The sequence below is a fragment of the Dipodomys spectabilis genome, unplaced genomic scaffold, assembly GCF_019054845.1.
Source record: "Dipodomys spectabilis isolate Male_0828 unplaced genomic scaffold, ASM1905484v1 ptg000148l, whole genome shotgun sequence".
Lineage (NCBI taxonomy): Eukaryota > Metazoa > Chordata > Mammalia > Rodentia > Heteromyidae > Dipodomys > Dipodomys spectabilis.
The window spans coordinates 5611639-5683727 of NW_024870825.1; positions in this window are offsets into that span (position 1 = coordinate 5611639).

The following is a 72089-nucleotide window of genomic DNA, read 5'->3' on the forward strand; positions in this document are numbered from 1 at the left end:
ACTCTTGTAGATGGTTGTATACAGTTGTTTCAGATGACTGAAATGTACTTATTCAATAAATATTTGTGCTGAGCACTATATTTAGCTGAGTATATACAGCAAATAGTACATCATGCATCCCCCGAAACTATTAGATATAATAAAGGCATACAAATGAATAAATAGCAAATTTACAACAAATGTGATTGATTCTATTATAGTGTAAGCATAAGGGCCATAAAAACATACAAAGGGGAGTTGATTCCCTTGGAGGGAGTTACAGGAGTAGAGGTGAGAGCCAGCTACCTAAGGTGACTCCTAAACTAAGGCTCAAACTTAGCCAGGGTAAAAAAGCACAAATTAACCAGGGTGAGAAAGTTGAGGAGATATGATAAAAGTAACAATCCAAGCATCCAACCATAGTTTAAAGGCTAGAGGCAGAAGCAGCCATGAGCCATAAAGAAGATAGTAAAAGATGGTGTTGAAAAGGGAAGTAGGCTTTAATTCAAAAGTATTCAGTACACTATGGCAAGGGATGAGGATTCTCTCCCAAAGCATAAATAACTAGGCTCACACAGGAATTTCTTCACAGTCTTTTCAAGCAAGTTCTGTTTGAGGACCTACGATAACTAATTCATATTTGTTCATTATTGCATGCAAGACTATACTTGACAAGTGGGAAACAAAGATCACTGTCCAAAATCTGTGTGAATACAATGTTCATTCAGATGGTATATTTTCTAACATGAAAGTAACACATAGAGCAAGGTAACTGGAGAATAAAAGATAAAATTGAGAAGTCATGCTAATGCCTAATGTCACAGTAAATATTTGTGCTTTAAGTAATAAATATAACACCTAAACTTTTAGACTCCAGCCAAGGCTAGCTCTCTACCACTTTGAGCCACAGCACCACTTCCAATTTTCTGGGGGTTAATAGGAGACAAGAGTCTCACAAACTTTCCTGCCCAGGCTGGCAGGAGATCCTCAGATCTCAGCCTCCTGAGTAGCTAGGATTACAGGCAGAAGCCACCAGCACCTGGCCCACCCAACGTTTTGAACAACAAAAGGACATTGTTATGTTCTTTACACAATATATGTACTCCTAAAACCTTTTATTATCTTGTACCTATCAGAAATTTTTAAAGAAATTACAAGTTTACTTCTCTTTGGGTTAATTAAAGACCTGGATTACCCAGATGAGTCACAGTGTCTTGCTTGATAACTGATTAGAGACAGTTGCTCAGCATTTTCTTCAAATTCAAACAGAGTATGTATTCAACTGACCTTCAAGAAGCTTACTGTCCCCAATTATACTCATAGGTGGCTTTTCATAAACCGTATGTGGTAAAGTTCAATTGACACCAAATCTGTTGGTCATCCCACATTTCTACACACTTCTCTATTCTCCTCTTTCTGAGTTTCTCAGTAATTCCACTGAAGACACTGGTTTATATCCACCAATGATCCTTATCATGGGAGCCATCAAGTCACCATTTATTTATATTTACCTTTCCCCCTTCTTCTCTTAAAGACATGAAGTTTATTCAATTGTGGAAGAAGTTGGTCTTGAAAGAAAGATGTAAATGATATATGTAAAATTTTAGCTTTCTTCCTTGGAATAGAAGGGCTACTTTTAACAAAGGGCTAAGCCTTTTTAGTCTCATGGCAAATATCTTTCATGAATATCAAACATATAAACACACAATGCATTTTGAAGAGCTATATAAAAACTTAATTTACACTGGCCATTTTGGAATAAAAAAATATGATAAATTTTGAGGCTCTTTAAATGCCCTTGCTTTCTGCTATAATCACCTATATGTGCCAAAACCTTGACAGTTCTCATCTGAATAGTTAATTAAGGAGAAAATTCTTATAGATAGCCTATCCTTCCTGTCTCCTTCCTGCTTTTTTCATTATTTTACTGATCTTGGATTCCAGCCTCCAACATTTTAGCAATGAATCCTTGCTTCACATCTGCCCTTTATACCAGTTTCACCCGGAGAGCTAGGCTGTTTTCAAACATCCATGTAGCTAGAATAATAAGGTCGACTAAATGTGTTCTATTAGGTAAGAAAGAAAAGAAAAAAAAAAAAAACAGGGAACAAATAAAAAAGCTGATTAGCCAGTGTCCTTAAAAGTCTGTTCCTGAAGGCAATGTTGGCTGCTCTATCTGGCTGCTTGCTTTGGTGGAAAGAGTCAAGTTGTATGACTGCAAATGAAAGACTGAAGACCTCTGAGTACAAGCAAGTGGCACCTCATTATACAAATAGAAGCAACTCAACTATGCGTGCCCTCAAACTGAGTTCAGTGTTCTGCTGCATTTCAAAAATATCCATCTGTTCCAAGAGAAGAAACAGGAAGTTTTGTTAATTATCTCTCACAACCCACTAGTTAGTTTCCAGAATAATCACTAAAGCCATCTTTCCTGAATAAATTTAAAAAGTAAGTTACAAGATGCAGCACAGTAGATAAACCTTACATTACTCCTCTTAAATGAAGCGAATCTATCAGTTGGCCAATTGCACACTCACTGCCTTTAAGCTCATTCCAGTTTCCTCAGTACTCAACAGACATTACTTTCTATAAACAGCTTTTTATATGACAATATGAATTAAAAAAGCAATGTCACACTGGATTTATGCAAAACACTGTATTGCATAACCACTTGATAGGTACTTGCTGAATTATTTGTTTGCAGCACAAATTAAACTATCTCAAAAATTTTTGCATTGTTTGTCAAAACTGATTCATGGAAATTTTTTTGTTGGTGCTTATTAGGTAATTTAAATAAGTATCTCTAAAAAAAACATGCATGCACAACTTCTTCCCCATCCAATTACTTTGTCTTAACTAAGATTCCATGCCACAGTGCTATAATGGTATTAAGGATACACATGCCCGGTTGGACTCTTGCCATTATTCTATAAATCATTGCCAATTATGCCAATAAAGCATCCTCGGCAGTGATTGATTTCTTAGTTATGCAGTCAGCTGTTCTTTGACATTTTGTTTTCCTTCAAATGTCTCAATCATGGCCTAGTTTTCTAACACCATGATGGTTTACATTCCCCCAAAAGAGACTTTTGTACACATCTGTTGGTGAGAAGGAGTTCAGAAATTCAGTGAAACCTCATTAATTCGCTTTAACTGTTGGAGCAAATAGCCCAGATTTGTGGGAAAAAAAATGAGATTGTGAAAGATTTTAAAGAAATACAATGTATTTTTATTTTCCTATTGTTATATTTTCATAATGATTCAAATTATACTACAAAGAATATCAGATGAACTCGGAATATGAGATAAAATATATGGCATAAAAATATAACACATACTTGGCATTATTGTAACTGTTGACTGTTTTTTCATTTGAATAACCGTTGTCCCTTCTGAAACTTACATGGGTGTTTAACCTCCATTGTGAAGTATCAAAATGGAAGAATCGTAATCCAACTGTGTGACTTAGAGACAGAGCCTTTCGGTAAGTGATTAGGATTGGTGAGGTAATTAGGGTGCAATTGAGTACTACTGGCTTCATAACGCCTTTGCACTTGCTTTCTCTGAGTGACAGGCATGTTTGTATCTAAGATGGAACCAACAATAATGCCAGTTCTACAAAGTTATCATTAGCACTTTGATGTAGAAAGCAACTCAGCAGTTCCTACCCTGTCTCAAACATTCAGCAAAATAAATATTATTGTTGTCATTATCATTGTCATAATAAGTTTTTTATTTCATGAAATAAGTTTTTACCTCTAATTTTTTTATCATAGACAAGTTTTTACTCAGAATTATGAATAAGTTCCAAATAATACCAGACAGTGCTGTTTATCTAAAATGCCAATGCTGAGCTTTGTTTTATCACTTCTGACAATTCTATTGCTTTTACATACCCATAAGTACATCTTTTAGTAAAAATACTTTAATAGGAATCACCACTAAACTTGTATTCTTAAGCACTAAAACTTGAGAATACAAAAAAAAGAGTGATATTGAAAAAAATGGTAAGTGACTCCCTGGGCTATTATAAATATGCATGTTTTCTGCATTACAAATACAAAAATATTTAAGCATATAGAAAATGTCAGAATTGTCATACTACTGTAATTGAAATTAAGTGTTCATAGTACACTTTCTAAAGGAGCAGTCTAAACCTGCTAATTGTCTTAAGCATAATCAAATTCATAAACATTCCTCTTAACATTTAACTTTAAACCACCCCTGGGTGATAATTGACTCAACCATAGTACTTCATAATCATTGCCCTAATATTTACTAAGGCCTAAGCTACTTAACTCCTCCAAATAATAAAAAATATCTTCACACCAAGAAAATCACTTTCAAATATCATTCAAATCAAATAGGTAAAACCTTGGGGCTGTGGGAAAGTAAAAACAAATATTTTCTAATTCAGTAAGAAGTATTACTAATTAAAAGAAGCCATCTTCTTTATTTTAAATTCCTGTTTGTCCAAAGATAAAATAGAAATTTTCCAGTATCGTCTCTTTCTCTGCATTCTATAAGAACCACAAGCACCAAACATAAATACATAGATAAATAAATCGTCCACTTCTGCTTAAAAGTCAGAAATCAAAAAAGAAGAAACCAAACTTGAGCAAAATAAAGAAGTATTAGGCTAGGGAAAGTGAGAAAACAAAACAGATTAACTGGACAGGACAGCAATCTGCCAAACACATTAACCAACTATCAAAGCTGACATCACAGTGATACAGCATGTTGATAATAAGCATCCCTAGAGATGATGTTGTGAGAGAAGATGTAGAAAAGTGGTACTCCTGGGAAACTTCTCAGAAACCACTAGATCCAGTCTAATCATAAAGAAAATATGAAAGTCCAAATGGAAGGATGTTCTACCTAATACCTGCCCAACATTCCTCAAAACTGTGAAGATTATAGTAAGAACAGCCCAAGATAGTTTTAAAGATAGGATTAAGAAGTGCAAAAAGGGCATTGAACAAAATCTAAGAAAATTTGAATGATCTATAAACTTTAGTTTCGGAAAAAATCAATAAACTAGGATTACAGAATCCTAGCAATGTGAGAGACTGAGATCAGCAGATCCAAGTTCTGGGCCATTCTAGGAAAATGTTCACAAGTATCTATCCTACCGAATAAAAATCTGTGTGTGTGTGTGTGTGTGTGTGTGTGTGTGTGTGTGTGTGTGTGTGTGTGTGTGCGTGTGTGTGTATGAGTATACCACATATTTTTGATCCATTAGTCCATTGAGGGACATCTAGGCTGACTCCATATCTTGGCTATGGTGAACAGTGCCACAATAAACATGGTTGTGCTGGTGGCTTTACTGTATCCTGGTTTGTAATCTTTTCAATAAGTTCCCAGGAATGGAATTACTATGTCATAGGGTACTTCCATGTTTAATTTTTTGGAGGAACCTCCACACTGCTTTCCATGTTAAACAAGTTTACATTGTATTAGAGTTCCCATTTGACTGTATCTTCACCAGCATCAGTTATCATTTGTTTTCTTCATAATGGCTGTTCTAAGTGGGATCTCAATGTTGTTTTGATTTGCACTAGAAAGGATTATATTGTGTTATTTGTAAAGAAACAGAAGACTTTGAAAAATTAAGTCAAATAACTCAGGCCCAGAGATACAAAGGATCCATGTTTTCCTTTATGTGTGAAAGGTGGTGTAAGCTTAGAAGGGAAATACACTGGGTAGCATGCAACTGTATTAACTGAAATAAGGTAGATTCAAGGGCGAACTCAAACAATGTGATTCATTAGACAGGTAAAAATCAAAGTTCAAAAAACAAAACACCAGGAAGTGGGCACTTGAAAGGGGTAGAATGGGGTCAAGGAAAAAGGGTGAAAAAATGAAGAGGAGAAGAGGGGGAAGTAAAGTCAGGAATCCATTGTATATCCTAAAAAATTAAGAAGAGCACGGGCTGGGAAGTTGGCTCAGTGGTAGAGAGCTTGCCTTGCATGCATGAGGCTCTGGGTCCAATTCCTCAGCACCACATAAGCAAAAAGAAAAAAGCCGGAAGTGGCACTGTGGCTCAAGTGGTAGAGTGCTAGCCTTGAGCTGAAGAGCTGAGGGACAGCGCCCAGGCCCAGAGTTCAGGCCCCATGACTGGACCCTCCCCCCCACAAAAAAAAAGAAGAAGAAGAGCAAGGGAAATAGTGGGTAGTAGAGGGATGGGTGAGAATGTTGAAAGGAGTAACATTAATCAAGTTATAGTGTACTCATAAACTACTGAGAATGTTGAAAGGAGTAACATTAATCAAGTTATAGTGTACTCATAAACTACTGCTTTGTTAAGTAGCTACTCCTTTTCACAACTTCTTAAGGATAATACTTTGAAAAAGAAAAAAAAGGCTGTGTGTGGATAATGGAAACTTTTTTTGTTGTTTATATTGATGATGGTGGTGGTGGTGGTGGTTGTTTTTGGTTTTTTGTGGGTTTGGTTGAGTTTTGTGTGTGTGTGTCTTTTAATGGAGAACAAAAAGGAAACACAGAAAGAGAGAGAGAAAAGGTGAATTAATGCAGTCATTATATTCAATATACACTATGTAAAAAAATGAACTTGTAGGTAGGAACAGGACAGAGAAACCAAGGGAAAACAAAGGAAGGAATGGCATTGTCCAAGAAAATCTGTACTCATGCCTGACTTAGGGAACTACTTAATGATAATAATATTATATTTTTAAAAGATACCCAATTACTTTTGTGGCAGGTATTTTTTCTGGATGATTAATTTGAAGCTTACATAATAAAATAACTTTTAAAAACTGATGTAAGATAATAAGAATGCTAAAAAATAAAAATAAATAAAATAAAAAGCTGGGTATAGTGGCATATGCTTGTCACCCCAGCTATGAATGAAGCTCGTTGGAAAATCACAGTCCTGGCTAGACCCTCCATGATGTGAGAACCTTTTCAGGCCAGAAGTTGTATGTAATCTACTTGGAAGATCAGAGAAGAAAAAGAGAAAATGTTCAACAATCTTTTTTGTTTTTTGCTGTTTTTTGCCAGTTGTAGGGCTTGAACTTGACCTGGACACTGTCCCTCAGCTCTTCAGCTTAAGGCTAGCACTCTACCACTTGAGCCACAGAGCCACTTCCAGCTTTTTGTGCTTATGTGGTGCTTAGGAACTGAACCCAGGCCTCATGCATGCAAGGCAAGCACTCTACCACCTTCCCAGCCCCCAGTGCTCAGTAATCTTAACTGCCCTCTAATAAGTTCTCTTTTGCCAAGGTAAATATTTATAGGGAAATAATAATATTAAATATTGGAAGGCTTATTTGTTATGTGTGTGATTTTTTTTAACAGAATCTTACTAGATGGCCCAGTCTGTCCTGATACTCAGCATTCTCCTGCCTTTTTTCTGAATGCTAGGGTGCAGGCGTGATTTGGAAGACTTCTATTTAGCTCACTGTGTACCAGGAACAAATTATAAGCTGTGTATGTATATGTATATGTGTTCATTTAAACACCATCATCCTCCTAATCCTCATTTACTAATAAGGTAACTGAATCACTAGGATATTGTTAACCAGACTAGTGACAGTAACAGATTTAGTAAGTGACAGTAACAGACTAAATAAAGAGCCAATTTCTAATTCCAGAGAATCTGGCTCCAGAGCACATGCATTGGTTTTATACAAGGGCTGTACACTGTACCCTACTCATCCCCTGAGTCTGCCCATCTGACAGGAGGTCTGTCTGTCTAACGTGTGCACCCCTTGTCAATTACCATCACTAACTTTGGAAAAACAACGAGGTTTCTTGGACAGTAAATCAGTAAATTTAGTTTTCCAGGAGGCAGATTCAGACAGTGTGAGACACAGTGTAGCTTGCAGGATCTTTACTTAGGAGTATCTGAGGTTCTAACATGGATGGAAGGAAAATGTGGAAGCCAGAGTAGACAGGAAGAAAACTCAAAGCATGATGCAGGTCCAAGAAACAACCTCAGCCAACTCCATCAGGAGCTTTTGGACTGATCTCCAAGTAGAACAAGATGGCCAGGTTTTCAAAGGTAGGATAGTGGGTTTCCGGATTAGCCAACCTAACACCTACTACCATCAATATAAAAGAAACTCTTTAAGTTCCTCCCCAGCCATGCCTATTCAAAGGCATGAATCCTGGGTTGCCCATGGGTAGATTAACCTAGTACCAAGCAGCATAGAGGTTCAAATTCTACTGTTAGAAATTCTTTTTTTTTCTTTTGAAGCATTTTTGTCAGCAAAGTACTTTTACTAAAAGGCAAAGACCCCTCCAAAGAGGCAATTCAAACCATTTTCAGCTAGTCCTAGTGGACCTTAACTGATTGTAGCTGAGAGCAAGGAAGAGAACACTTTGAAAGAGAAATGGAGCACTAAAAGAAGAAGTAAGAGGGTGTCAAAAATAAATACCACCTCAATTCACAGCTCCCTGAAAGTCAGCTCTTCCCTCAGTTCTCATGAAGTGGTTGCTGTCTTCCTTGTTCCTGTTTATCGCATTCGTGCCCTCAGGCTTCTAGAAAACAACATGAAGGCATTTCATAGAATGTCAGATGATTCATAATTGCATTGTGATATAATAAGATAGCATCTAATTATTGTTCTGAAACTGATTTCCTTCCAATTGGGCACTACTTATTCCCACTTGGGCCTTCTTGATTTTTGCTACAGAATTCCAGGAGAAATAGGCCGAGAGATATCTTGGAGACAAACTTTAATCCTAGTTGATCATGGTCTCCCACAAATAACTGGAGATTTAACATGTGCCCTTATATTTACAGATGTCAATGCAAGTTGAAGAAGATGTAAAAATTACTGGAAACCAATCTACAACAGCTGGAGCAAATTAGCACTCATTGCAAGCTACAAAAAAAATTAAAATAAGGAAGTACTGAAACAATCAGCTCTAGGCAAACCATATGTGCCAGCCCAAATCTTTATTAATGGCAGTACAGCTACATGTTAACAGGAATTTACTTCCTGCAACAAATTTCAATAAAGATGTGCACATACTGTAACCCTTTAATCCTAAGACAAGTTATCAAAGAATTATATACTAGTACAGAGACAGTTTCTACAATGGCCTTCTACATAAAGGTTTGAAATAACTTCATTACACTATTTGCAAATGTCTACACCTTTTGAAATTTGGGAAGTATTACATTTTATGTTACCAATAATAGAATATTATAAAAATTGTTTAAAAATTTATTTAAAAATTATTTTTAAAACATTTTTAAAATTATAAAAGATATTCCAAGTAGTCAGCATATGTATGGTGATAGAGCTGAGATCTGTAGCAATTATCTTAAGTTGTGATCCTTTTTTTCTGTTTTTATCCCCTTTAACACTGGTTTTTTTTTCTGTCCTTTTGTCTTGTATGTGAGTTTATCTGGTCTGGGGGGGGGGGGGGAGGGAAGACCCAGAAATGGTGGGACAAAGGGTGAACTAATTCAGCAGTGATATTCAATAGGCACTATGTTGGAAATGAACTATACAACTTGAAGGAGAGAAGGATTGGTAGGGAAAAGACTGAGAGAAAATAAGCGAGGGGTGACACTATTCAAAAAGAAATGTAGTTAATACCTGACTTATGTAACTGACACCTCTGTACATCACCTTTACAATAAATTCTTAATGAAAAAAAGATGTCTGGTCCTGGGGCTTGAACTCAGGGATTGAGCTTCTTTGCTGAAGGCAGCACTCTACCACTGGAGCCATTGTTTCACTTCCGGCTTTTTGATAATTAACTGAAGATTCTCTACCTTTTTTGCCCAGGCTGGCTTTGAACTATGATCTTAAGATTGTAGCCTCCTGTGTAGTTAGGATTCTGGGTGACAGCCACCATTTTTTTTTTATTTTATTTTATTTGTGAACATACTGTACAGAGGGGTTACAATTACATGGGCAGGATAATGTGTACATTTCTTACCAAGCATTGCAGCCTCCTCCTTTGTTTACCCTTCACATCTCTTCCTCCCCCCGCCCCCCCCCCCCCCCCACCGACGTTGTAAAGCTCGTTTTGGACATGACAACTTGTACTTCTCATTGTTGCAACAAGTCCACCTGTATCCTTAAACGACTTGTTTTTCCCCATCTCCTCCTCCACAAGTTATACTGACATCAAATATAGTGAAAGCAAGGGTTATACTGTGGGGGAGGGACATACAAAGCAACAAAGAAATAATCTTATAAATGCGTTAGAAACACATACATGAAAGAAAAAAACATTAAAATACATATCTAAGGGTTCATTTTCCGAACATCACATTATCTGACCTTTTCCGCTTGACTCATACATATACTAGATATTGCAAATAAGGGAAACCATGGGGCCTATGTTTCTTTGGGCCTGGCTTACTTCGACAGCCACCATTTTAAATCTATATCAAATCACAATTTCCATATGTACAAAATATTGAGTGGGAAACAAAGCAACTCTGAGCAAAAGCAAAGCACCAAAGGAATGTCTTTGCTCCACTAGTACCCTAAAATAACCTTTCAAATGAAGAAGCCATGTGCCAGATCTACCTATGGAAGACAAAAGTTTAACAGGTTTGTCCATTGTCCAGCATGTTTACAGAAGTCAGCTTGGCCCCACTAAGTTTTAGTGATAAGCATTGTGACTTATAAGCTTTGCTCAACTCCCAGAAGTAGCCCACTCATTCCTGAGGGTTTCCATCTCAAACACATTTTGCAGAGTTGTTTCAATGCACAAGAAAAAGAAATGAAAATAACATTATGTCTGAGAATTAAATCAAGACCTAATTCGTCCAACACCAACACATGCTTAATGTTTCCTGACTAATCGTTTTAGCTCTCTAGCTGACCGTTTTCTATGTGAAAAAAATCAAAATGCCAAATGTCTCCTAAAAATATTCAGCCACTAACTCTGACTTACAATTCAAACATTTTATTACAAACTAGAGTTCGACATTATCATGAAGTAAAATATCATTAAAATTATAAAATATAAAGATTAATGGTTAGCTACATTATTTCTAAACTACCATTATGAGTAAAAGTTATACTACAGTTTTTAAGCCTGGAATAGGTGGCTCATGCCTACATTCCTTGCTATTTAGGAGGCTGAAATACAAGAACTGCAGTTCTAATCCAGGCAGGGTAGAAAAGTCCCATGAGATTCTTATCTCTAATTAGCCATCAAAAATCTGGAAGCAAAACTGTGGCTCCACTAACAGTAGCTTTGAATAAAGAAATTAAGTACAGCAACCAAACTCTGACTTCAAGCCCCAGTACTAACACACACACACACACACACACACACACACACACACACACACAATTATATAACTCTAATATTATGAGTAATATTATTTTCATCAACTATAGCTGAATCAAAGTTGTTGATAATAGTACCTATGATTACTTATGAGTTAGGATGAAATAATTAGATGCAAAGACTTGCTTTCTAAGTAGGAATGAACAGCCCTGCTTCTCCAAATGCTGGTGCTAAAGGTGGTTCTTAAACTTTAGAAGATACTGGCAAAAAAAGGCAGTCTACCAATCACTCACTAATCATCCATATACATGTCTCTCTAGAACACTATTACCAAGGCTGTAAAAAATGATGGTGCTTTTGAGTACAACATCGGTATTTATATACTGTAGATAGTTTTACTGTTGAACATGTTATTATATTTATGCCTAGCAGTTATATAGTGATAGGCCTTGTTTAGTGATGACATACTATAAGACAATAATCTTATGGTAAAGAGATAGAAATAATTCATACATTCTCATCATCATGAGATAGACAGCCTGACACTAAAAATCCCATTAGCTACAACATTAAATAAGATACTGTGAGGTCAATCAGTTTAAAAATTTGATATGATCCACAATTTTGCCACTCCTTGTTTATTTCCTATTTAATATGTTGAATTACTATGTTTAGTTTTAATTATTTTCCTAATTAAAAGGACCAATCTGCAAAGACTATAAATTATGATCACCACAGAAGTTTTCAATCCTGAATGACTACGACCACATAATTGTCAATCATATAAATTTCCTTAGTAGGTCCCTTGCAAAGTTTTCCCAATTTCTTCATCTATTTCAATGTGTGTGGTGCACACATGGTGTACACCTATCAGAAGTTTCACTTCTCTGTTTTATTAAAAGCATTGAGGGTGTGATTTCCAATCCTTTATAATTTCCGGATTTACTAATTAAATTGCTTCAATCATGTCAAAGGCACTTTTTATCACTTCGAATATTAAAATCAGCCCTTTTTGGAGAACAAAGTCAATCAGAAAAATTCTAAAAGCATGAAAAAGTGTTTCCTGCGTTCAGATGACTTAAAAGGAGCTCAAAGGAAATTCACCAAATTTAAATAAAAATTCATTATCCTAAAGAAAATAAGCCTGCAAATTAAAGCCAAAGCAGCCGGTAACCTGAGATGAGCGTAAGGCTACAGACAGCACACTTCTACTACCCTTACTCTCGTTTTTTTCATAGATCTATATATATGCATAGTAAGTATTTATCTGATGGAGTCGGCAAAAAAGGTGATTTAACTGGCTCATTGGACCAGATAGACAAGAACTAAATATCTCTAAGCACTTAGATATTGTCCTATTACGTATTATTTAGTGTTCACAGTATTCTACAAAGTAGATATTGTTTTTACTGAGTAGATTGTATTGCATAACTTTTCTGAAAATTACTGATTAGCAAATGTGTTATTATTTAATTCATTAATATCAAAGCTCTTATTTTTATTAATCATACTGAATACACATATGAAAATTACTTCTTCAATAAAAATAGAATATAGTAAAAATAAATTCAGATAAGCTGGGCACTAGGGGCTTATGCCTGTAATCCTAGCTACTCCAGCAGCTGATACCTGAAGTCATAATCCCAAGCCAACCTGGGTCCCAAAAGTCTATGAGACTCTTGTCTCCAATTAGCCCCCAAAATATACCAGAAGTGGAGCTGTGGCTCAAGTGGTAGTGTACCAACTTTGAGCAAAAAGACTCAGGGACAGGGCTCCAGCCCCAAATTTAAGCACCAGGACTGGCACAACAATAAAAAAGAAAGAAAGAATAAATGTGTACCATGAGAAAAAAATTTATCTTGGAAGAGTTAGAAACTTTTTGTCATGTCTCAGTGTGACCATTACACACATTAATTATCATTTTCTCATTAATATGTCAGAAATATCTATTAACAAAAGATTTATGATTAATGGCTTAACAAAGAATACATTACACATGTACATTCTTTCTTTGGGGTCTTGACAAATTATAAATGTCTAAGGCAACCAAGTCACTATTTCATGACTATACATTACTGTATGATTTCTCATTGGTGATTGTACGAGGCTGTCTGTGCATTACCTCACATGCAACCTTTAAAATGTATTTGCTACCCAGAGCATGACATACCCAGAGAATGACTCCAGATGACCTGGAGTTCCCCTGAGTCCCTGTTGAGCTGCCATTTTTAGCTCCTAATTAGGAAGTGGTCTGAAGCAATACACAACATCATTCAAAGGAAAAGAGTATCTTCATTTTTCAGATTCTCAAACTGGAAGTCACCCTAACCAAAGTCACTTTCAACTCATTTGGACCCACTCTGGGGTCCAAATAATACTCAGCTTCTCTTCGAAGTTTTTTAAAGACTGAAAAGTTTCCCTAATCCAAAACATAGATTCTTTGACAATAGCCTTTCTCTTCTAGGCTGTGAGTTGGGTATAGATTTGGAAGACAACCAGAGCCCCTTAGCAATTCATAGCTGCCTAATTCACCGGGCTGAGATGGATTTTCTCTTAGACTTGAATCTCAGTGGACATCAGAATCCTGTGGCAGCTACGAAGTTTTAATTATGTCTTTTTCAGGATTCTTGTATTTCTGCATTACTATGAAGTGTTAGCATAGGCAAGCTGATTTAAAAAAATAATGTGTGATCTATGCATATTCACAGTTTAAATGAATCTAGATCAATTGGTGTTTTCTCTCCAAGTGCCATTTAAAATGATACATTGATAAAATATCTTCTTAAGAGACTGAGCAAAGAATATGATTTTAAAAAAATAAACCCTTTCTGATTTATAGGAACTTTTTGAAACATCTTCTATTTAATTTGTGGCAACAAACAGGAACTATGCAGCTGTTAAAAATCACAGAAGAAGTAGCCCATGCAAAAAAAAAAAAAAATCACATGGTTAGATTCATTAGTAGTTTAATAGGTGCAGAAAAAGCAAACAAGTATCAAGTTTTGCATATAACATGAAGTTTAGGGCTTGTTTCCAACTTTCAAGGGCTGGTAGTATTTAAAATGAAGGAGTAACAATTTATAAAAATAGGACATATTAGTTTGTTAAGGTGGCCAGAGCAAAATGTCCCATGCTGCCTAGCTTATTTTCTCAACAGCAAAAGCTTACTTTCTCACAATTCTAGAGGCTAACTAATATTCCAAGATCAAAGAATCAGCAAAATTGGTTTCTTTGAGGCCACTCTCCTTGGCTTGTACACAGCCATTCTCAATCTGCTTCCAAAAGTCTTCCCAGTGTACATGCCTAGGCCCAAAAGCCATACTGGACTAGGATTTACTTTAATGGTATCTAAAGATAAGGCCTTTAAAGAAGCTATCTACAAATATACACAAATTAGAGGAAACACAACTCATATTATGTCATTATTTTATAATATATATATAATGTCCTATAATAGAAGGACATGACAAATATCCCAATTCAAGACTGCCTATCCCCTTTAATAATTTGTTATAGAATGATGTAGAGTAGACTGGCCCATTGAGGAAGCAAATATTAGCACTTAAGTTATAGATATGAAGGATATTGCTGGACAAAGATAGTATTAAAAGCAGCCTTAACAGGTGAGAAAACAATTGTACCATGAAAACTTTTAGTAGTAATTCTAAGATTTGATATTAATTTACAGAGAAAAATCTTTTTTATGTAAAAAAAGCATATAAAACATATTTATTCCAAATTTGATTATCTTAAAATGTACATGGAAGATATTTCCAGCCATTCTATTCCGTGTTTGTTGCTAAGTCTCTGCAGCATGCTATGCTGCAGTAAAGCCCGCATAATAACTAATGCTTAGCTTTGTGAGGGAGGGGAGTTGTTTTGTTGTGTTTGTTTTGTTTCCTTGATGAATGATAGCTATTCAAGATCCCAGCCCTACTGGCTCAAGCCTAAAATTCCAACTACTCAGAATGCTAAAATCTGAAAACATTTCCTTCCAATTAACTAGCAAAAGGCCAATTGTGGGTGTGTGGCTCAATAGTAAGCAAGAAAGCTGAGTGAGAGCTCACAGGTCTATGGTCCAAGCCACAGTACTGACCAAAAAAAATCATCCCTGGCTGAGCCCAGTGCTCAAACCTGTAATCCTAACTACTTGAGAGGTGGAGATTGAGAAACTGCTTTTTGAAGCAAGACTCTATCTCACTCAAGAGCTAAGCATGGTGGTACTTGCTGTGTGCAGTAGCAATTGCCTATCATCCTCAGATAGCTTAGAAACACAAATAGCTCAGGCTGTTCTGGGCCATAAATATGAGACCCTCACCTCAAACAAGTCTTTTTGACTGGGGCTAGATGTGTTGCTCAAGTATACAACACCTGCATAGAAAGTGGGAAGAGTTTATCACTTTGGCAAGTCAGTATTAAACTACCTTGCCTTTAGATTTAGATGTGACTTCTAGTTTTCATCAAGATTAGGTAACATAACCTTTAGCAAGCTTTCAAATGTAACATAGATAGGAAATAATAGTAAATACATATGTACTTTTCTCTTTGTAGTCCCTATCTGAAGTTGCAATTTCAAGTGCTTCCATGTATCTAGAATATTATTAATGGTGTCTTTTTCTCAGGAGAGTATTTGGGCTAGCAAATGTCACTATTAGGATCTGAGACTCTCGCTGATTCCTTGAAATTTACACTAAGATTGTGTCCCTTAACGACTCAGAGGATTCGATTCTCATCTGACTTTTCCCTTACCTCTGGATATGAATAGCATTTGTAAGGAAAATAACCAAAAACATGCCTATCAATCAGGCATCCTCCAGGAGCTTATCCTTCCCCTAAAAGAAGTGGTAAACAGATAGTCAGGACTAAGTGAGGTCATTCCAGGCTACCAACTGGTAGCTGGCAATTCTATTCTAACTTTTTCAGGTAGTTAAATCCAATTTTCAAAATGTCATCTTCAAGCAGCAAAGCTTGGTAGGGAAATTGCAAAACCCACAAAGGGAGAAATCACTATAATACAGGTTGTCTCTGTCCCATCTTAATGGACTCCTGTTACTCAAATATAGACCATGTGACTTGGAAAGTCTTCGCCTGAAATTGCGGAGTGCTTTGAATATAGCACAGATGTTGTGAGCACAAAGATGGACAGTTTTTCAAATTGAAAACATGCAATAGTTGCCTGGAACAGAGATAAAAATTTGGCTGATGAAGGATCCCAAATTGACTTGTAAAACTAAAAAACAAACAACTTTTCATTACACATCTCATTTCTCATCTCCAAGCTCTGGCAGTGAACATTCTTTCTTTGGTCAAATGAAGAAAGCTATTATTGCTCCATTTCATGAAAACCATTGTTTGTGTCTCTGAGTTCAGTGAAAAGTCAAAATTAGCAAAAGAACAAGAAGAGTTAACATGCAAGACCTTTCCAAAGATCCTCTAGAGATAATTAATCAGTCAGATGTGGGCATTGCCTGTTTTTCATGGAATCTTTTTCTTATAAGTCTGGCGAAGCTAGCAAATGTCAATGCCATGCAGAGAGTGGATAAATTTAGAGTAAATGATTTCCCAGTTAAATAGAGACCAACAGTGAGTTTACAATAAAACAATTTGCACACAGTTTGGAATATGACAATGGTAATTGTTCTTATGTTGAAAACAAATCTTTCCCGATATGGACAGAGCAGAGCATGTCCTAATATAGCCTTTTCTCCCAGTACAAGGAAGGCAATTCTTGTGTTTGTAACACTGGCCTAGCTCCCTCTAAGAGCACATTTATAGCACATTTGGAGGCATAAAACCAGACATTTGAAAGCAGAAAAAAGTGGAATAGCCTTTCATCTTCAGCTGATGGTTGATGTTCCTGTTATTTAGAACTTCTGAAACTATTTTAATCATGTTAGGGCATTGAAGACACAGTGGACGTACCTGGGGAGCTTTAATAAGCTGATATCTGGGACCCACCCCCAGAGATTCTGACTTAAGTGATCTGGGGTGTGGCCAGGCATTGAGATTTTTTAAAAAGCTCCCCAGGTGATTCTGAAGAGTAGACAAGGTTCAAAAAGATTATTTTTTTTAAAAAAAAAGAGAGAAAAGAAGTTATCAAATGACATTTTGTCATTTATAGCTACAAAAGTTAAATGTACCTAAATAGTTCATACTTGTCTGGCCTTCTGACAGACACCCAAATCATCATAGGAAAGGTGGAACAATTGGGTATTTGAACTAGAAGAGAACCAAGAGAGTATTTAATCTGGAGATTTAAGAATCCCTGGATTCTTGAATCCAGTGGTCATTGGCCTCCTGTGAGACCATTAGTTGGTATGTGAACCTTCTGGAATTTCAGTTACACATATTTTTTTCAAAAGTGGCAGCCATAGATTCCAGCAGTTCATAAAAAGAGACTCTGGCTTCTCAAAGGTTGAGAATTATTTACAAAGTCAAAGCCCCTTAATTTGTAGACAAAAAAGGAAAAGACAAAGTCAGAAACAAAAAAAAATAATATATTCTTCACTATACCCTCCAGGAACTCTCAAAACCAAGTCTACAGGTGGTTCATATGTTTTTATATAAAACTCATTAAAATATCAAACAAAACAAATGAACCCCCAAAAGATTGATTGTTTTTTATTAAATCAAGACTCCCACCAAGGAAATGAAGTTTCCATTCCCACTGAAGGGCTAATGATTTGGATGACTTCCCTAGATTTTACAGAGAATAGTTCACAGGACAGTCGTCGTGCCTAAAAACATATCAGATAAAATATAAAATCAGGAAATGAACAAATACTTGTTATACCCAAGTAGCAACCATCTACTGCTCTGAATGTAATGCTATTGATTTCTCACATTTGATTTCCATAAAGTTTGTGTCCTGCTTAATTTTTCTTGTCCATTAACCCCTATAAAGTGTGAGTCCCAAATATATTCAATAGTGATGACCTCATTATGAGTCTGAAGCCAATCAGGATAAAAAGATTTGGCAGTGTGTTTCTATATCACACACAAAGCACATTATAAAATTAAAGAAAAATCCAGAGAGAGAAAACTTCCCTAACAAAGGCCAGCCTCTAAGCAGTCAGCCCATTTAAGTCATCAAAATGAGAAAGCAGAATGTTAAATGACATTTTTATCTTTAGTTGTTGGTTAAGACTATTAATTAATATTTCTACTCTTAGCTACCCCTGGTAAGGTATACATACTATTAATCACCTAACATCAAAAGGTATTCATTATCAGTACGTATATCCAAAGAAACCCAACAGCATAAACAGATATTATTAAGTGTGAGAGTTAGAATCAGTTGGATCCAGTTGATTCCCATAAAAATTGTGATACAGTCATGACTATAATAGAGTAACATGAGCATAGGTTGTGGGGGTCAAATAAAGGTTTAAATTTCTTTTCTGCTATTCATCATCTGGGAGACTAGATGCAAAGTACTTAAACTCAATTAGCCTCAATTTCATTTTGAAGACATAGGATTAATTATACCTCCATAGGGTTTATGTGTTGATATGAAATACCTAGTATAATGAATATTATAGATACTCAAATGTGACTCACCTTCTCCCACTATCTTCTGAAGCTTATTTTGTTCTTCTCTTTTTGGATCCTTTAACCAATGATACTAGGAATCAACTCTACAGCCTTTTGTAGCTAGGCAAGTATTCTACCACAAAACTTACAAGCCAGAAAACCTAAATCCACTGCCTCTAAATTCAGGAATGAGACAAGGATGTCTCTCTACTCCTCTTCAATTTAGTATTAGAATGCCTAGCTAGAGCAATAAGGCAAGATGCAAGCATAAAGGGGATCCAAATAAGGAAAGATGAAGTAAACTCTTATTTACTTGTAAACTCTTGATCTTGTAGTTATAGAACCCCATAGATTCCACTCCCAAGTTACTTGAGCTGGTATGAAATTATGGCAAAATAGCAAGGTATAAAATTAACCTTCAAATATCAATAGCTTTTCTATATGCCAATAAAGAGAAGAATGCAGCTGAAATCAGGAAAGCAACTCCTTTTGTAACAGCCCTCTCCCCAAAAATAAAATATCTAGGAATTAACTTAACCAAAGACATGAAGGACCTCTATGACGAAAACTTTAAAATCCTGAAAAAGGAAATTAAAGCAGAACTAGGAAGTGGAAAAAACCTCCCATGCTCCTGGATTAGGAGGATCAACATAATGAAAATGGCAATACTTCCAAATGCTATACCAATTCAGTGCAATACCCATCAACATCCCAACATCATTCTTCAATGAAATAGAAGAAGCAATCCAAAAATCCATATGGAACAATAAAAGACCCTGAATAACAAAAACAATGCTCAGCAGAAAGAACAGTGCTGGAGGAATATCAGTACCAAACTTCAAACTCCATTACAAAACCACACTAATCAAAATAGCTTGGTACTGGCACAAGATCAGACCTAAAGCCCAATGGAATAGAACTGAAGACCCAGAAATGAACCCACAGACTTATAGCCACCTAATCTTTGACAAGAGAGCTACAAAAACTAGAATGGGATAAAGACAGCCTCTTCAGTAAATGGTGCTGGCAAAATTGGTTAAACATCTGTAGAAAACTGAAGTTAGACCCTTATATATCACCCTGTACCAGAATCAACCCCAAATAGATCAAAGACCTTGAAGTAAAAACAGACACCTTAAAAACATTACAGGAAGGAATAGGAGAAACTCTAGAGCTCCTTGGCACGGGCTAAAATTTTCTTAATAATGACCCAGAAACACAACAAATCAAAGAAAGGTTGGACAAATGGGATTGCATGAAACTGCAGAGTTTCTGCATGGCAAAGGACATAGGTAGCAAAATCAATAGAAAGCCCATGGATTGGGAGAAGATCTTCACTAGCCACACAATGGACAAGGCCCTCATATCTAAATCATACTTGGAACCCAAAAAATTAAATCCCCCAAAAATGAATTTTAAAAGAAACAACTGCCCAATTAATAAGTGGGCTAAAGACTTAAAGAGAGACTTCTCTGAAGAGGAAATAAGAATGGCCAACAGACACATGAAGAAATGCTCAACGTCTCTGGCCATAAAAGAAATGAAAATAAAACAACATTGAGATTCCACCTCACCCCAGTTAGAATGGCTATAATCAAGAAATCTAGATGCTGGAGAGGATGTAGCCAAAAGGGAACACTACTGCACTGTTGGAGGGAGTATAAACTTGTTCAACTACTCTGGAAAGCAGAATGGAGGTTCCTCCAAAGACTACACATAGAGCTCCCCTATGACCCAGCAATCCCACTTCTGGGCATTTATCTAAGCGATCATAAACAAGGCCATACTAAAGCTACCAGCACAACTATATTTATAGCAGTATTATTCACCATAGCTAAGATAAGGAACCAACCCAGATGCCCCTCAGTAGAAGAATGGATCAAGAAAATTTTATATATATATATATATATATGTATATATATACATATATATATATGTACATATATACATATATATATATATATATATGAATTCTATGCTTCCATCACAGTATTATTCACCATAGCTAAGATAAGGAACCAACCCAGATGCCCCTTAGTAGAAGAATATATATATATATATACATATTTATATATATTTATATATATTTTTTTTATATATACATATATAATTTTCTTGATCCATTATATATGTATATATATAATTTTCCTGTATATATGTATATATATAATATGAATTCTAAGCTTCCATCAGGAAGAATGACATCGCCCCATTTCTTAGGAAATGGAAAGACTTGGGAAAAATCATATTAAGTGAAATAAGCCAGACCCAAAGAAATGTAGGTCCCATGGTTTCCCTTATTTGCAATAAATATTATACATCTAGGATAATCTTAGCAGATGAGCAGAACAGCTCAATAGCTATGGACATATGACCATATAAGATGATTCTAAGTGAAATGAACTCCAAGACATGGACACAAGAGGTTTTTCTTTGTTGTTGTTGTTTGTAATAGGCTGTGTGATTTTTTTGTTTCTTTTGTATGTTCTTCCCCATTTATTATATCTCTGTTGTCACTGTATTTGATGTTGGTGCCCTGGTATTGCATATACATTTATTTGAAATAGGGAAGGGAAAGGGAACAACCAAATTGTGAGACAAATGATCTGTACAACTTGGGGGTTGGGGAGGAAGGGAAAGTAGGAGAAAATTGAGGGAAGGGGTAAGAAGTTTGACAAACAATGTACTCACCTTGATAATAAAAAAGGAAGAAAAAAAACCCATCCAGCCCAAATACTCAAGTTCTTTCTTTGTAGGCCAAGCAATTTTCAGACCTTTCCATATTCTTCCTCTTCGCCTTATCACCACTAAGCAAAAGTGAGCATTCTTTTCTTCCTAAATCGTAGAAGGCTTACTTAATGGTCTTTGATTTCTTGATTGGTTTTTTAGGTAGACTTTACATTTATTCGCTGAAACTTAAAATCCAGAGCACAAAGCATTGCATTAATGAATAAAAGATGTTGAATACTTTTCTTCCCATGTGCTTTGAATTCATACTCCAGTTGCAACACTAGGTCAAAAATTAATATCATGGATTGAAAAGGAGAAAGAATGACAGAATGGAAAGGGGGAGTATTTTGGCAGCAGATCATAGTTCTAGACTGTTTATAATATTGTATTTACTCATTTCTTTGTTAAATGTTCCTTGAACATCAAATCAATATAAAGACAAAAATATGTTAAGCTGGGTTTGAGGTGGGGCATCTAATAAATATATCACAGGACAATATTTTGGAGTTTATTATATCATGCAACTCCAGTAAAAATATAAAGACATGGATTTTTTTGTTTCATTTTGGGTTGCTTTTGGTGCTACTACTAGGATGTAAATTTGGGGCTTTACTATCTTGCCTAGCTTTTTCAGTCAAGGCTAGCATTCTACCACTTTAGTTCTACTTCTACTTCTGGCCTTTTAGTGGTTAATTGGAGATAAGAATCTCACAGGTTTGACTGCCTGGCCTGACTTCCAACTGTTATCTTCAGATCTCAGCCCCCTGAGTAAATAGGTTTATAAGTATTAGGCAGCAACACCGGGCAAGACATATAGATTTTATTTAATGAATGGTATAGTCACTAAAAGTTATAATCATACACCAAGAAAAGAAGAAGTAGCCAAGTATGGCAGCAACATACAATTCCAGTAGTCAGGAGGCTGAGGAAGAAGATCAGGAATTCTGAGCTTGAAGCAGCCTGGGCTGCACAGAGAAACTGTCTCAAAAGGGAAGAAAAAGAAAGAGTGAGAGAGCAAGTGAAGGAAGGAAGGAAGGGGGAAGGAAGGAAGGAAGGAAGGAAGGAAGGAAGGAAGGAAGGAAGGAAGGAAGGAAGGAAGGAAGGAAGGAAGGAAGGAAGGAAGGAAGGAAGGAAGGAAGGAAGGAAGGAAAGAAAGAAAGAAAAGAGTAGAGAATTAGACAATTCTGGAAAGTAAGCCTTGAACTAAGACATAAATGATTAGAAAATGCCATCCTAGAGAATATAAGATTTGAGGCCACTAGAGAAAGCAAATGCTGAAGAGACATCTAACATACTAGAAGACATCGATCTCTGAGACAAAGTTAGGAAGAGGTTCTAAGCCAGATGCATTCAGGGAGCATTATAGACATAACTATCTATGAAATGGTGCTCTGGAGTCCTAGGAGATAAGATAGTGAAAGAACTTACATATCATGACCATATCATGTCGTCCTTGGACAACCTCTCCAAGCTTAGTAAAAACAAGAGACAAAAAGAAGAATTAATTATCAATAGAAACAAAATTATTTAGAAGGACCTTCAGAAGCTAAAGGCAATCTGATGCAATGTTTTCCTCCACTTTTTGACATGTACCCTGAATTTCCTAAATTAGCAAGTCTCTAAGCTATAGCCACAACTCAATCAGGCTTCAAAATACTGCAAAGAGCTCTTTTAAACATCAGGGACAAGGCAACACGAAGGATTCTTGTGTATGCAGAGGATAGTGAACTAAACATTTTCCTCCTGGCTTCCAGCTTAGTATTGTCTGCCAAGAGAAACTGGTCCTACTCAGTTTCCTTGGAACACCATGTAAACATATTGACGCCAAGGGAAATCAGCTAATCTTAGCTAGTAAGACCAAGAGTTACATCCTTGCTCTGGGAATGCTAGCATGTGATGGCTATGACTTTTTCATAAATAGGGGCTACATCCAATATTATATAAATGCCTGCTTCTTCCTTGTAGGTGAGGAAAAGTCAAGGGAATAGGTACAAAAAAAATACAAATAAATGTGACTCAAGAAAGAGCAAGCAGAAATAGTTGAATATGAAAGGAAAGAGCCTAAACGAAAGTAAACAAGATGAAAGTTACATACTAAAAGATTTTTTTTAATGGCTAAAGTTGGGATTCAGTGGCCCAAACCTATAATCCTAGCTACTCAGGAGGCTGAGATCCAAGGATACCAACTTGAAGGCAGTCCAGGCAGGAAAGTCACTGAGATTCCAATTAACTACCAAAAAAATCTGGAAGTGGAGCTGTGGTTCAAGTGGTAGAGCACTAGCTTTGAGCAAAAAAGCTCAGGGACAGTACATTCAATCCCTGAGTTCAAGCCCCAGGACTGGCACCAAAAAACAAAGCTGAGATACATTTGTAGCTGTGTTTAGGTCTGTTTCTCTCTTCTTCTCTGTTTCTCTTCTACTTAAAGCACCATTGATGCCTTTGCAAAAGTTGCTATCTCTTCCAAAGTTGAGTGCAATTTATCTTAAAGGCATCTTACTGGTTAATACATCTTTACAATAAACACTTTGAAAAGTGTAAAGAACTGAAGAAATAAATTGAAGTGGCTTTTAGTAGTGGCTGGGGGTACCAGATTGACAGCTTTGGAAATGGATGGCTTCTTTTTCTCCCAAGAATAGATACAGCCTGATAAACAGAGGTGTAAGATTCCCTCAGCTACTTCTTCATTATGCCTTCACCCTGACAAAGCAATGGCTGTAAGGGAGAAAAAACAAGTCACCTTTTCCAGCCAGTTCTCTTTCCTGCAGACACTGCTCAAGAACTGCTATTTAACACTGAGGTGATAGGAACATTTTCCTGACTACCAGCAAAACAGAGGCAACGCGCTTATTTCACTTGGAACTGTGAACAGTCAAATCAGATAGTAATAATTTTTGACTATGCCCAGCTCTGCTGGATTCAAAGCACCGAACTTAAAGTGAAAGCTAACTTGAGTTTCTCATTACAACTTCCCTCAGCCATCTAGTCCTCAACAGACCTCAGCACTAAATCAGGTAATGCAGTATAGTGTAGCTATTTTATCTGGTTCTCCCAAAGTTATTTGAAATGAATACTCTGCCATCCATGAAATCAAATGAATCTCAGGGACATTTCTATTTATGCAGTGTGAGGAGATCTTTCAAAAGAGAAAGGAAAAATGTAAAAAAAAAAAAATGGGGGGGATGGAATGTTTCCAAGAGAACAAGTATCGTGCAAGAAAAGCAGCCAGTGTGTATGAAAAATTGAGGGGCATAAGTTAAAGTAGAGTCTTAGCATCATTTATTTATGTGCTGAACTTAAAAATCACTGAAGTCATCTTCATCATGTAACCCGAAAATGAGCAAAGGCCAATAGAACATGACTATCAGAGTATAGTCAATCGATGTTAGAAAACATATGCTTTGTTTATCTTTTACTTTACTAAACAGTCATGTACAGCTTTCTTTTGTTCCAGAAGTCATTCAAGCATATAATAAGAGTTCCAGCAAGTTGAAACCTCTTGTATCTGGTTATTTTCAGAGAGTTATAAACCTGCTGCTGCCAAGTCAGTGGTTTTCTTATGTTGCCAGTGAGGATTAAAAAAATTTAAAGCCATCATTCCAATTCTCGTTAGGAAAGAGCTTCTCTCTCTTCAGCCTCTTCCATTAACCCTCATTAACAGTTTGCATTTATTTTTAAAGCCATCTTAAACACTCAGGATGCTTTCAAGGTAGAAAGTACTCACATGGCAATCTGCAGTTCTCACTTACTGTTCCCTGAGCTATGATATTTTCTCTATTTGGCTTTCTTCTCTCCTTGCATCTCAAGCAAACCTCCAAACTAAGTGACCTTAATGTTTTCTCACATTTCAAATATTGTTTGGTCTCAGTTCATTCATTCATCTGTTCATTCACTTAGACTTCCACTTACCCTCTCTTGGAGTCTTTTATTGCCATATAAACAGGCTATATCAAATCCAAAATAAAAGACTCATGCACAGAAAAAGGAAGTAGAAGATAAATCTTGTTTATGCATCAATCATGTGATCTTGAAGGTCACTTCATTTTCTTAGATATACTTCTACATCTAGCAGTTGAGATACATCATATTTAATATTCATCCTATCTTTGAATTTCTGCAACTTCATTGTCACTCTGGAGATGTGCTGCAAAAAGGCCAATCCATGCAACCCTTCACCTGCTTTTCTATCTCTTTCTGTGGTCACCCCTCAGTTTTCTTTGCTGATTCCTCCTCCCAATGCCATCATGTTGGACTTTCTGTTTAGCACTAATCTTTGGTCCTCATCATACATGATTTCACCTCCTCAGTCATCTTATTCAAGCATATGTCTTTAAATTTTATATGTGGGCCAAAAACTATTACATTTTTTTTGGAGGGGTCCAGTCATGGGGCCTGAACTCTGAGCCTGGGCGCTGTCCCTCAGCTCTTCAGCTCAAGGCTAGTGCTCTACCACTTGAGCCACAGCGCCACTTCTGGCTTTTTTTCTTTTTGCTTATGTGGTGCTGAGGAATCGAACCCAGAGCCTCAGCCATGCAAGGCAAGTGCTCTACCACTGAGCCACCTTTCCAGCCCAAACTATTACATTTGTATATTTAGTCTTTCTCAAACTCTACACTTGTAGATCCACATGACTAATTGTCTTCAAAAAATTAAACAAAATAGAGTCCTTGCTTCCTGGTGCACTTTCACAAATATAATCCAACCAGTTCATTTGATGGAAGCATTATCTTTTCAGATATCATGGCAAAGAATCCCTCATTTCTCTCACAGCCTACTTCTAATCAATTAAGATACTGGCTCTAGATTAAAAAAATGTATCAGAATCTACTCACTTCATACATCTAACATCATTCTCCTGCTATAAGCTATTTCTACCTGTCCCCTAAAGAGCATCTTTGAAATAGGTTTACTTCTATCCTTGCTTTCTTGGACTTTCTTAGAAACACAGAAGTCAGAGGAGTCTTTTCAGGGCACTAAATCAAGCCCTCACAATGGATTGCCAAAGTTTACACAAATAACCCACAAGGCCTTACATGGTCTGACAGTCCATCACTCCTCAAATTTTATGTTCTAATTTTCATTTCGTTCACCTCCATCTAGTTACACAGGCCTCCTTGTTTTAATAAAGAGGTACAGCTTGGGTGCTAGCTTTTCTTCTTCTTCCTGAAGATACTTTTCAGGACTAATTGCTCCTACAAGTAGTTGCTCAGTTCTCTTTTTTTCCCCAATGACTCTTACCTTTACTACTGCAAATACTAAGACTTCAAGTTCTACTGATTATCTGAATCTTGTTTCATATTTTCAGATTTTCTTTTATACTTACTGCCTATTTGCTATCTCCTCATGATAGAACATAGCATTAGTACAACAGAATTTTTTTTCTGTTTGTTCATTGGTGTTTTCCAAGTACCTGGAACTGTCCTGGGAAATCTTCAAGTGCATTTGCTGAATAAATAAATAAGAAAATCTAAGCAAGAACAGTCTTGTAGCCCTCAGATTATACCCAACAAAGTATGAACTCATATGTAAAAAAGATTGAATACAGCTTCATTTCTGATAATCCAATCCATGATCAGGCTAGTCTCCTCTTCTTGATCTTTGATGTCTCTGACAGTTCATTTCACTCCATTGTGTAAATCCTTGACTTTCTTCCAATAGAACCCATAGGAAAAAAAATCATAACCTTGGCCTGGAGAAACACAAAGCATTCTAGATAAAGCCTTGGTTATTTAGAATAAAGCTATAAAATAACTACATCATATTTCTGCTGCAGTATAAAAGAGAATTATTCTATATCTAACAATTATTCATCTCTATGTGTCTGGCATTATTCTAAAGTTGTATAAATATAAATACATTTCTTGCTTGCAGCACCCCTATCTCCTGACCTCATCCCTCTCTCTCCATTATTGAAGGAGTTCCATATGGACAACACTCAGAAAGTAACAAAAATTGCTGATGGGTAAGAAGGAAAGATATGAAACTAAGGAAGTGGACCATAGTCCTTAACATTTTTTAAGAAAATGTTATCTCTGTCAAACACAGCTGCCATATCTCCATGAAGCCATGTTAGGAAAATATTTATGTTGACATATTGAAGGTCAAATATTCAAGGGTAATTAGATTTCTCCAAGGTGAATCATACAGATGGCCTAGTTAGAAGTAGATAGAGAATTTTTGCTGTCTGGCCAGAAATTGGTACTGGCTTGTCAAGTACACTAAAGGACAGTTTGTAAGTAGTTTTTCTCAGTTTAATCAATTATTTTACATATTTTCTGTTCCTAGACTTATACAAAATTGATTAGAATGACAAAAATTTTACTAGCTTTACCACACTCATATTAATATGATTTCAAATAGGTTTTTATTACCCTACTTCCCCATCTCCATAAACCCAAGGGGAAAAATGTCATTTCAACTAGCATAAAGTCACCCTCTAGCTAGTTGCAATGATGTTGAGCTTCTGAAAGTCAAAGCCTTTCACGTTTCTCTGATATTTCATCAATTCCTTCAGCATACATTCACAAAAAGGAGCAGTCGCCAAGAACTGGAAAGAGTATGGAGTATTGAGCAATAACAAAAGTGTCCATTTAGATTTTGAGCTTGACTATTTACTAACTTCAAGTCGAACATAGGGTAATAATATCTCCCTGGCTGCATATTTTTCAGACTAGAGAAATGTATGGAAGATAACTGACATGGTAAATAGAGATTGTTCAGAAATACAGATGATGGATGATTATTATCTGAGGCTAAGATTTTCCTTTTACTCTTTTGTGCTTGTACTAAGGTTTGAACTTGAGACCTAGATACTCTCCTTTAGCTTTTTCCCTCCAGGCTAGTACTCCAGTACTTGAACTACTGCTCAACTTCCAGCTGTTTTGGTGGTTAATTGGAGATAAGAATCTCATGGACTTTCCTGCCCAGGTTAGCTTTGAGTCATAATCCTCAGATCTCAGCTTCCTGGTAGCTAGGATGACAGCATGAGCCACCAGCAACTAGCAAGACCTAAGTTTTCTGACTTCCTGAGTTAGTCACCTTTCCATAATACAACAGTGCTGTTTTCTTAAATAAGTTCTTTTATTGTAAAAATACTGTACAGAGGGGTTACAATCACATGAGCAAGGTAATGTGTACATTTCAACAGTGCTGTTTTTACAGTTACCATTCTAACTTCCTGAGGCCAAGAGTTTTGGGACTAAAAAGAAAGAAAGAAACTTCATTTCAGTCCTGGGCAATTTTCTAGATCTGAATTTAAAAGCTGTCCCTTGTTGAGGTGCTTGCTTGTGCCAATCTCCTTTTCACTTCATGTTGTTGGTTGCTCTGAGGCCTGACATATCTCATTATTTTGTATGTTCTCTATATGACCTTAGCTCAACCAAAACTGAATCTTTTGGCAAATTGGCTTCTCAATGGCTGAATCAGCTACTGGCTAACATTGATAATATCAAATTTGTTTTGCTAAGGAAGTTAGGAGTGTTAAATGTTCAATATCCTTAAGTACCTGACCTTTCTTTTTTGTAGAAAATCCAAGTGTGCACACATTTAGTCCCATATATGTTGCTGATAGAGCACTTACAGATAAATATATATATATATATATATTTATATATATAATATATATATATATATATATATTCTTCAGGTCATTATAAGACTAAGTTCAAATTTAAAACAAAAAGCAAAACCACATCAAAAACCCTCCTAAACTTACATTATATAAGTAGTATGTATTACTTCAGAAGTGCCTATAACTGTATATCCACATGCTACCCAAGCATGACATCTCTTCCCAGATGAGGTTGATGGTTCTTTGCCACAATGGATGGAACATGAGCTAAATTCAGATTTGGACAACTGAATTATTTTTCTCAGTGAGGTGTTGGTAACTATTATCACCAATTGAGGAGCTTGTCTTTTCTTAAAGATAAATTGCCATAGAAAACAGTTTCTCTTTCAGTGTGTATTTCCAAATTCCCTTGCCCAGAAAGGCATGAGGCATATTGCCTCTCAACACTACTCACTTTAAACAGCTAAGAAACATAGGGTTGTTTAGACTGCAGGAACAACTGACACATACCATCTAGTGTAGCAGGCTTGGATGAGAATGCCACAGACTTGCATTGATAACATGCTGGGTTGGCTCCAGCAGCCCCCATAGCCACCCATCCTTCAGAGCAACTTCAGGGACCTCAAGAATTCTCACCATCAGCTCACCCACTACCAATGCTACTATGGTGGTCGCAGGCTCCCTGGATGAGTATGGTTACATCTAAAGCATCCTGGGCCAGCACATCCTGGACAGCTGGACAGCTCCAGACAGCCACAGCAGATCCAAGAGCAGGTACAGCAGACCCTACCCGGGAAGGGTAGGAGCTTAGTTGTCAATGGCTGATTTGAAACAGTGATCTTCACTTCTCACAGCACCAACACTCAGCTTTGAGAGCCCTTGGACCCATGCTGGCAAAATCTCCAAGAGTCTAGGTTCATTTGCTGATCAAGAAGTCACTGACACCTTCCCCACCTACAGGCAACAGGACTTGTCTCCCCAGAGAGGAAGCCTCCCCCCATCCCTTGGTGGAATTAGGACCCCAGGTGAGTCCTCAGTGTTTGGAAGCACACAAGCCTCCAGTGTTAAAGTGAGGCACTTAAGAAATTAACAGTCAGCCGGGTACTGGTGACTCACACCTGAAATACTAGCTACTCAATTTGCTGAGAGCTGTGGATCATCATTCAAAGCCAACCCCAGGCAGGAAAGTCTGTGAGACTCTTATCTCCAATAAACTACTCAGAAAAAGCTGGAAGTTGGGCTGTGGCTCAAGTGGTAGAGCTAGCCTTGAACACAAAGAGGCTCGGGGACAGTGCCCAGGCCCCAAGTTCAAGCCCAGGATTGGCAAAGGAGGAAGACGGGGAGGGGGAGTAGGTGGGGGAAGAAGGGGAGGAGGAGGGAGAAGAAGAGGAGGAGGAGGAGGAAGGGGGAGGAGGAGGAGGAGGAGCAGAAGGAGGAAGAAAAAGAAAACAGTTTGGTGACAAAAATAGATGAGATAAAGGGATCTCAAGGCAACTTACTTTTGTACAGAAGGGTTCTCATCCTTCTACCCAGTGTTAAGCAGGCATACCAGGTGGGGTGGCTCACTAGCTTTGACCCTAACACAGGTAGTAGTACTGTCCCTTCTCCCTAGTAGGAGTGAGGCTCACAGGCTATGATTGGCTATCAGGGGAATGATTTAAGGAAGCTAGAAAGTGTTCTGTCAGTGAAAAAGTTCTTTTAACCCCATTATAAGGACTCATGCCCTTAATAAGGCTGAATGGTTACAAACATCACAGCCTGTCGGTTATAGTTGGAAGTCAAGGAGCAAATAATTCCAGGAAATAGAAGTACAAAATAGTGACTGGTTACAAGATGGAGACACTTTAGTTTGACAGAAAACACTTTTTTCTCACAATCGCAACAGGAACAAAAGCAAATTATAAATGCTCTCCAACTCAAGGGATAGGTAACTTCTTTTGACAAAGCTGAGGAGCATCATTTTAGTGCAGGTTATGAGTGTCAATCAAACACTCATCAACAGAAAAAGAAGCCCAAAATTGAATGAGATTTTATTGTAAAGTACTTGCAGACTGGTTCTTGCATTTTCTAATTTAGACTCACAACCTGCACTAAAAACAAACACTTTAGTATCAGCTTCTTGTGCTTAATTATCCTTTCCTTAGGAGTAAGAAAAATGGAGTATCTATGTCTGCCCAAGATGGTAGCCACTAGTGAGTGGCTAAGCTCTTAAATGTAGTCAGTACACAGGTCTATTGGGCAGAATGATCCCGAAGAGAGCTGAGATGGGTGTGCTGCTGTTGGGTTGGGTTGGGAGCGAGGAGTACAGACAGAGTAACTGTGTATGAGAAGGCCCCTGGCAACTTCTCAGTTCTGATTCAAGACTGGAATGGAATTCCAAATTAAAAAAAAAAAAAAGAAAGCTCTTTGGATCCAATGCCTTCTTGTGCAAAGTGGATCCAGGACTAAATCTAGGTGGGTGGAGGACAGATACTTTACCAGGATCAGGAATATTCCAATAAGGAGAGGGAGAGTTGTGAAACTGGAGAGTCTTGAAGATTGGATAGTAAATCCATTGGAGGCAAATTCTAAGGAAAAGTTGTGACCAAACTGTGAACTGAGAAAAGGGAACGTAAAGTGATACAATAACCCTGATCCTGAGGCTCTACAACACAAGAGGGTCTAGGAAAGCTCCCAGGGTCACTCAGAGACTACGAGGGTGTGATGGAGGTCATGGTCTTGAACAGTCTCTAGTACAGCTCTGAAGGCACCCAGATAAAGCCGGTCTGACCCTGCCTCCTATGAGCAAGGTGGTTGGGGAAGGGGCTGTAAGGAGCCGCTCTCATCATGACTCCATCCATTCTGTCTGGACCACAAAGCTTTTGCCACGCCCCTTTTGTTCATGGTTTTCTTCTGACCAATGGGGTAAGATAATTGAGGCCAGGCCCACATTCTATACTACCTAGAAACACTGGTATTCCCTTTTATTGGCTTACCCCACTACCAGCATTTGAGCAAGGCAGAAGTCTTGTGTGGTGGGTGAATCAAGGTGATTTTTGGAGGTACTGTAGGAAATAAAAATAGTTGGTGGTGGTAACTGTGTGAATACAGGTGATTTCAGAGAGCTGGGGATATGACCACCTCACCTTCCCTGTCCCAGCCCTGGAATGTCCAGGCAAACAAGACAAAAACAAAAATTGCAGGTAAGAAAATTACTGCAGAAGATTTGTCCTGGGGGACCCACCCACAAAAAGAGGGAGATTAAAAAGGGAGGTAATCCCCAAGACAAACACCACTGGGAATTGTAAATCAATCAAAGGTGTGACCAAAGACCACACTGACCCTGAGCCTCTACCCTGTGTCCCTGTTAGTGCCCTTTCCACCAACACTGGAATCAGTAACCACACATCAGAAGTCCTACGTTTTCAATCTTCTAGTGAATCTCCACCCAGAGACAGCAACCCACAGTTATAAAAAAGCAATCAAGGAGCTGCTCAGCTGGAGAAAGAGCTAGAGAACATGAAGGAGTTGGTGACAAAGTTAAGGTTGGAGAAAGACAACTCTTCAGAGGACTTGAAAATGGAGAGCTCCACATGGAAGGACAAGGTCCATCAGCTCTTGGAGGAGATAAGCCAAATGAGAGGGGAAAGAATAAGGGGAGAGGCAAGTTTTTCAACTAGAGACTAAGCTGGTGGAAATAAAAGGCAATTGGCAGAACTGCCATGCCCACACTGCCTGCACTACATCTCATGCTGAGCTTCAGTTGCAGGCTGAGGCCTACTAGTTGCCGAAGGAATTACAGAACATGGAGGAGCAACTTTACGTCCAAACTCAGGCAAACCAGAGCCTCAGTCTCCAGAACCTGGTAGAGCAGCAGGCCAAGATGTGAAATCAGCATGCCTGTCATCAGCAAACGATCCTCAAGACAATGGAAAGAAAACAGGAGACCATGAGATGTACTTGCACAACTGAGAGCTTAAAGATCGGCTGACTCAGCTGCAGGATGCCTTCCATAGGCTGAGTGGTGACAAGGAGGAGCTCTCCAGCATCCTGTACTCAGAGCAGCAGGTGAAGGAAAACCTGAAGGAGAAGCTAGACCAGCTAGAGGAGAAGTTAGGAAAACAAATAGATGGCTGAGTTGAAGAGCCAACTGGTCCAGAATCTGCAAGAGCTGCATGACCAGTGCCTGGCCCAGCTGCAGGAGCTCAGAGCCACCTGTGAAGAGCACCTAGCCTCCAATCAGCAACTGACCTCAGAGAAGGAGGTCCTGCAGCAGCACCTGGTGAAGCAGACCCAGCCGCTAGACCAACTGAAGCAGGAGCAGGTGCAGAGCAAGTCAGAGGCCCAGATGGTCAGTCAAAAGTTTTAAGAGACCCTGAAATACCTGAAAACCACCAGACATCAGAACAAGCACCTACAGGTTCAGCTGAGTTTCCTGAGCCTTCCCCTAAGGAATGTGAAAGAATGAACAAAGAAGAAGAAAAAGGTGCTGCCACCTGATGTGATTGTCCCAGAGTACATAGACAACCCACAACCATTGCTGAATCTAAGAAGATGAAGCTCAGCTGGCACTTGTAAGAGCAGCAGGCTCACTGCAGGTACCTGTGCCAGATAAAGCAGGAGTCCCAGGCTCTCTTTCCCAAGAGCTAGAACCATGGAATGTCTGGGGAGAAGAAGCAGGGCTCACAGATACCCAAAAAGAAGCTGAAAACCTTGCTTTATCCATGACAAACTGGAGCTCTGTACCAGAAGCAAGTGGATGAACTCCAACATCAACACAGCCAGCTGTCAGAACACATGACCACCATTGAAGAATCCACTGTTTTCTATAAAGGACAGATGGCAGTCCTGGATGAGCTGTGACAAAAGAAAGAGGATTGTGTCAGCTGGCTGGCCTAGGAGAAGAAGAAAAGAAGAAGGCTCTGTAGGAGCTGCTGTTGCACCTTGCAGGTGAGGGCACAGAGCACCAGGACAAGATCTGGGCATCCACCCAGACAGACCCCTTCTGCTGAAGCCACCTCAGACTTCCTAGGCCCCACAAAGATGGAAGTTTTGGAGGAGCAGCAAGCTCTTGAAGAGGCGAAGCTTGAAAACCACATGGGGCCTGCCCAAGGAGAGGCTGAGATGTCCTTAGCCCCTGAGGGACCCTGCTACAGAGCAAATCATGCCACCACAGCCTGATTCCCAGCACCTGCAAGAGCTTGCAGGTTTGAGCAACACCTCTGTGTCCCATTCTTCTACAGGACTGATGCAAATGACGAGCTGGGGATAATTATTGCCTAAAAACCTGGCAGCTTCCACCTGGAGAAGTGGGTTCCTGTCCTCTAAAATGTACTTGGGGGAATGACAGCTGGGTGGCATTCTCTCAGGCCTAATTATAATGGGACAGAGGTGAGGAGGGGCAACTGAAGGTCAGACATTGCAAGAAGTTACTGGCAGGTGGCCCAAACTCTAGGGACATCTAATAGTCCATTGAATGCCAGGAAGGGTCCCTGGTGACAGTTACAACAAAGAGTAAGTTCTTTACAAAGGAAGGTGGGGAGCAATGGCATAGTTTTATATTACTCTTTTATAGTAGTGCTAGTTATTTTATGACATAGTTTAATAATACATTATATTTTCTTGATTTTTATATGATGCTTTTATATAATTGTATTGTATAAGTTATGTTAATCATTTCACATAATATGTTCGTATAGTCATTGGATAGTCACTTGCATTTTTTAAAATGTATCGAATACTTTACCAGCAGTAGTGAATTTTCTTGTTTGTAAAAATGCCACAGTCAGGATAGTAAGATGAGAAAAAATAAACTGTGGAAAACAAAAAAATAGTATTGATGCTGAAAGTTTGGAAAAAGGAAGAAAATGTGACTAGAACAACTGGAGGTATGCTGCAATTGAAAAACATATTCCAAATGGAGTACAGAATTGCAGACTAAAAATAAAATATAGATTATCACATGTCAATGAAATATCACATATCTCGATAATTTTAACAAAACATATCAAAATGGTATAGTGTCAGATATTATATGTTAAATAAAATATTAAAATTCAAAAAAGTGAAGAATCCTCACCATCACCCATCCATCCTACTTACCTATTCCTGAAGAGCAAAGGAGGAGGGTACCAATCTGACATAGTTACTGAATGATATTTGTTGAAGCCCAAATTTACCACAGTTTGGAGTTTTCACTGGGTTGACATCACATCCTTTCGTGGAAAAATTAAGCACAAACCATTACCATTACTGTACGTAATTCTAGTATTGGTATCTGGGCCTACATAGTAGGCAAGGGAGTCAGAATATAGGCCAAGAACCAGGGTGTTTTATGTTTTCTTTTATGCTGATACTGGGACTTGAACTCAATGCTTAGGGACAGTCCTTTAGTTTTTCCCACATAAGGCTAACACTCTACCACTTGAGATACACCTCCACTATTATTAGGTTTTTGGTGGAAGCTGGAGATAAGAGTCTCACAGACTTTTCTGCCCAGACTTTGAACTTTGATCCTCAGATCTTGGTCTCCTGAGTAGCTATGATTACACGTGGGAGCGACCAGCACTTTGGCTCAGGAATTCTTTTAATACAGTGTGCCCAAAGTTCACTAGAGGAAAAGGAGGTGGGTGGGAAATTTCCCTTCTATATCTACTCTAAAAAGAGATTTTCATATTGGGATTATTGGGATTATTAATAGAGTATATTCTATAGTTTCAAAACTCCCCAACAATTACATATAGGGAATAAATTAAAATAAGAAAAGACACAATTTTTCCTTTGATTTTCTAATTTTGAAAAACTCTATAATTGAAAAGTAACTTTTTGTTCTTTAATAGAAGTAGGAACCAATAGAGTACATCTGATGATACTTTGAAGGTAACATTCTAGAGCTCATTCATCCCCAAAGATAAGCTAAGCAATAGCAGAGAAATCTTTGGAACTTCCATTTGTCATCACAGTTTTTCATTTTATTTTTTGATTAACTTTTTTCATGCATAGCTGAAAAACACTAAACAAAATGAAAGGCAAGTGACTGTAATTAGACTAGATTGCCCAAGGCGAGAGAAACAGGAAAGCAAATCCTGTAATTCAGCTCCTAAGCAACATCCTCCACATGATAGCGTTACTTCATACATTTTTAAATCAGACTTTTAAAGTTTTGAATGTACACATTGAAATGAGTAAGTGTTTCTGTTGGGAAATTATATTATTTTGCATCAAGGTTCTCATTACTATTAAACACATTTTTCTCACATTTTATTTTATTCCTCATATTTTAAGACATAATACATTGAAGTAAGGGGAAAGAAAAGATAGAATGAGATGCAAATATTGATAAAAAGTTATATAAGTGATCATAACTTTTCAAAAAACCATAAATACTAAGGTTAAAGTGCAATATGGATCAAACAGTATAATATGTTCAGAGTCAGCCAATAAAAAATATCTAGGTGATATATGTTTATTATGTAAAAATGATATAACCCATATGGGAAAACATCTGATTTAAAACAAAATATGCTTTAATTTTGTAGAGTTTTTAGTGCTATCTTTGTGGTGGAGATGTAGAAAACATGGACGAAAGGACAAAATAGTTGAACAAATGTACCCAAAACAGTGTTGATAAGCAAACCAATAATATCCCTGGAGCCAGGTGGTTCATGGGTGATACACTCTGTGCCTTGGGACCATTGGTATTTCTCCCCCAATAAATTACAAAGAAAATAAGCTTAGCACATTAGTACCGTGTGCACCACGGACAGAACGATGACATGGTAAATTATTTCGGTGAGATTTCAGAAGAGTCATGTATAATTTATCATGTCCAAGTGTATTCTTAGGAGAGGATCACAAAATCTCTATGACGAGTGCATATGATTGTATAAAATGATGTTTATCAAAATGAACTCAAAGAAATGGAAACAAGGTTTTATGTTATTTGGCTTCTTGTTTGTTGTTTTTTTCCTCTTTTGTCACTTTTCTTTTTAAATGCTGTCCCTTTTGTCTTGTATGTAAGTTTATCTGTTTGAGAGAATGGAAAGAAGAGTACAGAAATGGTGGGACAAATGGTGAACAAATACAGTAGTGGTACTCACTAGACACTCTTGAAATTGAACTATATAGCTTGGAAGGTCGGGGTGTCGGGAGAGAAAAACTGGAAGAAAAGAAGAGAAGAAGTAACACTGTTAAGTATACTCATTACCTGACCTATGCAACTGTAATCACAATAATAATATTATTAATAATAACTAACAATATTTCAGAAGAACTCACAATAGACTAGAAATATAGGGGAACACTAACAAAACATAATTTTAAAAAAGACAAAGTGATAGCTCTACATTAGTATAAAAAAAACCTGACACAAAATTAGAAAATAATGTATAACCAGGAACTAGGGTCATATTAGAAAAGGGTCCAAATATCAAATAGAAAGTGCCTGTGACTGAAATCAGTCTCCCCCCCTCCCCACCTCTCTACTCTCACTTAAAAACTGGACATAATAATGTCTGTCTTTCCCAACTATTGGTCCATTTAAGACAATCTTCCAGTGGTACCGGTACAGAGAGTTCTGTGAGCCCCCATATAATGTCAACACGGAATCGGGCACTGCAATGCCTCCACTGGGCTCAGTACTGGTCACACCAATGGAATAACACTGTAGTCAGATCTTAGGACCTCAGGAAGGGAGAAAACTTAGAAGCATTTCCCTAACATATGTAACTGTATGTTCAGGAATACTCAGGTAAAGCCATAACCTTTGCTGTCAAAGAGCTGTCAATATAGCAATAGACTAGTACACTTCATGTAGAAGAGATGTTCAGTGTTGGCAGGTCCGCAGATGAAGTCAATGAGAAGTGTCTCAATCATCCTTATGTCACATGCTGCATCTGTCCCAGGGTATGTTCTTTGTAGCTAGTCAGTAAATATTTTTGAATGAGCACTTGATATAAAATTTTTCCTTATGCTTGGGAAAAAATAACATTTTCTTAAATGTTAAAATTCTGACTAAAGAAGGACTAGATCTATGTCTGTATCTCCAGAAAACAGAGGGGGGGGGGGAAGTTGAGCAATAAGACAAATATGAGGTTTATTTTAAGGAAAATTATAAGAATCAGAACCACTGAAAAACATTGAACTACTTTTAGGTTTATTTATTTTTTTTTTTATTTTATTGTCAAGGTGATGTACAGAGGGGTTACAGTTACATAAGTAAGGTAATGAGTACATTTCTTGTTGAATTTGTTAACGCCTCCCTCATTTTTCTTTCATTTTCCCTCCCTACCCAACTCCCCTCCCAAGTTGTACAGTTCATGTCCAGCATATCATTATTGTCTTGTGAGTATCACTGTTGCGTTGGTGACTGCACTGTTACTATGAGTGTTCAACAAGAGGCTTTGTAGACTATAGAATGCTGTGAAGGAAATTCTGTCACGGGACTCCTGGAAGTTGGAATGTATGGAAAAAAAATGCTTCCCAGTTTGGAGACATTGTTCTAAGGACTAAAAGGCTACAGTCTTGAAAATCAATGCCAATATTTTTAAAAAATCTTTGACACTAGCTCCTGGGAAATTCAAGTAGGCCATAGCATTTAGCTTAAATAGATAAGGAAGGAAGGAAGGAAGGAAGGAAGGAAGGAAGGAAGGAAGGAAGGAAGGAAGGAAGGAAGGAAGGAAGGAAGGAAGGAAGGAAGGGAGGAAGGGAGGGAGGGAGGGAGGGAGGGAGGGAGGGAGGGAGGGAGGGAGGGAGGGAGGGATGACTAAGGAGGATATTTAAATTTGCTCAATTTATAATGAGGGCTCCACAAAATATATGTTGGATATTGGTATATAGAGATTCAGAACCCATTTCATAAAATATGGAAGAAGTCTTTTGCTCTACCAGGCAGGACTGAATTGGATCAGCAATTTAATATCTGATAAAAATGTATAAAGAAACTTTGCAAGACATACCACTGATATGGAAAATTGCAAATAAACCCCAGATTTGGCAGTAGATCTCCCTAGACAGTGACTCCCCTTTAATGTCCTTAAATGAAAAGAACCAAATCAAGTTAGTTTCATACCAGAATAATGAGTATGCCCACATCTTCATTATAGCTACACTCAATCTCAAATTCCCAGACGTCTTGTGTTAAACCAATCCAAGGAAAAATACTAACAGTATTGGTTGAAGTTACTCATGGCAAATACCATGAAGATGCCCATGACTGTCTAGTATTTGGTAAGCATCATTCTATAATAACAAAGGTATTTATTGTTGCAACATTAATGGAGGTGGTTCTATTTTATCTGGGACTAGAAAACCTAACATTTGGCCTCCTTTTTATATCTCTGTGGACCATCAAAGATCGCAAGTCATGGCATGTGTTTTATAAGACATTTATCTTTATAACTAGGACAAACTTTCTAAAACCTTAAAGGAAGATTTGGATAGTAAATCTAAGTTATCCCTTCAGAAATCTCTATACATGTCTTTCTTTAACTTATATTTCTCTGTTTAAAGGGAAAACAAAATCCACTTAGGACTTGAATTTTTTTAAAAAAAGAAAAAGCTGGTCTTTTTCTTTTCACATGTCTTAATTGAGATCTAGGGATTGTACATGTCTGACAGCCTTCAGGATTCTTTGTCTGGCTTCCTGCTCATTCATATCTATTACTTTGTTGGGAACCTTTATTACACTGTAACCTAATTTGCTTATTTATGGTTCTTAATGTCTCTATCCATTGCCATTTTGCTTCTAAGACTAGTGTCTAGAATCAAAGTAAATACAATCTTGAGGTTTCTACTAGAATTTTATAGAAAAAAAACAAAGGCAATTCAGAATGAAAGTAAAACCATGAAAAACCCATTTCCAAAATTAACAAATAGAGAAAGCCTGAACACAGCATACCCTGGGGCTCCATTTATATCTTCAAGAAGAACCAGGATCTAACTTTTCACTCAGAAATTTCTATCCCAGGGGCTGGGAAGGTGGCTCAGTGGTAGAGTGCTTGCCTTGCATCCATGAGGCCCTGGGTTCAATTCCTCAGCACCACATAAGCAAAAAGAAAAAAGCCGGAAGTGGTGCTGTGGCTCAAGTGGTAGAGCGCTAGCCTTGAGCTGAAGAGCTGAGGGACAGCACCCAGGCCCAGAGTTCAGGCCCCACGACCGCCCCCCCCCCAAAAAAAAAGAAAAAAAAATTATATCCGAGGGCTGGGAAGGTGGCTCAGTGGTACAGTGCTTGCCTTGCATTCATGAGGCCCTGGGTTCAATTCCTCAGCAACACATAAGCAGAAAAAGCTGGAAGTGGCACTATGGGTCAAGTGGTAGAGTGCTAGCCTTGAGCTGAACTGCTGAGGGACAGTGCCCAGGCCCAGAGTTCAAGCCCCACACCGACAAAAAAGAAAAAAGAAAGAAAGAAATTTCCATCCCAGGCCACTTTACAGTACATTTCAATTCCACTTAAGAAATAGTTTGAAATAATCTTCACTTCAGCTTTTTTTTTATTTTAATTTTATTTTATTGTAAGGGTGGTATCAGAATGGTTACAGATACATAAGTAAAACAATGAGTATATTCCTTGTGGAACATTGTTACTCCCTCCCTTGTTTTCTCCCACTTTCCCTCCCTGCCCCAATTCCCTCTCAAGTTGTAAAGTTCATTTCCAACATAGTGTCTTATGAATATTGCTGTTGCTTTGGTTCACCCTTCACTTCAGCTTTAACATACATCACATATCCTATCTCTGCAGTGTGTAAATACACTGCCAAACAGCCAGTGTCAACTGAACAGGTTAAGAGCAGCCTGGCCAACCAAGGAAGTTGCATTCATTCTGCAACTTCCTCCAGGTGATTAGAGTTGAGACTAAGAAGTCAGAGGCTCTCCAACAAGATCATATGCAACAATGCTTTCAAAGGTTCACAGCTACAACCTGAACCATCACTCCTCTGAACAAATGCCAGAACCCAGATGCGCAAGCCATCAACTGCTTCAATCCACCTCCCCAGCATTTAATTGTTTAAGTAAACCCAATGAAAAATAAATGAGGTTGTACTTAAGCTATTAAGGGCCTCACTATCTTACCTTTACAGAGGAGTTCTGGCCAGTCAGCTTTGCCTCCTGTCACCTCCCTAGGCCACAAGTTGTACTAAAGTCAGGCTCAGCATTGCATAGGCTATAATCTACAATCCATTTTTCAGTTAACTTCTCAACATTAAAATAAATAGAATTATCACCAGTAAACATTGTGACAGTTATCTTTTTAACTGTCATTTATGTAAACTTAAGCACATCCTTTTCTAAATCACACTCAAATGTATCAGTTGTTCAAATATAAACATATTTAGCCGAATTCTGTCATTTGCTCAGATGTATATTCATTTGTGAATGACTCACTTCATGCATCTTCATAAACCTGAGAAACTATCTCTTGGCTTATTCACAGAATCAGGCAATGATGTTGACAGGCAATGATGACAAATTTATGCAGGGCCAGTCCGGGGTGGTGAGGAGTAGGGAGTAGAGGGGAGGAGTAGCCAAAAGTCACAGCTCTGAGCTGGCTTTAATCTGTCATAGGGTACAAAAGAAATGTCACAGAGGTTCACCTGAAATAAAATGATCCCTTTCTCTTAGCTTGTTTGTACCACCTGATCCTTTAAAGCTTTATTAAAAATTATCATTCCCGTCTGCTTAAGGGAATGTTTGACACTGTGTGGAGCAGCTCCAGACTGGTTGGTTTTTATGGACAACATGATCTCAGTTTTATACACTTTTATTCACATCCTTAGGATTACCTCAAGGACAAAGAGGATGAACAATCCATTAACCATAATAAGCAACTTCACATCTCTAGGTAGCTACCACATATATTTGATTTCAAAAGAAAAGACTGAATTAAAATATGTCTGTCTGGAAATATCTAACCTCTCACACCCAGAGAAACAGTATTTTCTGTTCGGCATGCTCTAGTAAGCGATACTACTCAAAATCACATCTCAGGCCCACTCAATCAGACTGTGCAGCCCTTAAATCTTATTTTAAGATCTAACACAAAAGCAAGAAAAAGTTCCTTTGGAAACCTCTCTTCTTGGTTATTTGTGGCCAAGGCTGCCAGATTATGCACACACACACACACACACACACACACACATATCTTAGTTACTTTAGAATTTATGTTATCCATTGCTTAAGTTTATAGAATATTAATCATGAAAATTTAGTCAAACATCTGCATTTATCTGAGAAAAACAATTTATATTGCCAGTGTTAACTACAGATATTAGAACAATATTACTATTATTTATTTTAATATTTAACACTAAGTAGAGTAATCCACTAGGATGTCATCTACCCATCTCCTAATTTGTTTCTCTTTTAAAAATTGAACTAACGTACATTTGTAATGTAAAGGGGTTCCATTGTTGTACACAGTGCATTTTGAACAAATTCACCTCCTTTGCCTTATTCCCTTTGCCTCACTCTCTTCTCCCCACTTTTTCAAATAGTTTCTTGAGCTCCATTACGCTGCATTCATTTATAGAGAGAGAGCATCCTTTGAGCCTCTAAATGAGAACATCTTTATAAAGACTTTGATTATTTGATTTGCTTAAGGATTTGTTATACATACTCTTGTCTCTTTGAAACCCTGTTTTAGTGATAAGCTCAGTTTATTTTCTTGTCTGACCCTTCAAGCCACGCATTTCCTTTTTCTGTTACCATAAAGCTATATGGTCCTGTAATAATAACAATTATGATGGCATCTGATCACACTGTCTATATTAATGATGAGGCATATCTGGCCACATGTCTCCACGGCTTACTGATCTCATTGATAAGAGCTGTCAGGCTGCCTCTTTGCAACTTGGAATTCACAGTAATTAAAAACTAGCTCTTTTAGCCGTTTGAACTTTATTTTCAGTGAATTGGAAATATCACATGCTAGAGAGAGAGAGAGATAATGCATGAGTCACCTGCTTGGCTTTATGCAAAGAAAGGTGTGAAAAACAAGTACAGGAGTTAATCATGTACCCAGAGTGAAGGTTTTCAAGCTCTTGAATATTTGTCCTTATTCAATAGTTTGCTTAGGGAACAAATGCTAAAATGTAGACCTGAGTGTCATCTCTTAATTGCAGTTCAGGCCGTTGCTTAACAGGTCAAAGTCAAGGGAAAACCAAAGTGAAAAGCCAGACAGGAGTGATGAAATACACTCAGACTGCCCACTACATACAATCTAGTAGAAAATGCTACAAGCAACAGAGGAGAAGCAAGGGAAACAGAGAGAATTACTTTTCACTGGGTTCTTTTTGGTTCCATTTAAATAATGAAGATACCAATATTGCTTGATACCAGTATTTATTTATCTAATAGCTTCATTATATATATATATCTGTTTTATATACTTAATATATGTAATATATAAACATGTAAGTATAAACTATATTAAGTAGATTAAATATAATATATGATATGTTAATGTGATATCTTTATCATATGTTTTAATATGTGTATATAATATATAACTATATACAATATATAAATATAAACTATATATTGAATCAATATTTATATATTTGTATTTTGCATGGTGTATTTATTTACCTGATACCTATATTACTTGAACAGCAGCAACAAACATAGAAATGACCCACTGTTTGCCCACTCTAAGCACTGTGACAACCCACACTGTGACAACCCTGATCCCCCCAGGTCAGCTCTAGTGAATAATGTCCCTGCTCTCCTGCGGGGGTTCATCCCTCTTGCTCTTCTTCAGGGATCCCTCTTGTCTCTTCCTCAGTCAAGTGTCCTCCAACCTCCACATTGTCAAAACAAGTTTCTGAAAGTTTCTGATTTGCCCAGGATAATTGAATAGCTGATGCTTTCACAAACATGCATCAAAAACAATGTCAGACTGGAACGATCCTTTCAAAGCTTCATTGTGAGAACACTGAAAACAAATTTCCCTGGCTTAAACAATTGGTTGCAGAGCAGGTCTAGGTTTGTTCTGTGTTATGAAAAAGAGAGCTATCTAGGCAGGAAAGGGAACGAGGGTGGAGATCACACACAGAAGGCTCAGCAAGTGTATGGTGCACAGTGTGCCAACAAGACCTGAGCCAGTCCACTTCTGGCCCTAAGCCAACAGACAGGACGCTTGCGTGTACATCTACTGCTGTTGCTGGTGACTACTTCAGTGATGAGCACAATCGTATGCATACACACTGAACACAAGACACCTTCAAGGAGAAGTGGTAGAGCACCTTTCATCAGTCAGGACCTTGGACTGGTGAAAATGCATTTTATAAATTTCTTTGAAGCCTCCATGAGATCATTCGCGACTTAAACTGATTTTACTCGGTTCCACCTTCTCGGTAGCTCCATACTATTTGGACGCACATTTTCTCCTCCTCTTCACACAAACACATGTTACAACAGTCCGACAAAAGACTGAGTCCTTGAGAATTAAAATTTTTACCTTTATGTGGTCAGTAAAGCCAAACCCATTAATCTTTGCCAGTTTGTTGTTTTCCTGCAGTGTGATTACAAGGTACCAGCCAGTAACATGGCTGGCTCAAGGCTTGTAGTATGACTCTGTGGCTGCTGCACATGTTCACATCATTCTGCAGAGAAGATGACATGAGAATACCAGGTCCTGTTACTGAGTTATTCTGGTAAGCATCTACTTAAAGATATTTGCCTCTCTACCCCACTGGGTGATTATTACATTATGGTTAAGCACCACATCATTTCACAACAATAAGAATAAACTTAACATGGCTGAACTATACACTTAGAACTCATGAAGATTATAAATTTCATTGGTATCTTACCACAATTTAAAAATATCAAGCATCACACACAGATTATTTTCCTGCGATAGAAACACGCTTATTGATTTGCCAGTTTAAAAGTAATAAATAGCTGCTCTATAAAATTTTAACACACGAGAATAGTACAAAGTTGTAATTGAAGGACTTCTTTATAAGCTAGCCCTAATGAAACACCCACACTCACTGGTTTGATATGTATCTTTAGAGATAACAGCCTTGTCTAAACTATGAAAGCATACTGTGAACATTGTACCAGATTTCAAAATGTCTAGTAGAGAGGATTTCGAAGGTTCCCAATAGAAATATTAAATATTTGAGTTTCTGGAATCTCCAATCATCTTTTATCCAATCATCATAAATTATATAAATTATTGGAATGTCAACTGGTACCCTGTGAAGACTCAGGGTCTGTGTTGAAGGGGCAGAATGATGCAGGCTCCGGCCTCAGGATTATCTGAGGACTGTGTTTGTGTATGTGGAAAGCTCTTGGCATGCCAGGCTAGAGAGGGAACATGTTCTCTCTCCCTATCTCAAAACACATGTCACAGACTCCTGGGAGCTGAGGAAGTAGCTCTTCTGCTTGCTTAAGCATAGATGAACAGCTAGTCAAGCATTTTTCTGAGATTGGAGAAGTAGTTTGAGCTTGCTCTAAAATAGTTTAGATAATACTATACCAAGACATTGTCTCATAGGTTAAGTAAAAATGTATCTGTTGAAATTTTTTGTGTGGATGTCTCCTGACTAAATCTTGGCAAAGATAATGCTTGCTTGTCTTTAAATACCCACTAACAATAAAGCACAGCATGCAGTGGCAATTGCTGTTTGCACTCTGCATCCCCTGTGTCCTGGTGATTTCGCGACCCTTACCCAGGGATTCCAACGCCTTAGACGTTGACAGTACCCCATAAATACATGCAATTCTGTTTTAATTAAAAGTATCTTTTAAAAAGAATGTTTGCAAGTGATAAAATTTAACTCAAATACTTAAGCCCAAAAGATCTCAGGTAAGTATAGTTTAAAGATCTAAGCATAAAGATCTCACGTAAGTGCAGTTTATCCAGGCTTAAATCAAATCACCAGGACTTGGTTTATATCTCCTTTTTTCCCTTAGCTATGTTATTATTGTTACTCAGGGTCCACACACATCCTCTAGCAACTTCAGTCTCACATCTCAAGTTTAGTGCCAGCAACCAAGGCAAAAGATCTTTTCCTGCTAATCCTTATACAAGTCATATGATTTATATGGACTGACTGAGGTTCAAATGGTGACACCCTCCCAAACCAACAAATAAAACCAGAAAAAATGAAATGCTCTGATTGACCAGGCTTACATCTCAAGTACACTTGAGAAGCCAGCTGTTAAGTCAACTGTTTTCTAAAGGGTAGACTGCAGAGGTGGTTCATCTTCCTAACTGAGAAGTAAGGCAGAGAAAGATAGGGAGAGAGAGAGGGAAGAAAAAGAGAAAGAGGGAGGGAGGGAGAGTAGAGGAAGAGAGAGGAGGGAGAGGGAGAGAGAGAAGAGAGTCAAGACAAAAATAGTATTAATAGAACTGAAATACAAAGTTCTTTCTGTTCTTTTATAGTCTTTTCTGAGGTCCATCATGGTTTGTTTTATGCTAGATAATTTTATTGTAGTTAAAGAACAAGTTTAAATATGAATTATTAGCATGAATTTTACCATAGATCTTTATTAATGACCAGTGTGAATACAAATATACAGCTTTTAAATCATATGTAAAATTCAAAATTGTATATTTTGTTTTGTAGCTGAGAAGCAGAAACAAACATAGCTCTTAATTTCCCTTGTTGACACGTGCATCTTCCACATTATCTACCTTTGTCAGCTCACTGGTGAGTAAGGAAGACTTCATGGAAAAGTAATCATGTGCTTCCATGCTTTCTCATTACTTTTGCTTGTCATTTTCAACATAAATGGTTAGCAAACACAAAAGTAAAACAAGTTGGCACACTGTGATAGAGTTCCAGTGTCATTAATATTTCTTAGAAAGCATTGTCTTCCTTCTGCATTCAAAAGTATATTCTGGTTTGAAGAGAGAGTGTGGCCTCTTAGGTCACTGTTGAGTCACTCTCTTACCTTTTACTTTGAGTTCTTTTGAGTGCTCACACCTCATGGGTCCATCGGACTTGAATGTTATGTACCAGTGGGATGGCTCCCTGTTCTTGCTCCTTTGTCCCAACACTTATAAAACATTAGTTCAAAGGCAAAATTCTTAGTAACTTCAAGACAGTTAAGAGTCAAACAATAATCCAAGCATGGGCCCTTCTGAGCTCTGGGTTCTCAGACCATACAGATTAGAAATCCTGTGAAGCTGTCTCAATAAGTAAAATAAGACTATTTAAATCACCAAAAGTGATTTTAAAATATACTAAAAGGATGAGATGGAGTTACAGAAACTGACTGTCTGAAAAGGGAAGTTCCACACAAAATGGTGGAAACGTTACTGGGTAAAAATTTGAAACTGTTGAGGATATCTGTCCTATACCTTAAGACTACTCAGATTAATGCACGTGTAAGAGTAATTCATGTGTATGATTGCACAATAATTTGCTATACCAGTCCTACATTAACAGTTCCATTCTTTGCAATTTTTCTAAAATATTTGTATGATTATTCTTAAAACACACCTGATTATTTACTTAAAATGAATTTCCACGATTATAAGGGCTGAGTTCAACAATGCACATCTCAAAGGTATACCTACATTGCCAAAAAGCCTTTTGAAAAGGCATTCTAGTTTATACTAATAGTAATAAGTAATGACACCCGCCATTAGTTATTACCATTTTCCCCATTTTTGTCCATCTGAAAATAAAAATAATATCCCAGTACATTTCTCAAAGTGTGTCTATGAGCCTCCTTCTCATAGTTATTACTAAATTTTACTTTAAAATATTTCTTAAAATTCAAACTCTTTAATTGTTTTTGTTTGCTGCTGCTGAAGACAGAACTTAGGGTCTCACACTTGTGAGGTAGATGCTCTACCACTTGAGCTACACTTCCAGTCCTGAACATTCAAAATCTACATAGAGACAGTGTCTACACTACACTCTGTGAGACATCAAGGAGTAAATTGGTTAATTGGTACAATATGTTATTTCCCACTAAAATAAACAATATTAACAGCAACCACTTATTTAGTGTTTTCTGTATATCAAGTAGTTTGGTTTATTTTTCTTGGTCAGTTGTAGGGCTTGATCTCTGGGCCTGGGCACTGTCCTTGAGCTCTTCAGTTCAAGGTAAGCACTCTACCACTTGAGCCATAGCATCACTTCTGGTTTTCTGGTGGTTAATTGGAGATAAGACCTGATCCTCAGGTCTCTGCCTCCTAAGTAGCTAAGATTACAGGCATGAGCTACCAGCGCCAGGCTTCAAGTATTTTCTATACATTCTTTCAAGTCTTCTCAGTCTCACTGAATCCTAAAATTCATAAAGACCAGTACTATGACTATTTTACAGAGGGGAAAAAACAGATTTGGAAATGTTAATGAAGTGGCAGAACAAGAATCCAGTTAATTCTGGTTCTGTCTGTAGCTGACGTTCATATCCTTATCTTCTCTGGAATACAGCCTGAAACTCAATCTGATGTCTTAATTTTTATTTTATATAACAAACTGTCCTGCACCTGGTTAAATTAGAACATAAAATAACCCTTAGGCAAAGAATGAGATTGTCTCATACCTTGCAAATCCTGTGGTTGTTAACCAAAAGGAAGAATGTTACCTAAACTCTATCTGTCTGGCCAGGAGCTGAAAGGCAACTAGGAAAGCTGAGTGTGCATCACTCATCTTGAAGCCTCATAAAAGAAGGGAAATTGTATTTGCAAGTCCAATTTCTGAATGTTTGAGGAAGCCTTGCAGGAACACTGCAAGGAGGAGTTAAAATGAAGGCCCTGAGAGGGAATGTGGATAATATACTGTGTGGGCCTCTCCACTGCAGGGTATGTAAATACTTTATACACTAATTCAATTACAGTTTCAGATTATGCAGAAAGACTGATTTAAGCAACAGCCAGCACTGCTGTCCCATCACCCATGCATACATGCAGGAGGACAGAGTTAAGAGAGCTAGGTCGACCTTAACTCTAGATTTCTTGACTTTTATGGGCACAAGTTGGAACTTTAATGTTTTATTAATGTCAGAGTTTTGGAGTTGGTATTCAAAATGCTTCAAGCAGAGATACGATGAGTCTCAAATACCTGAAATCTGTTCACATTGGCAGGTAGTAAAGAAAAAAAAATCAATATTTTAGACAAATTTCCAGACACTCAAAGAACTTGGTGGATTCTTTTGCATAAATTATTCCACCAAACATTTCTAACTTTGCAAATGTGAAAGTTTGTTAATGAAAGTTAATAAATTGGCATGAGTAATATATATAATTATGAACTTGAAATGTCCATGTTCCAATGTGCAACAAAAAATATATGTATATATATAGATATAGATATATAAATCATCTTCAGAGTGTGGGGTCCCCAATGATTCACACTTACAATCAACCCTAGGTACTCAGAGAGAGAGAGCTCAGAGGGTCTTGGGTCTAAGCTAGCCCAAAGAGTTCACAAGACCTTACCTCAACCAGCAACTGAGTGTGGTGTTGTGCATCTGTCATCCCAAATATGGTGCAAAGTGCAAATAGGAACAAAGTCTTGGCTGATCTGGTCAAAAAGAGAGACTCTAATTCAAAACTAATTAGAGCAGTCCAACACCATGGCTCACACCTCTAATCCTAGTTACCCCGGAGGCTGAGATGTGAGGATCACAGTTACAAGCCAGTCTGGAAAGGATAGCCCATGAGATTCTTATCACCAGTTAACCACCAAAATGCCAGAAGTGGAGTAGTGGCTCAGGTGATAGAGTGCTAACCTACCTCTAAAAGACAGAACTCAGACCCTGAGTTCAAGCCCTAGGACCAGCACAAAAAATAAATAAATAAATAAATAAATAACAAAGGAGGAGCTAACAATACTCAATAGGAAATGTACTCATTACCGTACTCATGTAACTGTAACCCCTCTACACAGTATCTTTACACCCATGGTTTCCCTTATTTGCAATATCTAGTATAGGTATGAGTCAAGCGGAAAAAGTCAGATAATGTGATGTTAGGAAAACGAAACCTCAAATATGTATTTTAATGTTTTTGTTTCTTTCATGCATGTATTTCTAACGCATTTATAAGATTATTTCTTTGTTGCTTTGTATGTCCCTCCCCCACAGTGTAATCCCCGCTTTCACTATATTTGATGTCAGTATAACATGTGGAGGAGATGGGGACAAACACAGTATCTTTACAATAAAAAATGTACAAAAAATAAAAAAGGACTGGAGAAATGACTCAAGTAGTAGATCACCTGGCTAGTGCTAGCAAGCACAAACCCTAATAGTACCAAAAAATCACCTCTAGAGAAAGGGTCACGGGTACTATAAGAGAGAGATTTGCTCAAAGCACGAAGGAAATGAACCAGCCCTTATAAATGCCTAAAAAAAAAATTCAAGAGATTCTGAAGTGTCTTTCCTATACAAGTCAATTCCAACACTGTAAGGCTCTGCTTGAATGTACTAGTCTCTGAAAAGAAATGCAAAGATGAGCCAAGATTGCAATTTCCAACAATAAAAACCTTCCTATCTTACTGGTTCTCTTCTAGTTCAGAAAGTTTGGTCTTTGTAGAATGGTAAGATTTATGAAACATTTTTTAGAAAAGAATTTCATTGACTGTTAATTTCATCCTTTCTGGTTCCTAATAAATAACTGAATTCAGTGATCTGTGGTTTCCTTTAAAATATTATTTAGCAACTGATTTCCCTTTTGAAAGGCTGAGGATTCTTATGTTATAAAAATTTCAATCATCAGATTATTAAAACTAATGAGTGTTAACACTTTTACTGTGTTACTTCTGCTTTTACCACCATTGATAGAACTCGCTTTACCTCCTTCCCAGTTCATTTGCAATGCTCACAGTTTTTATTGGAGAGATTTTTATTTTTCCAGAAACAAGACTTTGAATTACATGTTTCTATATTCACAAATGACTTGACTATGAAAAATAAAGTAAAAAAGAGATTCAAACTGGGCAGAAAAGCTGCTTATAAAACAGTCACTCAGGAATAATCATCTCAACTAAGTAACTGTTTGTGGAGACAAAGGGGGCCAAATTCTGTCCCTGGATGTGCACACACAGCTCCTATTAGCTTCTGAAAACAGCTGCGTGAGTATAACCCAGGACAGTGGTTAGCCCAATTTGGTCTAATTTATCCAGACCACTGCAGCCATGAAAGATAAAGACAGATTATAAGACATTTTGCATGTCAGTACAGTAGCAGGCTTGGTGTTTCCGGTCCCCAGGGCTTCTTTTACCAGGCCAAATGTCAGTGATCACATCTGAAAAGTTTGGAAAGTATATACATCAAATTTATTCAAGATGCTACTTGCTGTACTTGGCAGCTTACCAGTTCTCTTTCAGAGAAAGTCAGTTTTTGTGTGTTTGGTGTGGGGAGGGGAAACTTCAGCAAATTAAATTTACTAAAAGGAAACAGCTATTAATCCTACACAAATAAACTCAAAATACTACAACAAGAATAAAAGAAATTGATTGTAGAGTTTTTTCTTAAAATAAAAAAATCAAGTGATATTGAATTAATGTTTTAGACAGTTTGAATTCCTGAGTTTATAAGATATATTCCAAGTAGATAATTTTTTGTAAGTTAAATTTTCCTCAGAATACTAATGCCTATAGGCATCATATCTACAATAATTATTTACTCCAGAATGGAGCCAGAAGTCACAGAATTGGCTTTGTCTAAGCCAGTACTTAGATGATTGGTAAAAGCATGCTAATTCTCTGCCAAATTGCTGATCTGTGCACTCCACTATCATCAATATCAGATGACCCCACCTTATTGTACACGATTACACAACTAGAAATTAATGAGACCACTAATCTCTCCTCTTACACTGACATTTCATACAAAGGAAAAAGAAGAAGAACCTTGGCAAACTGCTTTGTAAACTCAGGTCAAGTAGAGGGCCAGAAGCAGTCTGCTTATTGAAGCTCATAGATTCCCAGTGATGTTTACTGATTATAGTGGACACTTATTTGATACTTCTGACTCTCTAATACCTTTAGAACATGTCTGCTTTGTGTGGCTGAGGAGGCTGATTCAGGGCTCTTTTTTTTTTTTTGGTAGGTCATGGGGCTTGAACTCTGGGCCTGGGTGCTGTCCTTCAGCTCTTCAGCAAAAGGATAGCATTCTACTACTTGAGCCGCAGTGTCATTACTGGTTTTCTAGTGGTTTATTGGAGATAAGAGTCTCATGGACTTTCCTGCCTGGGCTGGCTTTGAACTGGGATTCTCGGATCTCAGCCCTCCTGAGTAGCTAAGATTACTGGTGTGAGCCACAGCCTGGCTGGTTCAGGGCTCTTTTCAGTAGTAAAATCCCTATGGATATTAGCAAAATATTCGGCATAAGTGTAAGATGTAACATGTAGGCCATCTCAAAACCTTTGGGAAGATCTCAAGAAGACAGATTTATGAGGGAGTGTCAAATTTCCCTAAATGCGAGCTGTTGTTTCATGCAACGGTATTACCACCCTCTAGAGAGAAAGAATTTTGAATATTGTTATTCTGGCATGCTGATAAGCAATGTGTTTGTGTGAAGACATCTCAACATGTATGTAGACAATGGAGTACATATGTGCATGCATCATGCATTTATAACATCTGCTCAGACCTGTCCAGCTTAATCTATACAAGTACTTCTACAAATGGCTTAGTAAGCTAAAAAGTTTTAGAGATGAATTGTTTGGGTCAAAATAAGGTAACTGAACGTGGTATTGAATGATCCATACCACACTTTGCTGTTGTCGAAAATAATAATCCAACTCTTGCAGAAATTCCAGATGAGCAATGGATTCATAATGATGATTATGGGCTGGGAAGAGTTGGAGAAGACAGTGCAATAAGAATATGAAGCTGCCTCCCTGCCTCCTTCCTTTTTCCCTTAAGAGAAGTAGCATACAAGTGCCCATGTGGTTCTTTCATTTCTTTCTTTCCTCCTGAGTGTTCAAAAGTCAGCTGGAAAACCAAGAGTCCAGCTCTAGGCTGAAGGTGGTCTTCAGGAGCATGGGTAAGTACAAGATAATGCTCCAAGGAATGCACACCATATGAAACTGGAAACAAGGTCAATGTGAATGATAACTTGGAGTTTCTTGCACTAAACTCACAGAAACCAGACACCATTTCAGAGAAAAAAAAGATGAACAATTTAAAGTCAAAAAAGCTTGGGAGTATGGCTCAACAGAAAGACCCTTACCTAGGAAGCAGGAGGCCCTGAGCTCAAACCCAAAGGTGCCAAAGTTAAAAGAAAGGAAAGCTGAGAGTCCAAGAAATCAAGTTGTCTAAAAGGACATCCTGGGGGCAAAAGCCATTAGTATCACCCCAAGGAGTTATGTAGTCACTGATCTCTGCTGTTCTGTGCTGGTCTTAGTAGCCCTGGAACCATAGGCAGAGAAGAAGTGTAGGAACTCTCATTTAAGTATAAGAACAGTTGCTCTAGCATTGCAATCATTTAACAATGCCACTCAAGGGAATTTAGCAATATCAAAACTCTGAAACATCACTCAAAGGTCATCTTGCAAAGAAAGCCTCTACCTCAGTAAAATAAATGGTAAAGACACATGGTAAAGAATATGGACCCCTTTTTTCTTCACTCTGATTTTTGATAAAGATTTTTAATTTTTTTCCAATCTATGCAATGAAATTAATAATTGATGCGCTAAAGTATTTTAAGCTTTGGAGGAAAAGTTTGAGAATTACGAATAAATACTATCATATATAAAACAATAATAGCAATAATACCTGTGCCATATTGAACACTGCTCATGTGCTTTGTAATATCCTAGGTATGTATGTTAGTCAGCTTTTCATCACTGTGAGAAAACTAACTTACAGAAAGGAAGGATTGTTTCAGTACACCTTTTCAGATATTTCAATCCATAGTCATTTGGATTCCTTGTTTCCATGAGGCAGAATACCATGAAGGGAGCATGAGATACAACAAAGCTACTCACCTCATAAGGTCTGAAAAGCAGAGTGTAGGCAAAAAGCAGAGTCAAAATAAACCGCTCAATGGCATGTCCAAAGTGACTTACTTTCTCTAACAAGTCCATACTTGTCTACCATTTCACCACTTCCCTACAGTCCACCCAATTATGAACCCATTAATGAAATAATGTATTACAGTGCTCCAATCATCTTCCTGAAGCCTCACCTCTGAACATCACTGCATTTGGAAACCAGGTCTTCAACACATGAGCTACTGGCAGACATGCCAGATGGAAACGGTAGCAATGATGGACACACTACTTCATAAGCATGACACTTTTAGCAGGTGGGTTTGTAAAGGTAAGCAATTTTTCCCAAGTTCTTAGAAGTGATTCAAGATAGATGTTGAAGGGATATTCTGCCTGGATATTCTGCCCCGTTAATGCTTATCAGCCCTGTTTTAATATGGAACTAGGGTCAAGATGCATATTGGTTTTTACTCAAAGATTTACCTTTTTCATAATCATTAGAAAGATTCCTAGTTTCACATCTAAAAATAAGGGGTTTTGCCTGGTTTTACTTTTTTTTCAGTTTATATTGCAAGTGTTTGCTTCTCCCTGGAGCATTAGGTTTTATGGATATCCCGTTTTTATTTTCGAAAAAATGGAAAAATACTCATAGTATGCTTGTATCTACAAATAAACTTGAGTTGAAATTGGTAATAAATGGCCTCTCCCATGTTGTTTCCATTTGTTAGTGCTGTACCTAATGACTGACAATTTCCTCATTCTCACACAAATTCAATGGTATTAGTGTTCCCTGCATTGTCTGAAAGACAAGTCAGGAATTTGTTTTATTTGATTGTTAAGCTGGCTTTCCAAGATTGATGATTTGTATTCACACCTCGATTTTCCATGGCAACTCATCAGGGGTCTCAGAGATACCAACCGGATGATAATGCAACAGTATAAAAAAATTAACTGTTTGCTATGTCAACAAATGGCCCACAAATTCTGTAGAACAAAGCAGAAGCTTGTTGGTTGCATTTTTAAAGTCATCCTAGAAATGCTTTCCTTAGGCCTTGTGTTTATTGTATGTGTGTGTGTGTGTCTGTCTGTCTGTCTGTCCCTTTTCTTACTCTTCATGCTAAACTCTTTAAAAACAAAAAATTCCACTATTTGTCCAATTCTATCTACCTCAGTAGACCTATATTCTCACTGCATCAATTTGGCCAAAGCCTTCTATCTTTTCTGCACCCTTCAAAAACAAAGGTAGATTATGGGGAAGAGAGGATATTGGTACAGGAGAAGAGATCGCCATCCCTTCTTCTCTTTTCACCATGTTGTACTCCTTTGTCTATGAAGTACAAAGCAACAAAGAAGAACTCCAGGACAATGGGAACTTGGCATGCCTTTTCTATCATCCTATTCCTGGTACCAGAGAGACTGGTACATGATCATTAAATATTGAATAAATAAAAAGTCATATCTAAGTATGGTCACTATTAAGGAATTTGAGTTAAACAAAATGAAAAGTTTTAACTTAAAAAAAAACTCATGTGGGGGCTGGGAAGGTGGCTCAGTGGTAGAGTGTTTGCCTTGCATGCACGAAGCCCTGGGTTCCATTCCTCAGCACCACATAAGCAAAAAGAAAAAAGCCAGAAGTGATGCTGTGGCTCAAGTGGTAGAGCACTAGCCATGAGGTGAAGAGCTGAGGGACAGTGCCCAGGCCCAGAGTTCAGGCCCCACGACCGCCCCCCCCACCCTAAAAAAAAAAAAACTCATGTGTTTGGTATGCTTACAACAGGTTCACAGTGTGCAGTCACTCCTTTCCCATAGCTAGAAGTATTCTTTATAAATGTTTTGGTCACAAAATTATATAGGTATATTTTCATTGTTTAGACATTACTCTCCAGGTATCTTGAAGACTAATTTTTCCCCATTCAACACAGTAATTTCAGATAGACATGTAGAATAGTTAATAAACAAATCTAAAACTTCAGTAGGTAACAAATGATATATGTCAGATAAAATAGATGAGACATTTAACTAGAAAAAATTCAAGCCCAGTACTGCTGGTTACTTCACAACATGGTATGATAGGAATTCCAATTTTATTTTTATTTTTTGTAGTAGTAAGGTTTGAACATAAGGCCTCACATTTTCTAGACTGGCATTTTACTACTTGAATTATACCTCCAGCACTGCCTTTTACTGGTTATTTTGGAGATAGAGTCTAGCAGACTTTTCTGTCCAGATTTCCTCAAATTGATCTAGATTTCAGCTTCCTAAGTCACTAGCATTACAAGATGACTCATTAGTGCTGGAATTTCTAATTTATTATATAACTTTTTTCAATTTAAAATGTAACAGAATTTCTGAAATATCCCACTCTTAATTTTTAGACTGTGATATGATGAAGTACCATGCCCATGAACATGTATTACCTTATATATTACATATATTATATTATATATTATATATATATTATACAGTGAAAGTCGCTCTATCTATGTAATTAAGAGTACTAATCAGCCGGGTGCTGGTGGCTCACGCCTGTAATCCTAACTACTCAGGAGGCTGAGATCTGAGGATCGCGGTTCAAAGCCAGCCATTGAAGGAAAGTCCGTGAGATTCTTATCTCCAATAAACCACTAGAAAGCTGGAAGTGGCGCCGTGGCTCAAGCGGTAGAGCGCTTGCCTTGAGCTGAAGAGCGCAGGGACAATGCCCAAGCCCAGAGTTCAAGCCCCAGGACCAACCAAAAAAAAAAAAAAAAGAGTACTGATCAATTGATCTTAACATAGGGAGATAGTCCTATCTATCCCAGTAAGCCCAAATAATTGTCAGAGTACTAAAATCTGAGAGCAGGATCAGAAAGGGATATCAGTGCAATTCAAAACATAAAAAGAACTTGGCTCTCCATTGCTGATTGCAGAGAAAGGTCATGTGAAAAGGAACTCATGAAGCCATTAGCAGCTAATCAGAAACCCCAGCTGACAGCTAGCAAAGAAAGACTTAAGTCTTACAACATCAAGGAGCTGAATTTGGTCAACAACCAGATGATCTTAGAATAAGATTACAAAAGCTTCCACACAAGAACCCATCTCAACTGACATTTGATTTGGGCCTTGTGATGCCCCAGGCATAGAATCTAGTGGAGCCTGCCTGGACTTTTAGTCTACAAAAACTGTGATGTATTAAATGCAGGTTTTTTGATGACTCTGACATTTTGGTAATTTTTCTAGCAGCAATAAAAATTAGATAATGGCATGATCGAGCATCAGACTTCATAGTATTAAAATAAATACTTAAAATGCCTTTATCAGACATTATTAAATTAACATCTAATGTAAGCCAGAAAAATTGAGTCATTTGATCAAATAGCATTTATATACAAAGCAGCAAGCTGAGAAATGCAGACATAGATTAGTCAATAGTCTTCTAGTACTAGATCTTATGATATAATAGAAAATAAAACCAAATAAGTTATAATTTTATAGGTAGAAATGCCACTGTCATATAGCAAGGAGATAAGAAAATCAATTGACAAGTCATTAGGTCTTTTTCTTTGAAATCACTAAAATCCTTCAGGTTTCACCTTTTCCTGTCAATATTACCATTTTGAGGACCAGACCAGAATCACCTTGCTTAAGTTTCTTCAACAGCCTTTTAATCAGTGTCTCAACTATCCCACAATTCACTAAATACTTAACAACGGGAGTGCTGTTTCTAAAATATGACTCTGATGATGTCAGTCCTCCATAAAATATCTTTCATAGATTTTATACAATTTCAAAGGTTCTCTAAAAGTTTCAAGTGGTCGTCCATGGCCTGATCGCTGCCTATCTTCCTCCTCTTCCTCTTTTTCCTCTTCCTCCTCTTTCTTCTTGTTCTTCTCCTTCTTTACTCACCCGTGCCTTATCCCAACTAGGTAGTTTCTAGTCACTCCTCAAGCCTCAGTTGAGAAATACATAGTGTTCTCCCTTGACTCCTTAAGCAAAAGAATGAGCATTTTTATATGTAGGTTTCATATCCTAAATTGTTTATTTACTTGCATTACTCCCCTTTCTGTCAAGAATCAGAGCTGTAAGTAATCAGTAAAGATATATATGCTGATTGTTATTCTAGAAATCAATGGCAAGGAAATATCAAAAAGTCAGTAGTTAATGATGCTAAAAGATGAGATGGTGTTGATTCATCAGTTTGAAAGTCACTGATAATCTTAACAAGATCAGCTTCAATGGGATAAGAAAATGAATGGATGCCAAGGAAATAGAAGTTGTGCTTTTATAGAGACAGAAAAAGTGCTATAAAGCACTTTGAAAATTGCTTCTGAGCTCAGGAAAACTATGAGACACCACTCCCTGAGAACAAAGGTCAAACTTTGACCTAGTCAAATATTTTGGGACCTTGTTTAAATGAAAGCTATACAATCAAAAACATAAGACCAAAAATGAAGTGCTGAGAAACAGTTCTCTGAATGATAGGGGAAGAGATAGGAAACAGAACCAAGATCAAAAGGTATGAGATGAAATGGCTTAGAACACCTAGATATAATAGCTGTGATTTGTCTTTAAGTAGTTCCCAAAGAACAACGAATGGGATAGGGATGCCAAGTGAGGAAAGGTTGGCTGCACCCAAAGGCAAGTGGTAGAGAAGATGAGAATTGAGAAGCGAAGGCAGTAAAGACTACAGAGAAGAGAAAAAGAAAAGAACCTACATCTTGAGAGGAAATCAAAAGGCATCAGGTAACTATTGAAATGAAAATTCCCTCAAGACCAGGAATTGTTTAAGTGTTATTCTGCAGGCGAGACTGGAGCATAGTGAAAGCTGTCCAAAGAGATGGCTGAAAACTGTCATGCTCTCTGTCAACCATAAAACCACGGCTGAGTAAAGGTGATGAGAAGACAGGCACAAGTTCAAAGGTTTCAAACCGCTGCCATGGGAGGAATTACAGAGGGAGGCAACCTGGGTATAGGACAAGGATTGCCAAGTTGCATTGAAAGCCCAGCCAGAGTTAGATCATTAAAGAAGAAGGAGTATTTTTCTGAATCTTAATTTTAACACACATACAAAAGGAAAGTGTGGTCCTGCTTTTATAGAGTCCTACTTTCACAAAAAGAAACCGCCTTCAAAATAAAGAAAATTCAATTAAAGGTTCTTAATCGTTTCTCTACTAAAATGGTTTTGGCAAGTTTCTGCATTTGATTTCCAAATATTTCAAAGTCAAGTATTTTTATGTAACCCACAAACACATTTGGGGTGTGTGTGTGTGTGTGTGTGTGTGTGTGTGTGTGTGTGTGTGTGTGTGTGTGTGTGTGTGTGTGTATGTGTGTGTGTGTTTCCACCTTTTCACATTTGTTGAAAAAAAATACAGGTGGGCAGGTGGAAGAGGGCATGAGCCAAGAGGGTTTTGTGGATGACATAGCCTCATGCAATTAAGGCGCCATTGTTAATTTTCAAATTGTCATAATCCATTTGAGAATTTAAGACAATTCAAAAAACAATTATGACTGAATGAAAAGTGAATTGGGCAATCAACTGAGATGAAATTCATCACAGAGAAACAAAACATTGAGAGAGAAAGAAAAAAACAAGATTATGGAAAGAATGAAAGGCATATGGAAGTAACTGATTGTGCAGAAATGGTCTTTCAAGGCCAAGGTTTCTTGACAAGAAGGTGGTAGAGGATGTTTTCCAGTGAATTGTGATTTAGATGCTTTGCTCTATGCAGGAGAGCTGGCTTTTTAATTATTTTTAAGTTGCATAACAAAACTGTTGAAGCCTGCCCAGATGCACATAGACATGGCTGTATGTTGTTTACCTAAGACTATCATATAGCAGCAAATAAACAAAACCAGTCCCCACAGCCATTATAGAGTAGCTTGCTACAAACAGAATTCCAATTGCTTATTCTAATTCTGTAAAGGAAGATTTGTTGGGTGACACATCCAAATGAATTATTTTACCTCAAATCAGAACGTTCAAATAATCACATCTTTTGTCTTTTATTTTTTGGATTTGAAAATTGCAGGATCATCCTCATCATCAAACAGCCACAAAACACCCTGTTATCTGAAAAATGGTTAGGCAAAGGCATCCTGAATGATTTTTTTTTTTAATTCTTGCTTCCTAAAATCTTACATTCCACACAAGTACAAAGATCTGAACAGAGGAGTCAAATGTTATTACACCATGGTTCGTGTCATTTTAAATTCTTCTTACTAAACCTTTATTCCCCTCCAAGCCATTTCCACCTCTTCCAATCATCACTCTATGTCTTTTTTAAAGGCATCAGCCAAGATTCATCTCCAGTCTAATGCTTTTCTTGATAAATTGCATGCCATCATGATCTTTCTTGTGGTTTGAATTTCCTCTGGTCTGGTTCATTCATTCACTCACTCATTCATGCATCATGGTGTACCTGTCGTAGGAGATCTCCATAGCATCAAGTTTAGTGTTCACCGTGTAATCAAAGTACATGTATTCAATACCTCCCTCGATCCCTAGATCTATACTAGAGACCATAAAGTTTATAGGTCATTACAAAGTGTAGGTAATTATCTGTTTAAACTGTCAAAAACAATTGTACAAAAAGATTTAAACTGTCAAAAACAATTGTACAATAATATAGCCACAGAAAACAAAATTAAAATTAAAAGAAGAAAATCATATCAAAACTTTCTACTGAGTTTTCAGCAGTGAAAAGGAAAATGAGTCATGATTTGTTCTTCAATTAAAAAATCCATTTACTACAAATAAAAGCATCTAATTGAGCAAGGATGACAAAAACATGGCAGTGTTGGTCCTCCTAGAGCCACTTTTTACCCAGCATACCAGTGGGCAACTACTCTTCAAGTCATTCTAGTAAGCAACTACTAATTCATCAAAATTGCCACTCCAAAAAAGAATCCTGCACTTTCATTTGTATAAAGTGACATGTTTTGCCCCCCCAAAAAAGTTTATCATAAAAAGGTGCCTACAAAAATTATGGACTATTTTAGAACCTAAATTGTTTAGTGCTCTGTAAGTTTTTCTTATCGTTTTTTTTTTTGTAGCCTATATAGCTACATAATTGGCCCATGAAAATCTTTCCCTGATTAACTCAGAATACAATATGACTTCAGACAAGGAAGATTCTGGCAGTGATTAATATACCTTGCATAGGAAGAACTAAAACTGAGACTACAGAGATGAATGTTTACTGAACAAGTGAACTAAAGTCTTGAATCAGTTACCTAGTAGAAGGATGTTTTAATAGCAATAATAGCACTTGAATCTATAATCATGCTTGGTGATTTTCCATCTAAGATAATTTTTCCCAATAATCCTTTGTTGATTTTATACTGAACTCCACATTCTTCTGCTTTTCAGACGTCTCCCTAATGAAAATCCATATCCGTGGACCAGATTTATTAGCCTTTATTAGCTATAAACTCAAAAAGCTAAAGGCATTGTGATGCTATCCTCAACTTTATCTTCCATGTATACAGATAAGTTTGGTATCATCTAAAAGGTAAGTTTAAGAGCTCAAGAAGGACAAAGAGCATTTTCATTACATCTTTAATCTAGTTGACAAGATCTATTAGCTTTTTTGGCTAGATCACCCCCTCAACAACTTTCACTTTTTAAAAATTCATTCTCATTTTTCCCTTCTGTTACTAACAGAGGTGCAAATATGCAAAAGCCTATATGTGGTGAACCTCCCCCCAGTCAGTAAGTACTCAAAATTGTGTGCAAAATATGAATAAAATATTGATTTCATTAAAAATGTTAAGGACTACTTAATTCAAAAACATTTTATATGTTTGCATATTTATTTCTAAATTTGCATATTTGTTTGCATATAACTTGTAAAGATGAATGTTAATTATACTTTAAAATCATTTATAAATTGTAACTTAGAATGTTGTATGAATTTTTTAAACTGCCAAATTCTCAAGTACCACTAATTATAAAGTGTCATGTAAAGTACACTGGAGCAAACCTCATATTGAAAAAATATTGAGATCTTGACAAATAAAAAAGCAGAATTATTAAGTGTGCTTGCTGATTAAATGATACCTCAGGCAAGTGAATGTTAAGTGTCACTCAATGCTTTTCGAAAACATCTATTTTCCTTCACTGAATGACTATAAGAAGCTTGTTCTCCTAACTAGAAAGCACCTTGCTTGTCCTTTCTACATGCGTCCATATTTAAATGTGAGCTTCTGGGAGCTGCATAGTTTAGTTATACATCCTGTGTGTGTGGAGGGGGGGTGAATGACAAAAAGAAGTAAATAGGACTCACAATAAGCAGTAGCGCTATTTCAACAGTACCCACTGTCCAATGACTTAAGATGAATAGATTTGGCTGTGCGCTAATTGGATTTATCAAATGATTCAGAGTAACTTAAAAAAGCATTTACACAGGGCCGATTCAAACTGGTTACTAGAAAGAACTGCTCAAAAGAATGAAATGAAAAAGAAAGGAATGAAATGCCCAAGTAATTATACGAGACATAGATCTAACACTGGATCTATTAAATTAAGCATGAAATTAGACTTTTTAAAACATATAGTAGGCCTTACACTATGAATGTCTAGATAATTTTCTACATTTCTGATAAAACATGTAATTATCCTAAGCACAGAGACCATAGGAAAGGATTTATGCTCATGTGTCATTTTTTTCTTAATAAGCAGCTACTATAAACCATTTTTTTATTAAAGAGTTGTTGCCTTTGAGTGCTGGTGGCTCACACCTGTAATGCTTGCTACTTAGAAGGCAGAGATCTGAGGATCATAGCTCACACCCAGGCCAGGAAATCCACCAAAAACCTGTAAGTGAAGCTGTTGTCTCAAATGGTCAGGGACAGTGCCAAGGCCCTGAGTTCAAGCACCACTAAATTCTAAACAGCTAGACAGACAGACAGGTAGACAGACAGACAGACAGAGACAGACAGAGACAGACAGACAGACAGACACAGACAGACAGACAGAGACAGACAGATAGACAGAGACAGACAGACAGACAGACAGACAGACAGACAGACAGACAGACAGACAGATAGATAGATAGATAGAAGAAGAATTGCTGCATATTGGATATTGGCAGTCTGAGTTTCAGCTTATTCTGACATTTCTGTTACCACTTTCTCTTTTACTGATACTATGTCCCTTGTCTCTATTAGTTTAGGGTTGATTTGTAAAAGTCTGGCTACAGGAAATAATTAATGCTAAATTATTCCATGTTGTTATATTATCAGTGTCGTATCTGAATCCATACTAATATAATTAGAGATAAAGTCGACACCGAAATAACAAGAAGCTCTTAAAGTTCCATGCATGTTAAGTAGCATTTACTGTTCTGGCAGAGCAGAACTTAGATCTCAAAAATAATTTGATATTAAGAGACAAAAGTAAACAAATTAGATTGTAAGTTTGTTTCCCCCCACCCCTGAGTATTAATCAGCCCTCATAAACCCTGTATTGTACTCCTCAAATCTGTGTTCATCAGAATTTAGGTTTTGAAAGGAAAAAGGGAAAAAATTGTCTCCCTCTGGTGGGGAATAAGATAAGGTTTGCTTTGCTTTTACTTTTTTTCTTCCTGCTGTTTATTTCAGCGAAGTTTCAGGAGGCTTTACAAGAGAATTCTGGAACTCAGATTTATCAGCGTTTAGAAAGATTTTTGTTACCATTTGAATCAAGACCAACACTGAGAAACTCCAGATTCAAAAGTCATCCTTATTTCTTTCAATTTTTCCTAATAAAGGAAAAGAAGAAATATATAAGCCAGGTATCAAAACGTAAGAAAGCTTTGTTGACATTAAATATTCACCTTCTTAACAAACTCCTGTCCCAAAAGTTCATTTTTAAATCTACAGTTTTGAACTTCTCTTTCTGAAGAAGCAATTTCAGAGAAGGGAGTCCAGAAGAATGCCCCCTCTTCCTACTAAGATCATCTAAGTAGATGATCTGGCCTTTCTCTGTGTGTTCCAGAACCACTTTCTTGCATCCTCCACTCTATCATCTACTGTGTTGCGTTGAGACCTTTGTGTGTCACTCTCTTCTAAAGAGACTGTGAACCCTGCAAGAATGAATAGCATGCCGTTGTACATCTATCTTCGAGTCCCACACGCAGCTTAATAATTATCACCCAGAACTTGCCACATACATGTGTGTAAAGGCTTTGGCAGAGAACCATAGATACTTGGTCCCTGTCTTCATGGAACTACAACCTAACAGGAAATAAGTTGATCTGGGAGTACATTTTACTATACAAACAATAAGTTAAACAGTAGCTTATGTCATTAATATTGTAGTTGAAATGAATTAAAGCTTCCCTTTAAGCAGACATTTTTTGAAGTTCTATAGGGTTACTCACACTGTCAAAAAGTTTTCTCAAACACAAGTTCTTGCACATGTTAAGCAAACAACACTGTCACTAAGCTATAATCCTTAGTTCAAAACTTCTAATTGATTTCTCTTGTTGCAGTAACAGCAGCTAAAATCTATTCATTTAGCATGAGTTCCAAATACAGTACAATTTTATTATCTTATTCTTGGTGTTACATACTAGTTTTCTGAACTTGTTCATCGTATTTATCTACTACTTTCTATGCTCCAAACAACATTTCCCAGTATCCTCCCTACTCCACTGTTTTGTTTTTGATCTCTATAAATTTGATTTTTCTTTATAGAACACATATATGAGGACTAGGGGTGTAGTTGCATGGTAGAGTGCTTGCCTACCATACACAGGTCTTAGGTTCAATTCCAGCCCTACAAAAAGAAAACAATAAAGGATTCCACATGTAAGTTCATACAGTAATGTTCTTTCGGTGTCTGGCTTGTTTCAGTTGGAGTAAAGGCCTCAAGGATTATCCACATTATGGCAAATGGCAGATCATATTTGGTTTAGCACTGAGTAATATTCTAGTGTACATATAAGCCACTATTTCTTATCCATTGTTGGGACACAAAGTTATTTCCATATCTTTGCTACTATAAATAGTGTTGGCAATGATATCTTTATGAGGTAGTGATTTCATTGCCTTTGGACCTATGCCCAGAAGAATGGTTGGGTCTCATGGCAGCTCTATTTTTTATTTTCTTTGGGAACCTCCCATAGGTCTTCCATAATGTCTCTTCCAATCTATATCACTCCCAACCTGTTAACCTTTTTATCATTTTATCTTGGGGGGGTATCAGGTGCAAAGTGGTATTAAAAACTGATTTTCATTTGCATTTCTGGGTTTGGGGGGTTGTTTGTTTTTTGCCTGGCTGTTATCCATGAGTTTTTCTTGCTGAATGATAGCACTCTCCTACTTGAGCCACAGTTCCATTTCAGGCCTTTGGGTGGTTCTTTAGAGAAGTCTCATGGACTTTCCTGCCATGCTAGCTTCAAAACATGCTCCTAAAAATCTCAATGTCCTGAGTTGCTAAGATTACAGGCATGAGCCAGTGGTGTCCAGCATGAAGAGAAAGTTTTTAAAATGAAAATATCTGTCAATTTCTGTCATACACATGGAGTTTGAAGCAAAATCTCTAGCCTATATATGAAAATACACTAAGAGTCCTGGCTCATGTCACAGACAAATGGTTTGATTCAAGTTATCCTTGGTGCATAGTTACCTCCTTTGAAGATTTCAACAATGAGTTATTTTATTTTCAATCAGGATTCTTTATAAATAATATTTTAGAGTTAGGAAAAATTTCAAATGACATGGGTCATCTTTTTCTCAAAACTAATATGTCAAGGTTTATTGTAATCATCCTAGGTGAAATGTGTTAAAAATAAATTTTTATTCCTATCTCAACTAATGTGTTGGGTTGGAACAAGTTCATATACCAGTATTTGGACTCATGTGACTACAATACAAGAAAAATATGCTGTCATAGTTATGTACCTACTGAATGAAACTGGTAAGTTTTTCTTCTTGATTTTTTTCTTGTTTTCATGGAGATTAGTCTATAGATAGAATTCCACATAATCAGCTAGGATGTAATGCCAGCCCAAAGTTTATATTCTCTTATCTCTTCATCCAGTACTGATTTATTAAATGCCAGGCACTAATATTTGTGTGTTAAATAGTAAAGAATAACTAGTAATAGTTTACATGTGAGCTCATAATTTAGTGAGGGCTCTCACCACCAATCTCCTCACTAACGTTATAAGGATGGAAACATCTTTTTTGGTTGGAAAGTTTTTTTATTGCCAGGTGTTAGTGACTCATACTTGTAATATTAGCTGCTTAAGAGGCTGAGATCTGAACATTGTCATCTAAAGCCAGCCTGGGGGAAAAAAGTCCATCAGACTTCTATCTCTACTTAACCACAAAAAAAGCCAGAAATGGAGCTATGGCTCAAATGGTAGAGCACCAACCTGAGTATAAAAGCCAAGGGTCAGCACACAGGCTCTAAGTTCAAGTCTCAGTACTGGCACCAAAAAAAAATTCTTACTCACCCATAGTTGTTCAAAACCAGGCACTTTTTTGTGTCAACTGAAATATATATATAATTTTGATAAATTGTACTTATTAAAGCAATCTCTATATTTGGAAGGAAGAGCACCCACTTGGGAGACATATCTATGATGTCACGTGTACATATGGAATTGTGACTTTACTGTCTTGGAGCTTTCCCTATCCCTCCCACCCAAAATGCTGTGCTGAAGCCCTAAGACCTGGCTGTGATCACTACAGACTCAATGCACTTTCTGTGCTGTGCCACATTGAGACAGGCACTGGTAGCTCTCACCAGTAAGTCACCTATATTCCTAGCTATTCAAGAGGCTGAGATCTGAGGATCACAGTTCAAAGCGACTGTGGGCAGGAAAGTCTGTGAGACTCTTATCTCCAATTATCCACTAGAAAACAGGAAGTGGAACTGTGGCTCAAAGTGGTAGAGTGCTAGTCTTGAGCAGAAAAGCTCAGTAACAGTGCCCAGGGCCTGAGTTCAACCTCCAGGGCCTAATAGTAATAATAATAATAATAACAATAAAAATAACACCATATTCAGACATTTAGACAACACAGTTCTAGCATTTCAATAGATGCTAATCTCAGAGCATTTACATGAAAACTGTTTTTACATGGTTAAGTTAAAGTTTCTTCCATCTCATACCACTTGGTGATTCAGACACAAATGCATGGGCACAGGAGGAAGGAATGCTGGACTCACAGGAAATGCCATCCTGCCACTAACATGGTTTTTTTGATAAAACATGTATTTGATTTTCTCTCACCCAACCTTAACTCTGATTCTGTAAAAATACTTCTCCGTCTCATTCAGAAACGGATTCCTATCAGGTACATCTCAATAGTAAGTAGACATGTTCAGAAAACGCAGATAGACATATGACCAATCTGGAGAGAAAGGAGAGAAGTTAATGTTAAGTATGAGGGAGGAAGAATTCTCCAGAGTGAGTTTGACATGGGCTGGAGGAGTTAAGTATATTTTTAACACATTGTGAGGAAAAAACACAGGTCATCTATCCTGTGGGGAAAATGAGAGTAGAAGGCATGTGGAAAACAACAGGTAGTCGAAGAAATAGACGTAATTAGGCAGCCATTTCTGAGTGGACACAAAGGCATGCCACCTGAAGACAACAGCACATCCCAAAAGGCTATAGAGAAAGAGCAGATGCCCACATGAAGAAAGAGCCCAGACAAACTGATCATTTCCTCTCCTGTGATAGTCATCACAGATCCCTTTCCCATTAATTCTTTACATTCTTATCTCTTCTCTTATTGGACTGAATTTCAAGCCACACACAGACAGCTTTGTGATGGAATAGAAACACCAAAGGATTTGTAATTGCACAGCCATGTTGAAATCCTAACTTCAACATTTCCACATATGTGACCTCAGAGAAATCTCTCAACTTCTCTTAGCCATTGTTCTTTATAAAATATGAGTTAAAGTGCTTATTCCCATGGCAGGTTTTAAAATCAAGTGAATTAGATGAGGCATTTGAAGCTTGCACACAGTAGACACGTAACGAATGAGCTCCTTCCCACCCCACTTCCATGGTATATCCTTAATGCTCAGGGTTCCGGTGCTCACTGTGGCCTGAACACAGAGCAGCAGCATTGCAGAACTGCACTCCAGACCTCCACAGAACACAATGCCTCGAGTAATTGAATTGGTTTGAAGTCTTAAATTAAAACTACTCCAAAACTTCCATGATTGACACTGCTAGAAGCTAGAACTAGAAAATACGTTCAACATGCATCCTGCTATCCAGGAGTTCAAATTTATGTTATTGCTTTGATGATTCATCCCTTTGGAAGGACTTTTAAGGAAATTATCCAATGTTACAGTGAGTGAGGCCACTAATTTTAAGTGATATGAGAACATACCTTAACAATCATGTAACTTCTTTGTGAGGAATGCATTGTAATGCTATTGGAACTTTAGACAAAGACTAATACTCTGGGTTTTTTTTTTAAATAAAAAGAACCTTAACAGAAGAAAATATCTGAGGAGAAAAGATTTAAATCTATGATCAAAAAGTGGTGTTTGATCTTAGTGGATTGGACCTTTAAGTATGATATAAATGAACAGATTTAAAACTGGTTCAAAGGTATAACAAAACTTCTGTTTAAACTCATTTGTATAACCTTAATAGTTAGGAAATAATAGTCCCCACTTGTAATCCATGATGAGATTATTTAAGGTAACACCTTGGAAGCTAAAGACTTAGGAAAAGAGACCCAGAGATGGGCAATAGCTCAGGCCATGGCTACAAATCATCTCCAAAGGACAAAATGTCACTATCAAAGAAAGAGCAATGCTTAGAGAGGCAGTAATCATGATACAAATAACAAGAACCCAAAGATGTAGAATGGAAGGGAGAGATAAGAGGATTCAAGCATTCTTGAGATAATCAGGACTAAAAAACTGCTTCATTAGATTGAAATTAGAGTAGCTCAAAATAATTTTAAGAAGGAAAAGATTAAGAACAAACCTTTTCCCTAATCATACTGCCATTGTCACTAGATTCCATTCTCTCTCCTGTACTATACTCCCCAAGGTCTTGACTCTTCTCTCCCTTCCTATACTGTAAAGGGAGACTGTTTTTTAATCAATCCTCAACTCTGTTCATGTATTGTGCAAGGCATTTTCACACACATGCCTATTTCAGGCTGAAATCCCTAGGAACCAAGTGCTGTATAGCCTCATTTTACAGATGAGAAAAATGAAGGCTTAGAAAAACTAAGGACCTGCCTAATTTCACTCACAACCAAGTAGAAAAGCTAGACTATGATCCCGGATGTTGAATGGCAAAGTTCTTAAGTCATTAGGGTTTAATAAGCTACTCCCTCCCAACCCCCCAAAAAACAGGTACTTGACATTTTATAAATTTCTAAGTATTTATTCAATTTTAAGTTATTAAGTGCTCTTGAAAATGATTTAAACTCAAGGAAATGAATTTCTAATGGTGGGATTTCAGATGGTACCCCATGAACACTGGAAGCCAGGGAGGTAAGATGATCAGTAGACAATCATACTAGCTGAACTCAAATTATATTCCATGCATGGCTAATGCAGCTAAGTTACAGGGCTAGTTGTGAATAAAAAAGAAAAGGTTTTAGAACCTGCAAACAATGGAGTCTCAAAGTGGTATTGTTAAAAGAGAATGATAAGGTCAGACAAAAGCTGTCTCCAACTTAACCTCAGGAAATGGAGAAAGGGATGGGAAAACCCTTGAAGTTAGTAAGAACTGGATGTAGTGCCAAGCTTCCTTCCTTCCTAAAACAGCCTATGACTTTATTATTCATGAGCATAAGTGTTGTCTAGATCATTTCCAGTTTTTAAAAATGCAATTGACCATATCTTTTCCACCATTATAATGCTGTGCTATTATAATCTCACATTCCAGCGGCCTTCTAACTGCATGGTTATGGTCTCCTTACACTTACTCTGAAATTGTTTTCCATTGTTATCTTACATTATAGTCTCATCGCAATGTCATGTTTAAAGGTTCCCCATACACTTGTAATGAAATTGTTTTGCAGTTCAGAATGGCATCATATTGGCACTTTAAGCAGGGTATCCATCACCTTGTATTGATAGTTTTCAGAACAAAACACCCTATTTTAGTGACTGTGAAAGTAAATAGCTGTTGCCAGCAATGATCTGTTCTTCCATTTCAAAACTTAAATGGTCTCATCTGTTTTATTTTACCTTGAGATTTTCACACCCACTGTGGTATGGGCCAAATTTATACTAGTTGCTTTCAAATGAGGACTGTCACTCTATTGGCTCATAAACATTTATATGACAAGCCACTTAGCTATATAAACTAATGATCAATATTCTTTTGGCACTCTATTTGTAAGGAATAATACAGATAAATCTGATGCTAATTGAAATCTAGAGCCAAATTATTTGGTAAATATTTTCAAGTAAAATGAAATAAGCATCTAAAAGAGACATGTTCAACTAATTTTTTTAATCCCTAATAGTATAGCCCTAAAGATAAATTCTGTCTCTAAATGGTCACATGTGAAAATTTTGAAAGATGTTTTCAGGCAAAAGTTAGTGAAACTCCAAAAATATAAGAATATGTACAAAATAATTGTAATTGTTTGCAAAAATCAGACATTTTCACTTAAAGTGTTTTGAAGTACCTGATCCTCTCTTGGTATTTAAACTTTAAAAGGTTAACAGTTTGGTTCAAATCTTCAGAAATTAAATGTTACCTAACCGAATTCTAATACAAACTAACTTACTCTTCGAAGTAGCCAGGGCAGTCTGAGTCTCTTGACAATAGGCTCCACATTTGAGATTTTTCTATTCTCCACTGTTCACAGAGCTGTTACGGCCCAGCCACAACAGTTTTTCACAGGTCAACCTCAAAGTTGGAGGAGCAAAATGAAAATAAAAGCTGTACGTTCTTTACAGGAAAAGATTTTTGCTAGCATTTTAAAATATAAAGCAATTGGACTTTGAAGCAAAGTCTACTTCAGAGAAGCCTTTCTTTTGTAAGAAACTACTCTCTGACTTTAGAAGCTATCAAAGGTAGCAGCAACAAAACCAGCAAGTCAATCAATTGGGCCCAAGTGTTAAATTCCATAAGTCTGTTTGGTTTTGGTGCTTGAGCTTAGTCAAATGCTTGAATATATTTTCTGTCAGGAACCAAGTGGCCACAACTTGCAGCAATGATTCTGTTCTTGACTACCCAAAGAACAGATAGTAAATTCCTTAAAATATCCCTCTCATATGTGAATTCATTTTAATTAAAAATGAAATACATGAGCTCCAGAAAAAAATATGGCAAGAACTGAAAAAAATTTAAATATGAGATACAGTTAAGAATAATTTTATAATACACAGTCCAATACCACTATATTGGTTATGAAACTCTCCAGACTCTCCTTTCAGCATTGCATTTGATTTGAAAAAAAAGCCTAAAGAGGAGATGTATACATAAATAACCACATGTTAAAATTTTGTGTATGCTGGCTAGGTACTGGTGATTCACACCTGTCATCCTAGCTTCTCAAGAGGCTGAGATCTGAGGATTGCTGGTCCAAGCCAGCTGGAGTAAGAAAGTCCATGAAATCCTTATCTCCAAATAACCACCAAAAACCATGATGTAGAGGTATGGCTCAAATGGTAGGGTGATAGCCTCATACACAAAAGCTCAGGAAAAGCACCCAAGTCCTGAGTTCAAGCCTCAGATTGGCGCATGCACGCGTGCGCACACACACACGTTTGTGTGTGGTTTAAGATATGTGGTTTAACTTAATTATAGGCATCTAAGTATTTAAAAAATTCACCCAACCTTGCAGAAGGGCTTCACTGTGCATTCCTGGTGTCTGAATTTCCCTAAATTTCTTGTGGCTCTGATATGCATTCTATCTGATTATAATTAACTTTCCTTCTCACTCCTGGAAGTAACTTATAGTCAGTTTCCATAGAGGCACAACTCGGACTTCTGCACTCATGGAAGTTGGTACAACCTATAAGTATACTGAAGGTCACACTCATTGACACTTTTTCTCCCTTATCTGAATATAGGGTGGGTTTTTTTTTTGTTTTGTTTTGTTTTTTACAATTCATCTGCCTGTGGGACTCATTTAATCAATTGAACTCTCTCTCTGTCTCTTTCTGTCTCCCCCCCTCCCCTCTCTCTCTCTCTCTCTCTCTCTCTCTCTCTCTCACACACACACACACACACACACACACACACACACACCCCTCAA